The following is a 72,089-nucleotide window of genomic DNA, read 5'->3' as shown; positions in this document are numbered from 1 at the left end:
CCTCCTTCTGCTAACAAAACTAGACAAGTGTCCCTGAGATATTAATCTCTCAATATCTGCTTTCAGATGACGACAGTCATTAGTATAATGACCATAGTCCTTGTGGAATCGGCAATACTTTTCTCGATCCTGCTGCTCTCCGGGTTTCAAAAGAATTTTAGGCGGCCACTTCAAGATATTTTTTCTTTTGATGATATTTAAAATATCAGCCCGAGGAACATTCAATGGAGTGTACTCACTTTTACCGAGAGATCTTTGGCGCCAAGCCTGAGATTTTCCAACCCGATCACGGACATTTTTCTTTGGCTTCTTCTTCTGGCTCAGAGCCTTCTGTTCCTTATTGGAGACTTTATTATCTCCTTGGCGCGCGTCTAGAATCTCCATGACTTCAGCCTGCTTCGGCATCTATGTACCAACTCAGCATAAGTCGCAGGCATATCCTGTAGTAATAACTCCAGGAGTTTCCGATTAGTGAGTCCCGTGAATAGAGCAGTTTTGGCTACTTGCTCATCCAAATTTTCTATCTCCATCGTTACTTTGTTGAATCTTTTCAGAAACTCTCTGATTGATTCGTTCTTTCCTTGTCTGACAGTAAACAAGGTTTCTTCCGTTTTCTTAATCTGTATTCCACTCTGGAATCGTCCTATGAATTTGCGCGCCAATTCATCAAAGTTTACTATCCTTCTAGAGGGGAGGTTCGAAAACCACTTTTGTGCTGCTCCAGTTAGATATGAACCAAAAACCCTGCATAAAATTTCATCAAAATTACCTGAAACTGCCATGGTCTGTTGGTAATAGCCGATGTGAGCTGTTGGATCTCCGGAGCCATCGAATGTTGAAAAGGTAGGCAAACGGAAGTTATGGGGAAACTGATATCCCGCAATTGGATCGGCAAAGGGAGTCTTCCGAATGACTGAGTAAATATCCTCAGTTATTCTTCCCTTAGCCAACTGCCCTAATTTCTCATTGATGTTGGCCAATTCCTGACCAATCTGGGTCGGGTGATCTTCAGCAATATGATCACGACCTTGATTAACACGATCATCCCGTGCTACTTGATCATCACGAACAACCAGTCCTTCCTGAGCATTCTGCTCGTCGCGAACTGCTCGATCATCACGAACGGTTCTTCTGACAGTGGGTGAGTGAGTTCTTACCTCTGTATCCAACCTTGTATTTGAATCAGTTGTACTCTCTTGCGGTCTGTCGAACCGATCGTCTCGCCTAGGTTGATCATTAATCCTCCTAGGTCCTCGGTCTCCTTCACGAAAATTCTGACCGATATTCCGGTCTTCAGCCAATCTCTGATCACGTGGCAATGCACGTCTCCCTGAATCGCGTTGATCAGGTTCTTGTGGTAAAACCACTCGTCTGGTGAGCATTTAGAGTGCTTGGCTCACCTCCAAGAGTTGAATCTTTACCTGATCCAATTGATCTTGGAGTGTATCAGGAGGAGGATTACGTCCTCCCTGGCCACCATCTACCTCGATAGGATTTTGGCTTCCCTGGGGAATATCTGGATTATTCGCTCCAGGGATCTGAACACTTGAATTGCGCTGTGCAGCGGCTGCTGATCTAGTCACCATGGCTTTTCAAGTCGTTTCCCACAGACGGCGCCAAATGATGCGTCCAAAATCTGCTCAGCCCTTAGATCTCCTCGTGATGACCTGCAAAACGAAAGCGTCAGATGTGGCCCGACCGCTGGGGTCGGGAGTCCACCTCCGAAGGCTAAGTCAGTTGATGAACTTAATCACAAACGGCTCGCTAGAAGCACGAGCTAAGGAATGAAGAAGTGGGAAAGGTGATCTAGATAGCAGGGCGCTGATAGTTTAAGTCTATTAGTATGTATCTGAACCTGAGTCTCAGATTGTGTGTTTTTTCGACCCCCTCACCTCGTATGGTAGTGAGGTTTATATAGAGTGTACCTTCGAATCTCCTTCGTTGGATGCACTTGAGCCTTCTTCGGGTAGTCGTTGGATCTTAACAGTTAGATCCGTTGAGCAATAGACTTCTACTAGTTTGGACTAGTAGAGGACTCCTGAGATAACCTTTAGGTTATGTGATGATTATCCCTTCGATAATGATTATCCGCAGCCATCAATTCGAGTCTGCCATCATTAGGGTAATTACCCTAATCCATAAGTAAGATTAGGGCACGCTTGTAGCTGAATCAGCTTTCTTCTTCACAAGCCATCTTCTTGGATCCTGTTTGCTCGGGAGCGAGTCGGTTCCCTCTGCCTCGACCGGGGTCGAGGGTTGAACCAGGTATGAACCCGGTTTGATCATAATTTCTCCGTATCAGGTGGTCAGAGGAGGGTTTCGTTATCTCAAGTATCTAACACACTTCACTACCTCTTAAAACAGAATTTAGGGATTTGATAATCAAGGGACCCATTTGAAACCTATCAAGAAAATTGGGCAGCAACTAGATTTATCATTTGTCTATTATCCGGAAAAAAAAAAAAAGGAAAAAAAAAGAAGAAGAAGATAAAAACTCACATGCTTTCGTTGAGAGTTGAACTCAAGACCTCCCGCTTACTAAACGGGTGCTCTAACCAACTGAGCTACGAAAGCTAGGTGTCACAACTTTTCTGTGTTATAAGATTTATTCAGTAGAGGTTCCTGTTGATCCGCATAATGTTCAGAGACTAAAAGAGAGGCTACTCTATATGGTTGGTAGAAGCACCAAATCGCAGAGCTTGAGGCCTTGGCTTTCGAGGGTGCTTCATGCACACGTAATACTCAGGAGCTGACTATCTTAAATGCTGATATTCCTTTCCCTTTAGGGTTCTTTTTGTCTATCTATTGCCCTTTTGTCCCTTCTTTTCGCTTCCTTATTTGACGTTATGATTGTTTTGATGGCTAATTTATTTGTGATTCGGATTACCAAAAAAAAAAATTATTTGTGATTCTCTCTTACATTTTATTTTCCCTGGACTCTCTCTCCTTCATGGGTTTGGCAACTAGTTTCTACATGCATTGAACAAAAATCCCATTACAACAATTGTTAGTGTGAACAGAAGTATTTGCATCGTCTTCATCCTTATTTGGTTTTTTCCAGTGTTCATTGTAGCATTTCCTATCTCCCACAACCGTCTGCCTTTGGTGCTTGCCCCTTCCTCTGAAGTGGGTGTTCCTTTCCAGTCCCCCAAGCTTGCTTTGGCAAGAGGGATGCTGGGCTTTCTCTTAATTTGTTTCTTTCTCTTTGAGAATGGCATGCACCCATCTTAGTTATCATCAATAGACCTTCAACCGAGGGTAGGAAATGCAAACCTCGGACTGGTTCTAAAGTGCAATGGGAAGAAGGTTGCTCCTTGTATACCTTAATTGGTGCACTTTGTCCAATTTGGAAGCCACACTCACTTCCTGGTCACCTAGGTAGCTTCAGTTAGATACCATTCGATTGGAATAACCGTTGCAGCTAAGGGTGTCAAAACCTAATCCGAACCATTAAAACCAGACCGAACAGGCCCAAACCGAAGCTTAATAGACTGTGTTTGAGCTGAACAACCTTAGCCCACACTGGTTCGGGTTGGTCCGGGCCAACTCGTGTGTGGCCCGCTAACCAGAACCCGAACCAGCCCGTTAAACCTATTATAAATAAATAAATTTAATTTAATTTAAATGTAAAAAACAAGAAAACCCCCAATAATCCATTTGTTTTTCTTAAGTGTTTTGCTTTGGGATATGTAAACAATAAGCCTGTCAAAGCCTTCGACATTTGGAAGATGAGTTTAGTAAATATTTAGCAGGTGTATTATCTTTTGAAAATTTTTTAATGCTTTATTTTGATCCATTTTTACAAGTGTTAGGAAGGGGTAGGAGAATAAGTAGAGACTACCCACTAAAATTCATCAAGATGCCAGCATTCTTTTGTATATTAGTTTTATAATTTTTACTTCATTGTAGGAAAAAAAAATTGGTTTTGAACACCCAAACCAAGAGACTTGGAGAGAACTTAATGCTTATGTGTTCACATGTTCTTGATAAATTCTACACATCAACAAGGTACTGAAAACATACCTCTAGTAAACTCGAACCCAAACCGTTAGCAAACCCAATTCTAAACCGTTAGCCCAAATCGTTAGTCAGCCCGAACCCAAACCGCACCAGCTTGAAACCAGCCCAAAACCGGCCCGAAACCATTATTTTCTTAATGGGCCGTGTTTGGGCTGAGTGTTTTTCAGCCCAAAACCATTAGGCCCAACCCCAACCATTGACACCCCTAGTTGCAGCCTTTGTTTGCTTCCCTTTATTTTGGTGTTGGCTTTCCTAAGCCGTCAAAAGATTCTTTGCTCAATGCTTTCGGCTGTTGGGAACAACGTGGTAGAAAGAAATATTGTCTACTTTTTTTTTTTTTTTTTGGATGAATAAAATATCATCTGTTTTAATAGGGGCTCTTTCTTTACTTAGTTTTACTCAGCGGAGGATTGGGACAGAAATGATTAGTCTTGGATTGTGGTGGTGCAGAGAGATTAATTCTCCTTCAACCTCTTAGGTTTGCTGAGCGAGTGAAGAGTCTCCTCTAACGACTCCTTCGTCTCGACGGAATAAGGCTCCCCTAAACTTAGTTTTAATCATCATGATTGTGCCTATTAATCGTAGTGGGTGGGTTCCACTACAATTTGCGCCATAGGTGGCGGCAAGACGGTTACGTTGTCCAAGATGACTACCCCTCATTTAGTTGAGTTCAAACAGGACTGTAGTGTTGATTTCCCTCACTTGGACGAGTCTAAGTAAAAACCCTAAGTAAGGAATTAGGGTTGAGGGAAAATACTATAAATAGAGGGATGTAATACCAAATGGAGGATCGATAATAGAATACTCTCCTATGCTCTGCGAATTCTCCAAGCTAATCATGAACCTCCATCACTGTGGTTCGTTGATTTAGAAGCGTGGAAATAACCTATAGAGTACACAAGGCAAATCAAGGGAAAGGGATACAAAGGGGCACCTCCAGTGTCTAGATCCATTGTAATCAAGATCAATAAGGTAAAGGATCAAGAACTCTTCCGTTTTATGATTTTAATTTACATTGGTATCCGAGCTAGGTTGGGGTTAGGGTCGCCGGCAATGGCTGGTTTTATGGGTGTTGGTTGATTTAGGATAAAAATCATGGGTTTTATTTTTCCCATTGATATGAATGAGTATCCTAACCAATTGCCTAACCTCTACCCAATCTTTGGTATGAAATTTAATGAGAAAAAAATTTCCCCCTCTTTTCTCTTTCTTTATTACTTTTCCTTTATGAAGGAGGAAGTTTTCTTTCTTTCTTTCTTTCTTTTTACTGGATGTTCATCATTTTTTTTAAATAAAATAAAAAATCATGTATCTTGACATGAAGGATTTTTTTTTTTGTTTCTGAATTTTTTTAATTAAAAAAAAAAAAGAGGAAAAGAGGGAGAAGATAAATGGCTTCTTTTGTATGGGGAGAGAGAGAGAGAGAGAGTAGAGATCTCGTGGAGATCCTCTTGTCGTCTCCTCTTTGTATGGAGAGAGAGAGAGAGTATTGCCCTAACTGTTTTTTTTTTTTTTTTCATTCAAATTTCGGTTTCAGCAAGTCTGATCATGGAGATCCTCTCCTTGAGTTTAATTTTTTTTTTTTTTTAATTCAGATTAAGAAAAGAATAAACTTTTGTTGATAAGAGGTTTGAAAATCAATTAGGCAGGAATATAAAAATTATGTGAACTGACCGTAAACACAAATATTTATCTTAAAAACTTAAAGAATTGTGTGAAGAAAAAGAATTGTGAGACAATTGACTATTCCTAACATTCCACAACAAAATGGTGTAGCAGAAAGAAGGAATATAACTCTATTAGACATGGTTAGGTCCATGATGGCGCAAACAAACCTCCCAATTAGTTTTTGGGGAGATGCACTTCAGACTGCACCCTATATCCTGGATAGAGTACCATCTCAATCAATACCATCTACACCCTATGAGCTATGGAAATGTACAAAGCCTGCTCTAGGACATTTACGACCATGGGGTTGTGTTAGGTATGTTCACACCCCTTCCCATAAGTACGGAAAGTTAGGACCTAGAGCTAAGAAATGCATCTTTGTGGGAGATGTTACTTTGGACATGTCTTCCTTACTCCCACACTTTCCACGTTTCTGTTTGGCCAGTCCTCCCCGAGGTGCCAAGTTCCTACTAGCCTTTTGATTCTAGGCACTGATGAAACAAGTACTTGCTCACCTTGAGAGCATCAAGATGTATACTGATTTAGCTCAACACCTTGAGATGGAAGCAGAGTGCCTAGAAGCGACTCACACAATTACTCTTGTTGCTCAAGCAAGTATAAGTAAAGGCAAATGGCCCAAACATAAAGGACTTAAGAGAGGGAATCAGGAGGCTACCAGGAACTTGGCACCTAGGGGAGGAATGGTCAAAATAGAAATGTGGAAAGCATGAGAGTAAGAAAGACATGTCCAAATGTGGTTCATCGATTTGGAAGCGTGGAAATAACCTATAGAGTACAAAGGTAAATCAAGGGAAAGAGAACACAAAGAGGCACCTCCAGTGTCTAGATCCATTGCAGTCAAGATCACTAAGTTAAAGGATCAATAACTCTTCCTTTTATGATTTTAATTTACAGAGCCCTTCGTGTTCTTCTTTTGAGTCTGTGAACAAAGTGGTGAACCAATATAACGGTTTGAGTTTGGTAGCGGTGGTTGAAGTTCGATGGATGGAAACCCGGCCGTTTTGTCTCACCCGGCCCTATGTGCTGCAAAGAATTTCCTTACTAGCACTTTGGAGGGGACTCCTGCTTAATTTACCCCCCAAAATTCTCTCTCTCTCTCTCTCTCTCTCTCTCTCTCTCTCTCTCACATCCACCCAGCCGGTACCCTATCTGGCATACCCGGGAATGTGATCCACAGTCCAAGGATCAAGAATCGAGGGACCATGCCTCCCACATACACAATAACACAATCATGAACAATAATAATCAAGGTAAAAGCAACAGATAATAGATATCATGAATAAGATAAGATTCAATTAATCAGAGTGCGGAAATAGATAATATCAATGTATAAGTATAATCATAAAGATGAGAGGGTAAGTGAAAATCACTCTCTCAAGCAAAGAAAATGTAGTAATAATCAAGTTAGTTACAATCCATGATTCAAAAGTAATGTAGAGAAAGTTAATTACATAACCAATTGTTCCATAAATAATCAGGGAAATGGGGCACTAGACTTGGGTTTCTTCTATCCTAATGATCGTCTCTTCATAGGTGTGGATGAAGAAAGCCCAGCTCTGCCGCTCCCACACTATCGTGGGGCTAACCCTGGTACGAAGAGTAATCCTCTTCGGCACCAAAACTCTGATCTTCACTAAAGCTACCACCCGGAGGGTAGTATGCAAGATCAAAGTCTGTCTCGAAGAATGTGCCATCAGAATCTTCGGTACCTGCAGGATAATCTAAAAACATTTGCACGAAAGGAATGAGTTCAAGGAACTCAGCAAGGCAGTCATTCCATAATTTAACATCATACAAATTCGAAACATAATATAATGCAATATGATATGAGACATGTCATGCAAATATGATTCTAACTCTATGAATGCTAGTTTCTATGGTAGACATGCTTTAAGTCATAGCACCATACTTCCTTGGGTAGTCAGTCACTCTCCCTCAACCCATTCCGTATCTTGGGAATGCCGTGGTAATTGGGTAAAGTCCTCTCAACCATGGTAGGGGAATCGGTCACCGCTTTCTCACATCACCGTTTGGTATAAGTACTGGCGCATGTCACAGTAAAGCCTAGCCCAATGCAAGTCATCTACTCAATCGTATCAAGTCAGATCCAGATACGTCCATTCCTCGCCCCTGGCGATCCTTTCCGGTATCCTTCACACTAGAGTCAACAAAATCCCAGATTTCAGACTCATCAACCCTATTGGTCATCCACAAATAGTAAACGGGAAGCTCTCATGTCCTCTCACGGGTTGGTTACCAGTCTTGAATGCCCGTGAGCCCAAGTCTAGCTATTCGCAACCCTACCAATAAATGGCCCCTTTAGGGTATTCGTAGCATGGTTTATGTCCTCTCCCGGGTTGGTTACCGGTCTTGAGCGCCCATCAAACCATACACTACCATGGGTCGTTCGGTCTCAATGCCCTTCCTATTCGGGTCTGACACGACAAGGACAATCCTAGCCACACAACTAGACAATCCTATGTATGTCATCCAATAACCCGGGAAAGTGTCGATAGACACCTTCGGAGAACATCCCATACTATTCCCTCCGATGCCCAAGGACAGAAGTGTCAATAGGACACTCCTCAATCCCTAGTTATACTTAGGCAATCACATATTCAAGTCCATCATTTCTCATACATTCAATATATCTTCATGATAAGAGTTAAATCATAATATCGAATTGATCCATCATGAATATAAATAACAAGAATAATAAACCATTCTAACAAGAGTATAAGAAATCACAATACTACTGTTCTAAAACATGTGTAGCAGTCCTATATAATCAAGGCAATTAAGAGACTATGTTCTTTTAAGTATAAGCACCAAACATATGTCTATGGCCTATATGTTTAAGGAGATAACCATCCTTACCTTAGGTTGAGTTGATGATGAATCGAGAATTACCAAGAAATGGTCCAAAAGTAATGTTAAGACCCTAAACAAACATCAATAATAAGTTAGAGAAGAAATCGGGAAGATCGGATGTCAAATGGGTCAAAACTGGCTAAGGTTGCTGTCAGCAACAACTTTGGTCGATGGTCTTTGGTCGATGGCATCGACCATAGAGGATCGACCAAAATGTCTTCGGGACAAAATAGTGGGTTTTGGGGATTTTGGTCCGAAATTGGTCTTCCGGGGTTCAGATTGATCCGGAACTTGGAGGAATGCTTAAGATTAGTATGAGGACACTATAAATCAAGGAATTAACATAATCCAATAGTCTAAATAGAAAGCCCCAAATTGAGCTACTAAGTTCAAGAGACAAGCATCATAGCATGAATTGAAATTGATTGCATTGACATTGAAAAGGCATGCATTAGCTAGGGAAACTTATAGAAATTCGATTAGGATCGTATGCTAGTGATAAACATGTACATAGCATACTATATATCTCAGTTTTGTACAAGATGGCATGATGTTAAGGAGAAAATCAAAGAATGCATATGCTAGGCTTGAAATGGGGGCATAGCATCAATAGATAGGTAAGAGGATCATAGGTTAAGCAAGAGTGGACACTTGGAGTAATGGTTGCAAGGTTACAGCACCATCTCCAAGGTCTCAACAGCAAGAGAGGAATAGAAAAGAATAGAAAAAGATAGAATAGAGAGTGGAATGATGAATCATACCTTATAGTTGTAGATGGAGACAAGAAACAATGATTAACAATGAGTTTTGGTGGAGTATCCTTCACAAATGCCTAGGAGTTGCTTTGCGAAGCTCCCCCCACGTTCTCAGGAGTGAAAATGATTGCAATAGGGTTCAAAACACGAGGCTAGTATAAATAGATTAGGGAATATTCCAAAGAATCATTAACTTGTGACTGGTAAACTTTGGTCGATGGTCCTTGGTCGATGGCATCGACCAAAGAGGATCGACCAAAATGTTTCTCAGCAGAAAAACAGGTTTAGTTTAGCAACTTCAGACAGGGACTTGGAGGTCTATACAAGGTCAAATTGAATGGGGTTTTCTTCTACAATTCAATCAAGAAGTCTAGTTTCGGGGAATACTTTTAGATTGTGCACGGGAGTTCATTTGGTACTTCAACTAAATCATTCTTCTCCGATGCGCAGACTTTCATTAAACTCTGACAATGTACTCAAGTAAGGGGTACCATCGTCAATGTTCATGGGCTCGGTCTCCGACTCATAATTATCAATCAAAAGGGTCCATAAGTCTCTTCTACCACTGCTTCGGGTCTTCGGACCTAAAAGCAACAGTGGATCCGGGTTAGGGTCAGGGTTAGAATAGGGCTGGATATTACACACACACACACCTCTCTCTCTCTCTCTCTCTCTCTCTCTCTCTCTCTCTCTCTCTCTCTCAACTTGTGTTGCTAAGCTCATTTTGATCAAAGTTTCCAAAACCATATATCCTCCTCCCCTTTCTTTTGCGTTGGCATGGCTTTTAATCAATCTGTGGAGTCTGTTCTTAGTCTCGTTGCTCAGGCTAGCAATTTGCCATCTCAGATAGGATCTCAAGCTCAAGGCTTGCATAAATTGGTCTGTCCAACCCAGCTGTAGATGCTTCTGGAATTTCTCTATTTGGTCTTTCCGTTCTTCTTATTTGACTTTCTCAATCGACAATTCATGTCTCTCATCGATATCTCTTTAGAATCGATTCATTTTGTTTCATAACTTATCTTTTTCTGCTTTTATTTATTTTATTTCTGCACTACGTCTTCAATCTATTTGTTGTGAATCATGAATGTTCTTGCATGGAATGTGAGGGGAATCCATTCTCTCGTCACTCTTAAATGCATTTGTAAACATGTTAAACGATTCCATGTTGTTGTTCTCTTTTTGGGTGAAATTAAGTGCGAGGATATTGTATCGATCAAGCTTGTTGGTCCTCTAAAACATTTTCTAACTCTTGGTTGGACCCCCAGTGCATGTGGTGGTTCTAAAGGCCTACTTGTGGGTATTATATAGGTAGTCCAAACCTGATTGTGTTGGATTTGGTGGTTATGAAGCACTTTACTGGCATTAAGCTTAAGGACCCTATATTTGGCATTCTGTGGACTATTGGTGTCTACACTCCCCCAAGGTCTGGTGCTAGATTATCCACCTAGAAAGAGCTTAACTCTTTCTTTCTTTTTGGATTTGAAGGAACCCTTCTTGTTATAGAGGATTGGATTTCATAGTTTCTACTCCCATTTCTAATGAGAAAGACAGTTGATTTCCTGGATTTTATTGGTCATGTTTGTTACTTTTTATTACATTTGGAAGTCAAGAAATGAGTCCTCCTTCGGAATTAGAAAAGCTGATCCTGGTAAGACTCTAAACACAATTAGGTTTTGGCTCAAAGAACTATATTGTTCCCCTCCTGATGTGGGGCAGTATAATGGTTTGAAAAGTGCTTCAATGACAAAGGTAAAAAATGGTAGGTTTTCTAGATTTGAATACTTCAATTGGAATCTTATTTCGAGTAATACCTTAACTGTAGTAGGACGCAGAGAGCAACACCAAGGAGACTGGACATGGGGCACAGCGTTAGCAAGAAATGGAGAATGTCTTCACCAGTCTGATAGCGCCAGGAGATTTTTATCTTGCCTGGAAGCAGTGCTTGATGGAATAATTAGTGGATAGAAAGTAGTTGTTGATTTGGTTGATTTTGTATCAGGAAGTGAGGTTAAATTGTGATAAACTGCTTAGCCTTCACCCTGTTGATGCCATATCAGGTTTTATTCACCTCTTGGATCCTTGGATCTCTATACTCAAGTTCCAGTGTTTGTTGCTTGTGAGGAATGAAATACTTTCCACATTTTTTTTTTTTCCCTTCTCTTTTTCTTATTGGTAACCAGAGAATTTTTATTGAATTTATATATCCTTACTTGGTGAAGGTTGACAGTTTTAATGGATCTAATAGAAGTCTTGCAAAGATTATTAACAGAAACAAGGCAGGCTGCAAGCAAAGAATCCAGACCTAATGAAGTAAGAGATTTGTATGAGTAGCTTAAAACTTAGGTTGGTGAGCAAAGACGAGAGTGAAAGAGGTTTGTGTGATCACTATTTTTAGATTATGCTTAATTCTGAAGGATTTTATCAAATCCCCTACCATTTCAAAATTTCCGAAGTACTTTCTTTTAGCATTAGATCAGTTTCTACTTCCAAGAGGAAAAAAGAAAGAAGAGGGGAGGGTGAGAGTAAGGGTGCCAATTTGGTACGGCACAGTACCGTACCGAATTTCAAAACCTCATATTGAAACAGTACCGTACTGAATTATGAAAACGGTATTTTTGAAAACAGTTCAGTACAGTTTCGATATACAATTGGTACGGAAAAAATGGCATGGTTCGGTATATGATACAACATAATTTCAGTATGAAAAAATTGATTCTTCTAATCTTCAAACTGTAGCCACAACTCCATCGATCTATGCCTTCTCGCCTTTGGGTTTTGAGGAGGCAACAATAAAGCCAGATCTACTGAGGTTCAAGGAAGAAATAAAAGAAGCCGGCAACTGTTTGGAAGCTGGTTACTAGGATTTCGTCCGGCGGTTCTGAACCCGGAGAGACGTTCGCAGTCCTTCGATGTGTGTCTCTCCACCTCCTTCTCCCATTCTCCTCTCTCTCTCTCCTCCTCTCTCTCTCTCTTCTCTCACTCTTCTCCTCGACCGGTGTCTTTGGTGGTGGAGAAGTGCTAGTGGTCCTCCACCCTCTCCTCCTTCTCTCACTCTTCTCCTTCTTCTCCTTCTTCTCCTCTCCTTGTCTCCTCTCTGTTTCGGCAGTTCTCTAGTTGTGCTCTCTTATCTAAGCACCTTTCTCCTCCCTCTGGTTTGTTTTTGCAGAGGTTAGGTCGATCATGATCTCAAATTTGAGATTTGCTCTCTTCCCTTTGATTCTTCTTTTCCCTTTGCTTCTCCTCCTCTCTTGTTCTCTCCTGAGGTTGGGTCGAACTTGCTCTCTTCCCTTTGATTCTCTTCTTCTCTTTTTTCCTTCTCCTTCAGTTTCTTTGGTGGAGTGGTTGAGCTACATCTCTGTTCTGTGATCCAAACTCCCTCTCCGCTTCTCCTCTTCTCTCTTCTCCTCATCTCCTCATCTTCTCCTGTTATCCTGGCCTCTATAAAAAAAAATCATAAAAAAAAGAGGTGTGTTGGAGGCCGTTTCAGGGTTCATCTTTGTTTGTTGAGGGTTCCAGTCTCGTTGGCTCCTTAGTGTTAGGGGAAGCCTTAAGGGGTATCGTTGCCATTCTCTTTGACTTGGGTTCAAACTTTGATATGGATTCATCTCGTCTCTACGTCTCTCATTCTCTCTCCCTCTCTCCTTTCTGTTGTTGGGATTAGTTCTTATCGTTGAGGGTTCTTTTCCTCTTTGGCTTCTCTAGTGTTGGAGGGTAATTTCACACCCCACCTGCCGGTCTCAGTTACCCGGCTGACAACACGTGGGAGTTATCCGTCACAGGATCTACGGTCTTACCCATCAATAATAATAAATGCAAGTATAGATAATCATGAGCAATAATAAATTCAATAATTATATAAAAGAATCATGGGAGACCAAATACTCCAATAAAGTATTCAAGGAAAGAATAAATAATGAAAAGAATAGTGAGTTCAGCAGAAGCAATTAAAATGAATTAAATAATCTTCTTTCCAGTTTCTTTCTCTAAAGCTAGATAGTATTTATCATGTATGTCAAGAAGAGGAGTCCTCCAATTCTTCTCCATATGGTCGGCAAGTTGTCTGGCCACTTGTCTCCTACGTCCATCAATGGGTGTTGTAAGTGCACTCCATGCACCCACAAGAGCTCCCGCACAGGCTATCTCCATTTCCCATTGCCGGTGCCACATCTTCTTCATACGCGAAGGTTCCTTCATGGGAAACCAATCCATCTTCCGGCATACATCTTCCATCTGTACAGACTATTATAACATAGCAAAGTAAAGGAATGAGTTCTGACGAACTCAGTAAGAGCAACAATAATTCTCATCTGTGTGTCAAAGCATTAGAAATGCAAACATGATATGTATGAAATGCAAAAGTATGAATACCGCTAAGATCTAACTATGCAAGTCTTTAACGGTTGACATGCTATAAGATATACACCAGCCCTCCTCTAGGTAGGTCTAGTTACTCTGATCCGGCAAGGACTGTTTACCTCTGTAGAGATCCTGGGTAAAGGGGTAAGTCCACACCTGGCTCTCAAACCATGGCTGGGTTAAGTCAACACTCTCTCACCACGACCATTGGTAATGGGTACTGGCGCATGTCGGGGTTTCTAATCCAATGCAAGTCATAATGGTAACATACTGCATGAAGTCCAGATACATCCCCTATGGCACCAACCAATTCAGTTCAGTATCCTTCGCAACCTAGGAGTGAGAACCCTCACGGATTGGCTACCGCTATGGGACTCCACTCTCTAACCCTATGGTCATCCACATATTGTTGGGGCGGAAAGCTCTCATGACTCCTCACGACACCCAGTCCGCTCCTTCGATGTCCATGAATTCAACCCTAACATATGCAACCCTACCATTTATATGAGCAACAGTGGACCACTAATCTCTGCACAGAGTGGTTACCATTGTAGGATGAATCAGAGTCACATCACTATCATCACGGGTCATCCAGTTTCAATTCCCCCACTGAAAGGGTAGTAGTATGTGGGGTACCTAACCATGAGATTCTAGACTCTACCTAAGTATGCCATCCAGTAGTCATGAAGGAGCTAGAGGCATCAGTGAGCATATGTCCCATACCATAGCCGCCTGATATCTCCAGCTAAGATATCCCAAAGGAATACCCTTTCCATCACAACCACACCACACAATCTCAATCATACCATAATCAATAGAACAATATCATAAATGACAAAGTAATAAAAGAATAATTAAAACAACAAGTATATAACAATATTAACATGCTAAACATAGTTACAGAAGTGTATATAATTAATGAACATTAATGACAGACACTGGACTAACATGTTCAAGTCATTTCATAAAGATAAGATTGTATGTCATTACCTGTAAATAAGTAGAAATCTTCTAGATTGCAAACCAGAAACAATTATAAAACTTTTACTTGAAACAGAGGACACCTATAAACATGGTTATAATAATATGTAAGTCGAATGAATCAAATCGGATAAAATCCAAAAGTTGCATGCTCACTGGAAACCAGCCGGTCGCTTAGGTTGGGCGACCGCCACTAGTGACCGCCTAAAAAGCAGTGTGAGTTTCAATCCGAAACTCAAGCTTCGATCATCCGATTCCAATCCGATTTTTGAAATTAGGAGCCTAACTAATAAATTGTATTGCACTGTAATGAGGTTTGGTGGAGTCTCTCAATCCCAATTCTAAGGAAGCACTTCATGTTTGATTTCTTAATGACCTCTTAGCCATGTTTGGTGTAGTTAGGAAGTATTTGCTTTGGATCGGAATCATCGTGGGGTACATTTGGAGATGGTTAACCATAGAAATCACATACCCATACAGAAAAGAGAGTCCAAGAAAGAAGGAACTTATAGATACCCATACAGAAAAGAGAGTCCAAAAAATAAACTTTCCCTTATACAGCTTGTGTCCCACAACAAACCTTAAGAATACCCAATAGCTATATTTGATCTGTAACTTGAATTGTAGCCCACGAGGGTTTCATCTAGTTGTTGTTATGATATTCAAGAATTTTATGTTTAAAATTAGTTATGTGAAATGGTATATGGCACAATCCATTTTTAATTGTGTCATTCATTATTTGATGTTTATGCTTGCCATGAATGTATGAAGTTATCCTTTTCTTCTTTTGTTGATGTATACATTTAATAGCATGCACTTCTATGCTAAGCAGCAGCTCACATGGTAGCAGATCAAGGAGGTTGAGTGTTTGCTCTTAGGAAGTGCTATGCGGGATTGTGATGCTTCTTCCCCCTTTGTGCCATGTGAAGTGTTTCCCTGTGTGTGTGTATCAGGTGAAAGGACCATACACCTACAATTACCATAAAGAGAGAGGGGGGTATATAAATCTGTGTTGCCCTTACTTTAGTTTCTAGGCTTAGTGGTGATGCACAACGTTGTCCAACCTAGTTACTGAATAGACCTTTTGGACTGATTAAAGTGGACATCGGGTCAAGGAAAAAAAGTCATGAGACGAGAGAGACATTGTTTTCTACTGTTGGTACTGGATCTTATTTTGGTTGCCTATTCTGGAAGAGGGGACATAAAGATTCAAGATTTGCACTCTTCATGGAAATTTCCTTCTTTGTTGATGTTGGTAATACTCCAAAAGTAATTCAATTCAATTAATTGATGGGGAAAAAATTCCTTACCTGAATTTGCTTTCCCTTACTTGAAGTATTCGCAGCGGAAGTCTAGATCCACGTCCTCGTTCCACCACCAAAGGTTTACCGGCGAGATTCCTCAATCACAGGGAAAGGGAATAATATCCACAACCTAAATGCCGTGGATTAATGGAATGAAGATCGAATACTAGCAAAGAAGAAAATCTAAGCCTGCGATTCTTAGAGAGAGGGAGAGAGAGATGGAGCCGCCGTTTCTCAGAGATTCGCTCGTGCGAATGAATTACTCCGTTACTTACTCACTAATGCGGTGGTTACTAAAATATATAACCTATTTTGTAACCGCCCTAATAGTGAGTTTCCAATATTGCCCTTGGGCATTTAATTTATTAATCAAATTAATAAATTCCAACAGCTCCCACTTGCACAAGGGCAAGTGTTAATCTTTCAATGTGTCCCAGACACACTTGTATATCCCAGATATACACATTCAATCTCTCTGCTATGTATCCCAGATACATAGACCTCTTGTGTCCCAGACACACATGCATATCCCAGATATACATATATATTGATCTCTTCACTATGTATCCCGAGATACATAGACCACCTGTGTCCCGGACACTAATATCCACAATCATACCGGCAAAATGGGTTGTGCGACCGGTGATATGCACACGCGTGAGCCCCAAACTAGAAACCTTCCCGAGAAGGCCGGAATGGCACATCACTCATAGAAACAAATCAAATAAGCATTAGTATAACACAGTGTCCTAGGTTTATTCAAACTCACCGGACTAAAGGTATCTCGATCCCTCCGAGAGATCACCTTCTTGTCCTTAAAATGTTCACTCTTGTAACACATACGGTTGGCGCCAGCAAACACTTTTAGGGTGCGATTGAATCAAACCTTTCCTTTTCGCCCAGACCATCACTACACTTAGGATTGACTCCTTTCCCGGTAGTGCCCCTTTAGGTCGAATCAATCATGACCATAGGTAACACCCCAAAGTAGCCACATCAACCCTTCGTTTCATGATGTCGTCGAAAGTCACTAAGAACACTAATGGACCATAAGGTCCAGGACTCACACAATGAGAGGAGCAGGATCCATCCTCTTATTTCCAATGATCGCTAAGCACACATAGTATGATATATGTGCTATGGTGGAGCATTCTATATACAATAGAACGTATGTCCATCTCAACACCATACAGGTCTTAGTCTAGTCGCAACCTCTTGCGCCTAACTCGAGTTTCTTTATTGTCGCCACCCTAGCGCCACATAAAGTACTCGCACTTGGCTCTTATAGGCAACATGAATAGTGGGAACATTCATGTCGATTCTCTTCACAATAGAGAAACTCATCTTGGTTCCAAATCAAGGCGACATCATGATTATGAATTGACCTACACAAAGTCATTCACAATCCGTCTCATCTCTGCTCGCCTCCAAGGCGCCAGAGGCGAATGCTCGTGTGAGTGAGCCATTCTCTTGCCTATTGACATATCTTGTTTTATGCTAGAAGAAACACAATCACACAGAAAGTGAATAAGAATAAATGCTGGAATGAACTCATATTACTCATTAATAAGAAAGTCTCAGTACAAAAATAAGTCACAATCTACGCAAGCCCAAGGATTTTATATGAGAAATAAAAAACATCCTTGGCTATAGGTTTGGTAAGAGGGTCAGCTACCATCAAACTAGTAGATATGTGCTTAAGTACAACTTTCTTTCTTGATGTAATGTCTCTAACAAAGTGATATCTCAACTGTATATGTTTGGTCTTCCCATGATACTTGGGGTCCTTGACATAGCTAAGAGCTGCCGTACTATCACAGTAGACAAGGGCAACCTCTTTGGATGTCATCATAATCCCAGTATGTCGAAGGAATCTCCTCAACCAAACAGCCTCTTGAACCGCAGCTGAGTATGCCACATACTCTGCTTCCATGGTCGAGAGGGATATACAAGCCTGCTTCTTGCTACACCACGAAATGGCCCCGCCATTCAGCAAGAAAGCATATCCAGAGGTTGATTTGCGCTCATCGATGTCTCCAGCCCAGTCGGCATCGCTATAGCCAACTAACCGCAAATTCGATCCTTGGTAACACAACATGTAGTTACTCGTTCCTCCGAGATATCTCAATATCCTCTTGATCGCTTTCCAGGTTGCTCTATGCCCGGGTTTGATTGGTATCGACTAACCAAACCCACTGCATAACAAATATCCGGCCTAGTACACATCATAGCGTACATTAGGCTACCCACTGCATTGGAATATGGAACTCTTTCCATCTTGGTTTTCTCCTCTGGAGTCTTAGGACCCATATCAAGGCTCAAATGCAAACCCTTCTCCTTTGGAGTATCAATTGGTTTGCGGTTGTGCATCGGTATCTTGTCAAGACATTGTCAATATAGGTCTCTTGAGATAAACCCAAGTAATCTCTTTTGCCTATTTTCGACAATCTTGACACCAAGCACATAGCTTGCTTCACCCATGTCCTTCATATCAAATACGGAGGACAACCATTTCTTAATGGTTTCCAATAGCTCCTTGCTATTGCTAGCCATAAGTATGTCATCTACGTATAGTGTCAGAATGACATAATTATTATCAGATCTCTTGGTGTAAACACAGTGGTCTTCCTCAAGCATGGAAAAACCATTTTCCATCATAGCTTGGTGGAAGCGCACATTCCACTGTCTAGATGCTTGCTTTAAGCCATATATGGACTTCTTAAGCTTGCACACTTTGCGCTCAAGTCCATGTGCTTCAAAGCCTTGAGGTTGATCCATATAGATCTCTTCCTCAAGTTCTCCATTGAGAAAAGCAGTTTTTACATCCATCTGATAAAGCTCCAAGTCCAACTGAGCAACAATGGCTAGTATGAGGCGAATTGAGGCAAACCTAACCACAGGGGAAAAAGTTTCCTCATAATCAACGCCCTCTCGTTGGGTGTAGCCCTTAGCCACTAAACGAGCCTTGAATCTCTCAATAGATCCATCCGCCTTTCTTTTGATCTTGAGAACCCACTTGTTCCCAATCGCCTTTCGGCCCGGCGGCAAGTCAACCAAGTCCCGGACATGATTAACTTTCATCGACTCCAACTCTTCCTTTATTGCTTTTAACCATTCCTTTGAGCTTGACCCCGCAAGAGCTTCCTGCACGCTCTTTGGTTCATGCTCATCGACTGAAATCATCTCACAGTCGATCTCTTCAGGAGTTACCATGTAGGCTTCATCCTCTATGTCGAAACGTCGACGAGGAACTAGCCCGCGCCTACTACGGCGCAAGTGCATGTCAGATTGCTCACCGTCTAAGGTAGCTATCACATCTGCACTCCCACTCCCACTAGGATCTCTCCGGATGAACCCCAGGTTCATTATCCGTAATCCGATTCCCTGGAGTGACAAGACCACTATCTTGTATCTCAAAGAATTCCGATGATTCTTTGTTAACTCCCTGAAAGAGATGGAAAATCATTCTCCAAGAATGTTGCATCCCTAGACTCAAGTTCCGTTCTCCTCTCACTCTCATCTAGTCCAATGAAGACATGGCCCTTTGAGGGTTCAGAATATCTCACAAAGATACACTTTCTTCCTCTGGGTCCAAGCTTTCCATATTGGTGAGAAGTAGAGTGAACATATGCTGCACATCCCCATGCGCGCAAGTAACTCAAATCTGGCTTCCTTCCGGTCCACAACTCATATGGTGTGGAAGGAACCGATTTGGTTGGAACTCTGTTGAGGATATAGGCCGCGATCGGCAAAGCATCTCCCCAATAAGAGATGGGTAGATTTGCCTGCGCCATCATGGATCTCACCATGTCTAGCAAGGTTCTATTCCTCCTCTCAAGCAACCCCATTTTTTTGTGGAGTCCCTGGAATAGTGAGTTGTCTAGATATCCCCTTTTCATCACATAACCCTTTGAACATATCGGAGAGATACTCTCTACCTCTATCCGTTCTAAGAGTTTTAATCCTTTTATCTAACTGATTCTCAACCAAGCTCATGAATTTCTTAAAACATTCCAGAGCTTCTGACTTATGAGAAATTAGATAAATGTGACCATACCTTGTATAGTCATCTATGAATGTGATGAAATATGACTGTCCTTTTCTAGTATGCACATTCATGGGTCCACACACATCTGAATGGATAAGTTCTAAAGGAAGAGAGGCTCTCAAAGCCTTTTTAAATGGTTTTCTAGTTGCTTTTCTGCTAGACATGACTCACGGGTTGGCAAATCGGATAGTGAACCTTGGCCTAAGAGACCTTCTCTTGCCAACCTGTTCATCCTATCTAAGCCAATATGTCCTAGTCTAGCATGCCACAAATTAGAATCAATACACACAAGTATTTTGGCAAACAAAAGCATTACTAGAATTAAATGAATAATCAATTGTATCCAATACAATGAAACCATTATCAAGAAAACCATAACCATAAACTGTATCACCCGAGATACAAAACCAAAGAATTGTTTTCAAATACAATTCTAAAACCATGTCTTAAAAGATAAATAACGAAACAAGATTTCGCCGAATGTCCGGAGCATACAGCACATCATGGAGTAACAGACATCGGCCACCTCGCAAAACTAATTTGCATGTGCCTATGCCATGAACCTCCACGCTTGAGCTGTTCCCCATCGTTATCCTTTTGCTTCCTCTTGGAATACGACGGTATTCCACGAAGCTCGAGCGTTCCCTTGTTATGTGTTCTGTCGCACCTGAATCAACAATCCACAAAGGATTTAGTTCAGCAAGCATAGTAGAACTTGTTACATAACAAGATGAGGTATAACACACAGTACATACCTCTTGCTCAGTGCAATCACGAGCAAAATGACCAGGCTTTCGGCACTTGAAGCAAATCAAAGCTGATTTCTTCTTGCCAGCACTAGTCCCCCTTGAACGCTTGGGCCCACTCTTGTTTTTGTTCCCACCCTGGTTACTTTGCTTGGACCGCTGAGGTTGAGCTCTCTCCTTCTTGCGCTTGAAGCCTGCACCCTTACTAGTGCTTGCTTCAGCAGCAACTACTTCAGTGTGAGGGACATCGGCCAACATCCGATCCTCCTCAAGCTCAAGGTGCTTGGCAGCTTGATCGAAAGTCTTGACCTCATCAGCATGAGTCAAGAAGATCTTCATATGCTCCCAAGTCTTTGGCAATGACTCGATGACTGCGGAGACTTGCTCCTCATCGGTCTTCGGCGCCCACATGCGCTCAACTCACTAATCATGTTTGACATGATGGTTATATGCTGCCTCATGGTGTGACCCTGGCGCATCTTATAACCGTCAAAAGTGAGTCCGAGCTGGCAGCCTCTTGTGGTGGAAGTCCCTCCATACTGGAACTTCACAGCCTCCCACAAAGACTTTGCAGTCCTATGCTTCTCATAACGAAGCATCGGGTCATCCCTCATGGAGCTCGGGATTGTAATCCCGGCTACCCGGTCTTTCCTCTTCCAAGCATTGTATATATCAAGGTCCACTGCGATCTTTGTGCGGTGGTACCTTCCTCGGGTGGGTTCATGGTCTGGTTTATGGTCTCTAGCATATCCTGCTCTTCCAGGAGATATTGCACCTTTCGGTGCAGGAGGTCATAATTCCTCTCATTCAGCTTATCTCCTTTAGTGAGGTCAAGCAACAATGCTCTTGGTAGCAGCCATTTTTCTAGAGATATTACATACAAGAATGAGTTCAATAAATCTAGCATAAAACACAACTCATGCAACAAAAATCACACTAGCATAGTCAACCTATGGGATAAGCATTTAAACCAAAAGAGATGCTAAAAAACATTCAATCAAATTCTCATGCAAACCCACATAGACTTATACACTAACTTCATTCTGTGCAAGAAACATGATTGATAGACCCATAAATAAAAAAATAGTTTTATCAAAATAAAACATGCAATCATGTTAAAGCTATGAGGTGGTTCACACAGAACACTTCTACCTCATTAGCTCCCACTAGGCCCCATTAGGCCCTTAATGCTCAAACATCACATAGATTGTGAGCCATAGATGTCCAATAAATAGAAACACATTCAAAATTGGACAAAAAATTCAGACGGATTCTGAGACGGATCACCGTCTGACAATCCGTCTGATACAGATTCTAAGACGGCTCTCCATCTGGAATCCATCAGCCTGCACGGACAGATCCTTCGGCGATGCAGTGACCAGAGACGGATTACGAGACGGCGCACCGTCCGAGAGTCCGTCTCAGCTTACGTGACCAAACGGATTCTGAGATGGCGCACCATCTCAGCATCCGTCTAGCTTCTGTGACCAAACGGATTCTGAGATGGCTCACCTTCTCAGCATCCGTCTGGTACACAGACGTCAATTCCCCATTTAACGATTTTTTTTTTCTCTGAACGAAATTTTTTTCAAAAAAACGGAAAATCACGTTTTTTTTTCTTACAAAAATTCATCCAAAAACACATGAAAAAATCCAACAATAATTATTAACAAAAATTATCATTATGAATTATCAATTCATGCAAATCTTCATTAGGAAAATTCACAGGGATCCTCCCACTCGGATCCGAATCAAAATTAAAGGTTTCCAAAAACCCTATCAATTCTCCTATGGGTTTCGTATTAAACCCTTGATCCTCCCATTGGATCCATACAATAAAATTAAACAATGGGGAGGAACAATAAACGTGGGAACCAATGGCTCTGATACCAATGTTGGTAATACTCCAAAAGTAATTCAATTCAATTAATTGATGGGGAAAAAATTCCTTACCTGAATTTGCTTTCCCTTACTTGAAGTATTCGCAGCGGAAGTCTAGATCCACGTCCTCGTTCCACCACCAAAGGTTTAGCGGCGAGATTCCTCAATCACAGGGAAAGGGAATAATATCCACAACCCAAATGCCGTGGATTAATGGAATGAAGATCGAATACTAGCAAAGAAGAAAATCTAAGCCTGCGATTCTTAGAGAGAGGGAGAGAGAGATGGAGCCGCCGTTTCTCAGAGATTCGCTCGTGCGAATGAATTACTCCGTTACTTACTCACTAATGCGGTGGTTACTAAAATATATAACCTATTTTGTAACCGCCCTAATAGTGAGTTTCCAATATTGCCCTTGGGCATTTAATTTATTAATCAAATTAATAAATTCCAACAGTTGAGTTTGAGAACTGAAATTGTTCTGAGTTACTGTAGAGTTTTCAGTTCTTGATTTTTAATTACTTCCCAATCTGACTGTCTTCAGGTTGAGAACAGACAACAACTCTACCATTTTTATGTTTTTGGCTTTCATGCACACTTTGTTTCTAAATTCTGATAATAAACAGGGACCTGAAAACCTAAATTGGCCATGGTTAATGCAGGTGAGAGGTGGAGTATTTGATCACTACTATCATTTAATATTTTACTGAATTAGCTTTTACATGATAACCTAAGAAGATACGGATGGGTTATTGTAGGTAGGACCTACTATTTGCACGTGAAGCTTGTTACATTTATTAAATCAATGAACTGCAGTTGAGGATAGGAGAAACAAGGTTGTTTGATTTTATAAATAACAGGAACTACAGTCAGTTTCATCAGCTTCTTCTTCAAGTGGACCTGTGATTCATATAAACAGTATAATCTATGATACAAAAGTCTAACAATGTAAAATAGCTTTACTTTTATCATTTTAAAGAAGAGAAGAATCCCAATTTATTGTCTTTGACTTGGGGTATATGGCCTCAGGTATGGTCCCTGGTTCTCTCTCTCTCTCTCTCACTCTCTCAAGTTCAGTCTTTATACCTACCTACTGGAGAGTCTTTGTATGTGAGAGGATCAGAAGCAAATGATAATAGAAGGCACTTTACTTCATGGTAATTTCTTGCTAATGTCTTTGTTGTTTAACAGTTTTTCAGATGAAAAAGATCTTGTGCTCTGAGTAGCTGGAATAGGTGTGGTCCATGGCTGTTGCTTGTTTATGAACACGATCCAGTAAGATTGGCAATCATGGTTCAGTAGAACCCGATGAACTGGATGTAGCTTACTACAGTTATTCCTCTTGATAAATGCTACTAATTTTCCTTTATGTTGCTTACTACAGTTCATCTTTTCAGTTTCGCTATCATTTATTTCTGAAGTAAACCAAAGACTTATATTCATCCTTCTGCTTTCTGGCTCCGTTCCTTAATCGATGAAGATTAATGATTCTACAGATTTATTAACTTAAAGCCTAATTTTCAGATATAGGTGAGCAAATCTTGGTTTAGTCTATTAATATGTTCTTGTTGGTGGGTCATCTGTTTCAGGTTTACTTTCATAAGGCTGTGATTGGAATGGAACAACAGCCTCCATTGTGCTATTGCATGCAAGGAAGGTGGTGGTGGAGATGAAGAAGAAGGCGGTGAAGATGAAGACTAGCCTTAGTTTTTTTTTTATGAACTTTTCTGTTGGACAAGTTAATGTTTCATTTTATGATATTTTCAGTTGGACAAGTCAATGTTTCATGTATTTCTTTCCATTGTTATGATGACTATTTTTGAGCTTTGTCTTTACACATAACTTTTGATATTATTGATGTAAATGACTTGGTTGATATGAAATGCAAACTTATGTTTCCCTACTCTACTGTCATCTGGCTCTTATTGAAAGAGAAGCTCATGCTTAGGGGGAGCATGATATTCAAGGGGAGCTTCACATGTTGGGGGAGCATGCCATGCTTTCTTTTCCTTTTTGTTCATGATAAAGGGGGAGAAAATATTACAGTCAGTTAAAATACAATATTTTTTTCCTTTTAGCAACGCTCACACACACAATCAAAAAAATTGTTAGTGCAACTTGGAAGGAATAACTTGCTTAAGTTGATGGATTAGGTTATTTACTTAATAACTTGCTTAAGTTGATGGATTAGGTTATTATAAGTAAATAAGATTGATGCATTGGATTGAATTAGTTGCTTAAGTTTGTGAATTAAAACCCAAGAAAAAAACCGTTTTAATGCCAGAGGATCAAATACCTTACTAGTGACATCACTTTCACCAAAACTTATTAAAAACCATGGGTTCAAAAAGCTTATAGGATGAATTCGTTAACAACTGCATTGAGTTGGAAGTTGGAACATATAACTGGGTTCTAACAATTTAATGTTTAATTATTGATATTTAATCTTGACCAAAAATGTATCTCAATAATTTCATGGTTGATGTATTGAATTTTGTAAATTATTGTTATGCTCTTTGGTTAATCAAATAAAATAACAAAGCAAATTCACTTTCAGAATCAGGGTAACCAAACAGGATTTCAGACAGATTCACTTTCAGAATCCGCGTAACCAAACGCTAATTCTGACAGATTCGCTTTCATAATCAGGGTAACCAAATGCTGATTCTGACAGATTCACTTGCCAGAATCAGGGTAACCAAACACCATTTTTTTTAGGAATATGACTCTACAGAACCTAATTCCACAGACTCGTGATTCCCTAGAAACATTATTCTGAACCTGATTCAACAGAATTGCGGAACCAAACGCCCCCTTACTAATTCCACATCAGACCATCAGGTCTGGACCTAATTATGAGAAGTTGTTTTCCTCAAAAAATATACCCTTTAATGGAGTGTTGATCCATCCCAATGATCTGGTTCTTCACTTCTTTGGTCTTGGATATGATTTCTATAACCCTTCAATGTGACTCAGTTTTCCAAAAAGCTACTTAATTTCTAAGGCTTAAGTATTTAGAAACCCACCAGATCCAGTGGCAGGATATTAAATCACTTGTGCATCTGTATGCCATAATCTTGCCAATAATCCAGTTGTTGGCCATATGGCCTAAGTGGCTGCCAAGTGCACCAAGACTATTAACACTAACCAATAATCCCAATCTTCTAGTGATGCAAGGCACCTTTCACCTCAAGCATAACTATGACCTTTTCCATGATCAACGATATGGGAGAGGGGGTTTCTCAGTTCTGTGTAGCCGATTCAGTAATCAGTTACATGATAGAAAATACTAGAAAGCTCACAGATAATCCAGTTCATTCTAAACCACTCATATACTAGAGCAAGATTCATATCTTTGATTACAGCGTCTGTTTTCAATGAAGTAGAACACTAATCAGCATTTTCAGCATTAAGGTCCCGAACTACCGAAAATACTTCAAAGACACCATGTCCACCTACAGATTACTAGATTTTATCTACATGACAACCATTTCCAAGCTCTTAACAATAACATGCCATAATTTTAATTAAAGAAAGATATAAGAAGTCCAGTCATCCATAGCTTCCAAAAATTTTAAATGCTGAATCAATCACAAGAAGCATAAACCAAATCCAAGTAATCAAATTTCACGCAAATACAAATGTTCGTCAAGAAAACAGCAAAACAAGTGAGCCGGAGAACTCATATCACTTACTCGGGGCAGGTGTCAAGCAAAAGCTCAACAGAATCGTCCAGTGGGTGACCAAGCTTCTTCTCCTCTTCCTCGTCAAGCTCCTTCAACCAAAGAATCGCGTGAACCCTCTGCCGCATTATACGGTAATCCTTGGCCAATTTCTCAATGGTATAGACTTCGGGATTCTCCTTGTGCAATCGATACATCTCAGCCTTCTCAGAATCCTTCAAATACGTACCCCTAGAACCGGGCTCTCTCACCTGCTTCAAGAAAACATACATTTCATCCATCCTCTCATCCCATCCATCAACAAACTCTCTGTTCCTCCGGTTCTCTTTCTCCAACTCTGCCACCTCGTCAACGTCTTCCGAAGACATCGAAGGCGACGGCACGACATCCCCTTTCCCAGGAGAAACTTGCTGGCCGATTGCCGCACCGTCAAAGTGCTCTTTGGTGAGACCAGTAGACCATGACGACACATATTAACCATGACCGCTGAAGATCTTTGGAAAATATGACCGTTGGAGATAATATGACCATTGGAGATCTTTGGAGAATATGACCGTTGGAGATCTTGGATAATACGATGGTTGCAAATAATTTCCTTCCCTTATGTATAGCATGCTACATTTATTTTATTTTTTACTTGATTGTATTATATATACACATGAAGAGGTAATACAAAATCACTTCTACACAAAATCATCTTAACATGGTATCATTTTAGGACAATCCAAACCTTTTCAAGTGAAGCTATTTTTTTTTCAAGAGCAGTAAACGATCCACGTTGTTGTTTTCTTTCCGCTGCCTTTACAATGACAGATCCATCTCTCAATGCTCTTGCTACAGCTGCTGTTACTTCCAATAATGTTGTTTCCATCAACTTTGATGGTTCTTCTCCATATTTTCTACATCATTCGGATAATCCTGGTGCTATACTCGTCACGCAGCTTTTACGAGGCGATAATTATCCCACTTGGAATCGTGCGATGCGGATGGCTCTTGAAGCCAAACATAAACTTGCATTTATCGATGGCTCCTTGCCTAAACATGCCACTGATTCTTTGGAGCTTCACGCATGGACACGATGCAACAGCATGGTCATTTCTTGGTTGCTAAATGCTCTTTCTCATGATATTGCTAATAGCATTCTCTACATCTCTATTGCCCACTAGGTTTGGGATGATCTTCGTGATCGTTTTTCTCAAAAAAATGCTACTCGAATTTTTGAGATCCGACGTAGCATTTCTAATCATCGTCAAGGAACCTCTTCTTTGGCATCTTATTATACTATTCTCAAGGGTTTCTGGGATGAAGTCGACTCATACAACTCGTTCCTGCCTTGCACTTGTGGTCTTTTGTCAAAACACACTAATCTTCAACGACAAGATCACTTACTTGAATTTTTAATGGGCCTTAATGATTCTTATTCTTCTGTTCGGAGTCAACTCCTTTTGATGGAACCCTTGCTTAATATCAATCGTGCTTATTCTCTTCTATTGCAAGAGGAACATCATCACTCTCTCCATGAGTTACCGAATCCATCATTGCATCAATCTGCCCTTGCAGCCATTGCTCCTCGTACATATTCTAAAATTGGTAAGAAACCTATGTATCACTGTGATTTTTGTGGCATGGATGGCCATTCAAATTCCCATTGTTTTAAGAAACACGGTTATCCTCCCAAGAGCAACAATACACACATTAAATCAACATCACCTGGACTCTCTGCTCAATCATTTACCGCCATCAACCCAGGAACAAATTCTGCCCCCTCCTTTACTTCAGCGCAGTATCATCAATTATTGGCATTGATCGAATCGGGTAATCCCACTCCTTTAGCAAATACTGCAGGTAATTCCCCTTCCCCATGGGTTATTGATTCTGGAGCAAATTTTCATATGGCTTCTAAGTTACAATTCTTTAACAATGATACGGTGGTTCCTTATACATCTCCGATTACATTACCCAATGGTGAAACAACCCTTGTGTCCCATTTAGGGACTTGCACCCCCACCCCTTCCATCTCTCTTAATAATGTCTTATATGTTCCTTCATTCCGTTTTAATTTATTATCCGTAAGTCAAATCACTAAAGCTCTCAATTGTTCAGAAACATTTTTTCCTCATCATTGTGTCTTTCAAGATTTACCAACGAAGAAGATGATTGGATTGGGTAAAGAGCATAATGGCTTATATTATTTAGAGTTGCTTCCCTCCATTATTGCAGCCTCATCCACTCATTCCCACTCCTTTGATGTGTGGCATTGGCGCATAGGCCACCCATCTTGCAACATTATTAATTCTTTATCCCGTTTTAATTCTTGCATTTCAGTTTCTAATAAATGTGTTTGCACTATTTTCCCTTTGGCAAAACAAACCCGGCTACATTTCCCACTGAGCTCCATATCCACTTCATCCTCTTTTGATTTAATACATTGCGATGTTTGGGGTCCTTATTATATTCCTTCTATATGTGGTGCTAAATATTTTTTGACTATTGTGGATGACTATTCTCGCTATACTTGGGTTTTTCTAATGAACTTCAAATCTGACGCTTGGTCTTATTTGCATGATTTTTTTGCAATGGTTAAAACTCAATTCAATTTTCAAATAAAAAAAATTCGCACTGATAATGCTCGTGAATTTTTTAATCACTCCACCACCTCATTTTTTTCCAACCATGGAGTTATCCATGAACATAGTTGTGTTGACACCCCACAACAAAATGGTGTTGTTGAACGCAACACCGGCACCTACTCAATGTTGGTCAAGCCCTTTTATTTTAGGCCAATCTTCCACAAGATTTTTGGGGTGATTGCATTCTTACGGCCACACACATTATTAATAGGTTGCCTACCAAACTTTTAAAAGAGAAAACTCATTTTGAACTTCTTTTTAATAAAAACCCCACATATGTTCATCTTCGTACTTTTGGTTGTTTGTGCTATGGACACAACCATTCCTCCATCAAACACAAATTTGACCCCCGTGCTTCTCCAGGAATTTTCATTGGGTACCCTTTTGCTTAAAAAGGTTATAAAATTTTTTATCTCACTTCTCACAAGGTTTACACAAGTAGAGACGTTGTTTTTATTGAACATATTTTTCCTTACCACCTAAAGACTTCCCTTTCATCTATTAACCCTACCCTCCCTATTCTAGTTCTTGATTTTGAATTCTCCTCCATCCCAACCAACCCAGTTTTCCCATCTCCACCATTGGACCCGCCAACCCCACCACACAACCCTTCCCCACCTCTAGTTGTGTTGTTTCCACGTCGCTCCGCCCGGTCGCATAATCCCCCCTCCCATTTGAAGGACTACATATGCTCGGCTACTCACGCCACATCATCTTCTTTGGATGCCGGTAACTCTTTCCTCTTGATTCTTCTATATCTTATAAAAAGGTCTCACCTTCTCATCTTAAGTTTATCAGGTCTCTTTCCTCTTCTGAAGAACCCACTAGCTTTGCCAAAGCAATGTTGTCACCTGACTGGAAAGATGCCATGCAGTCAGAGATTGAGGCTCTTGAAACCAATAACACTTGGTCACTTGTTCCCTTGCCGCCTCAAAAGAAATCTATTGGTTGTAAATGGGTCTACAAAATTAAACGCCACTCTGATGGTTCTATTGAACGGTACAAAGCACGTTTGGTGGCCAAGGGATACACCCAAACTGAAGGTGTTGATTTTCATGAGACTTTTGCTCCTGTGGCCAAACTCTTTACTGTACGAGTCTTGCTTGCTCTTGCCTCAATTAAAAATTGGTCAGTTCATCAACTTGACGTTAATAACGCCTTCTTACATGGCAATCTTGACGAAGAAATATATATAACTCTACCTCCTGGTTATCATCGTAAGGGGGAGAATGTTGTTTGCCGCCTCCACAAATCTCTCTATGGTTTAAAGCAGGCTTCTCGTAATTGGTTCGCCAAATTTTCTACTGCCTTAATGAGTGTGGGCTTCATTCAATCAACTGCAGATTATTCTCTTTTTTCCAAGGGCCAATTCAACCATCTTTGTATTAGTATATGTGGATGACGTCCTTATTGCTGGTTCTGACGCTTTGGCGATTTCCACCTTAAAGAGTTTCCTTCACCAACAATTTCGAATCAAAGATCTTGGGCCCATGAAATATTTTCTTGGTCTTGAACTAGCTCGCTCACAAAAAGGTATTTTCCTCAATCAAAGAAAATACACTTTGGATATATTATCGGATGTCGGCCTCACCGGTGCTCACCCAACTTCATTTCCAATGGAACAAAATCTCAAGCTTACGGACTCCGATGGTGATATCCTTCCTAAAACTGCATCTTATTGTCGTTTGATTGGACGGTTGATTTATCTCACCATCACTCGTCCAGATTTTGTGCACACTGTCAACATTCTTAGCCAGTTTATGCACCAACCTTGCAAACCACATATGGACGCTGCAACTCGCCTTCTGCGATACCTTCACAACCCACCTGGCCAGGGTATTTTACTTCCAGCTAATAGCACCTTATCACTTCGTGCTTTTTGCGACTCTGATTGCGCTAGTTGTCCCATGACTCACTGCTCCACCACCGATTACTGTGTTTTTCTTGGTTTTAGCCCTATCTCTTGGAAGACTAAGAAACAACATACCGTTTCTCGATCCTCTGCCGAGGCGGAATATCGAGCCATGGCAATGGCCACTTGCGAGCTAATTTGGTTAACTTCGCTCCTTCAAGATTTTGGTGTTCATTTGAAGCAGCCAATCCCTCTTTTTTGTGACAATCAAGCGGCCATCCACATTGCCGCCAATCCTGTGTTTCACGAGCGCACCAAACATATTGAAGTTGATTGTCATGTCATCCGTGATAAGATACGCTCTGGCCTCATCTGCACCGTCCACACTTCAAGTTTTACCCAAATTGCTGACATTTTCACCAAATCCGTTGGCAAAGATTCTTTTCTATTCCTCAAGGACAAGTTGGGAGTTCTTGATATTCACTCTCCAACTTGAGGGGGAGTATTAGCCATAATATGACCATTGGAGATCTTTGGAAAATATGACCGTTGGAGATCTTTGGAGAATATGACCGTTGGAGATAATATGACCGTTGGAGATCTTGGATAATATGACCGTTGCAAATAATTTCCTTCCTTATGTATAGCATGCTACATTTATTTTATTCTTTACTTGATTGTATTATATATTCACATGAAGAGGTAATACAAAATCACTTCGACACAAAATCAACTTAACAACATAGAGTCCCAACCGAGACTGGAGCTGTCATTTGATTCTGTTGACGAACCACCAGGCTTCCGTCCTTTAGACCACTCATCCTCTTCATCCTTTCCACCGTCGCCTGATTTCGATGAGAATGATTTCGACCACGTAATTCTCAAGGATTCAAGACCATTTGAAGCAATTCTTATATCACCGGTTGTGGCTTCTCAGAAGGCTCTTGAAGTTGCAAGAGAAACAGAGAGTCTTGAGAAGATACAATGCAAGCTATGCATTTTTGTATACGTGTTAGAGAAAGAAGATGAATCAAAGCACATCTGCAACTTTCCCCTCCCTCCCTTTCTTTTAGTGGCTTAAACCCCTCGAATCGAAGCAGAACTTTAGCACAAAGTTCATAACAGTTGATTGCGAACTCGCTCAAGGGCTTTCGAAATAAGCGATTAGCGTTTTATAGAATTAGGGGTCCTGTTGTAAATTTACAAAATCAAAAAGCCCTTTAATGTAAAAAAATAAAATTATATTTACAACTAAAATCCCACACTTTTAATTGTAACCGTTTGATCGTATATTGTATACGTGGGGAAATCCGGACCGCTGGCTACTGCCAGCAACTGCAGCCGCAAATAAAAATCCAAAAACTTGGGTTCCAATCGGGTTGAACAAATTTTTTTCTTTTTTTGTTGATAAAAACAACATAGGTACATAATTCATTTATGTGGGCCTGTTTGGTTACATGAATCTAGTGATTTCAAATTTATGGATTTATAAATGGGAGATTTATATCCATTTGGTTGTGTGAATCCCTATATTCATGAAATCTAGGGATTCACCTTTTTACACTAAAATCGTGAATCTATAGATTTATGGGTATAAGGTGAAATCCAGAGATTTCACCCCTATCATAAAAGCCCTAAACATTTGAACCATGACTCCATAGATGTTTTTTCAAGATGAATCTATAGATTTCATCATAAAGATTTAGACCAACCAAACAGTTAATCTTATGAACCATGATTCCATAAATTTAAAATCTATAGATTTGAAATCTCTAGATTTTTGAAATCTCCGGACTCAAGTAACCAAACAAGCCCTAAGAAATTTGTGAGCCAGCTGAGGAGTATCGGGCTCTGAAAGTTGGTGATCTGCTTATCTTGGATTTTAGGCCAAAACCTCCATAATCTCATATATAAACTCAAGTGCTCCTCTCTAGCTCTCGGTATGTGATTTAATTCCAGCACAATTTCTACATTCCTCCATATACCCAATTTGGCTTCCGCCAATCCCCATATCCACCATGTCTTGTTCCTTGTTGGTTGTGCAACTCCTGCACACATTAGAACACTATTATTGGTTATTTGTGTTTCCCTAATAGCTTTACATAGCATTCTTTTTAAAGATATGTAAGCATAAGTGTTATGTGTAGCCCACCCTCCAAAAAAAAAAAAAGTTCCAAAAGCGTGAATGCAAATAAAGAACATCTTTTTTTTCTTGTGTCCTTAGGTTGAGGTCCCTAATCCATCTAAGTACATAGTCTAGGGTAGTCTTGGGGTTAGGGGTGGTGTTCCAAGTTCTAGATTGATTCCTTGCATTCCAAATTGCATATCACATAATCAGCATTATTGATAACACCGAATGTAGCATAGGCCTATCGAAGTCATAAACCGATAACAAATTAGAATACAAATCTAGTAGATTGTTTTGCTAAAACCGGTATTTTCTTAAACTCGGGGGGTCCCCCCGGTCGGTTTTTTTTTGTTCTTAAAAAAAAAAAAAAAAAAAAAAAAAAAAGAAATTTATAACTAATATGATGTGGGGTGTTTTTGTGGGGGGGGGGGGGGGGCCCCCTGGTCCAACCCTCGACCCCGGTCGAGACGGAGAAAACCGAATCGCTCTCGAGCGAACCGGATCCAGAAGATGGCTTGCTGGAGAAGAAAGATTATTCTGCTGCAAGCATGCCCTAATCTTACTTATGGATTAGGGTAATCACCACCGATGACAACGAGACTCAAAGCGACGGCTGCGGATAATCATCATCAAAGGGATAACTATCGCATAACCTAACGGTTATCTCAGGAGTCCTCTACTAGCCCAAACTAGTAGAAGTCTATCGCTCAACGGATCTTATTGATGAGATCCAACGACTACCCGAAGAAGGCTCGAGTGCATCCAACGAAGGAGATTCGAAGGTACACTCTATATAAACCTCACTACCATACAAGGTGAGGGACGGATCAATTGATCAAGGAGAATACTATCTGAAACTCAGGTTCAGATACATACTGATAGACCTCAATTATCAGCGTCCTGCTATCTAGATCACCTTTCCCGTTTCTTCATTCATTAGCTCTGTACTTCTAGCAGAGCCGTTTGTGATTAAGTTCATCAACTGACTTAGCCTTCGGAGGTGGACTCCCGACCCCAGCCGGTCGGGCCACATCGACGCTTTTGTTTTGCGAGGACATTACGTGGAGATCCAAGGGCTGAGCAGATTTTGGACGCATCATTTGGCGCCGTCTGTGGGAAAGACTTGAAAAAGCCATGGTGACTAGATCAGCAGCCGCTGCACAACGCAATTCCGGTGTTCGGATACGGGGTGAATAATCCAGATATTCCCCAGGAAAGCCAAAATCCTATCGAAGTGGATAAAGGCCAGGGAGGACGTAATCCTCCTGATACAATCCAAGATCAATTGGATCAGTTAAAGATTCAACTCTTGGAGGTGAGCCAAGCACTTCGCTTGCTCACCAGACGAGTGGTTTTGCCACAAGAACCTGATCAACACGATTCGGGAAGACGCGCATTACCACGTGACCAAAGAATGGCTGAAGACCGGAATGTTGATCAGAATTTTCGTGAAGGAGATCGAGGACTTCGGAGGACTGATGATCAACCAAGGCGAGGCGATCGGTTTGATAGACCGCAAGAGAGTACAACTGATTCAAATACAAGGTTGGATTCTGGGGTAAGAACTCACTCACCCATTGTCAGAAGAACCGTTCGTGATGATCGAGCAATTCGTGACGAGAGAAACGTTCGTGAAGGACGGGCTGTTCGTGATGATCGAGTAGCACGTGATGATCGTGTTAATCGAGGTCGTGATCGTATTCTTTGAAGATCACCCGACCCAGTTGGTCAAGAATTGGCCAACATCAATGAGAAGTTAGGGCAATTGGCTAAGGGAAGGATAAGCGAGGATATATACTCGGTCATTCGGAAGACTCCTTTTCTTTGAGCCAATCGCGGGATATCGGTTTCCCCATAACTTCCGTTTGCCTACCTTCTCAACATTCGATGGCTCCGGAGATCCAATAGCTCACATTGGCTATTACCAACGAGACCATGGCGGTTTCGGGTAATTCGATGAAATTTTGTGCGGGGTTTCGGATCATCTCTAGCTGGAGCGGCACAAAAGTGGTTTTCTAACCTCCCCTCCGGAAGGATCGTAAACTTTGTGAATTGGCACGCCAATTCATAGGGCGATTCCGGGAGTGGGATACGAGTCAAGAAAACGGAAGAAACCTTGTTCTTGTCAAACGGGGAAAGGACGAATCGATCGGAGAGTTTACGAAAAGATTCAACAAGGTGACGATGGAGATAGAAAACTTGGATGAACAGGTGGCAGAACCGCTCTATTCACGGGGCTCACAAATCGGAAACTCCTGGAGTTATTACTACATGATATACCCACGACTTATGCTGAGTTGGTACGGAGATGCCGGAAGCGAGGCTGAAGTCATGGAGATTCTAGATGCGCGCCAAGGAGATAATAAAGTCTCCAATAAGGAACAAAAGGCTCTGACGAAGCGAAGCCAAAGAAGAATGTTCGTGATCGGGTTGGAAGATCCCAACCTTGGCGCCAAAGATCCCCCGGCAGAAGTGAGTACACTCCATTGAATGCTCCTCGGGCCGATATTCTGAATATCCTCAAAAGAAAAAATATTTTGAAGTGGCCGCCTAAAATTCTTTTGAAACCCGGAGAGCAGCGCGGGATCGGGAAAAGTATTGCCGATTCCACAAGGACTATGGTCATTACACTAATGATGTCGTCACCTGAAGGCGGATATTGAGAGACCGATATCTCGGGGACATCTGTCCGATTTTGTTAGCGGGGAGAAGGGAGGAGCCACGTGGGCCACGTACGGCTGCCCCTAAGAGGAATCGTTCGGTCAGTTCAGAACGATCAAGGGAGGCCCCGAAGTCCAAAAAAGGTAAGGAGGTGATTGAAGCTGCTACTCGGTCACCGATCCTTACCATCTTCGGGGGTCTAGAGCCTGAATCATTCCGGAGTTTAAAATCCAAATCCAAATTTGTTGGAGCCGGAGAGGCGCGAAGCGGAAGAAGCTGAATGGTGAAGATTCTATCACCTTTAGCGAAGAAGACGAGAGAGATGTTTGTTTACCTCACGATGATGCTATAGTCATCAAGGTAGAAATTGCACGGCGGGAAGTGCATAGAGTATTGATTGATACGAGTGTGGCTGACCTAATTTCTTACGAAGTGTATCAAAAATTGAAGGTGGATCAAGATTTGATGAAACCTTCATCAACACACCTATATGGCTTTGCGGGGGTCATCTGCGGTGGCGGAAGGATCGGTTCGGTTGGATCTTTCCATTGGAAGTTTTCCCAAAGAAACAAACTGTCCGAATCAACTTTTCGGTGGTTCGAGAACTACCGGCTTATAATATGATTCTTGGGCGGCCATCTTTATCCAAGATAGGTGCTATTGTTTCGACAAAGCACTGAAGATAAAATTCCCGACTGATATGGGAATCGGTCAAGTCTCCTCGACCGGAAGATCTCTCGGCGGTGTTATGTTGCCTATTTAAAAGACAAGGAGGGTCCGAAGAAGGTTCTTGCCCTCCCCATAGAAATTCGAGATGATCGGGAAGAGTCGGAGATGCAAAGGCCCGAACCGGTGGAGAAAGCTGGAGCAAATTCATTTGTGTACCGAAGATGCGAAAAAGATTACTTATGTCGGGTGCGAACAGTTGGAAGAGTTTAAAGATGAATTGAAGTTATTTCTTCAACAGAATAAAGATGTATTCGCGTGGTCTGCTGAGGACATGCCAGGATCGATCGTGCCATTGCGAGAGCACAAACTCTGGATAGACCCTAAGGCGAAACCGGTGATACGAAAAGAAGAGATTTCTCTATTGAAAAGTATGAAGCCGTTCGGAATGAAGTTGAAAAACTTAAGAATTCTGGTTTCATAGAACCAATCGAGTGCCCAACTGGTGGTGATGGTGAAAAAGGCGAATGGGAAGTGGAGGATGTGTACGAGACTACACGGATCTAAACAAAGCTTGCCCAAAAGATTGCTACCCGTTGCCTTGGATTGACCTCTTGATAGATGCTACTGCGGGGTATGAAACTTTAAGTTTCATGGATGCCTACTCGGGGTATAATCAGATCCTTATGAATAAGGAAGATGAGAAGTATACGGCTTTTATGACTGATCGTGAAAGCTATTATTACAAGGTCATGCCTTTTGGCACTGAAGAATGCGGGAGCAACATATCGGAGGGCCGTCAACAAGATTTTCAAAGAGCTGATAGGAAAGAACGTTGAAGCATATGTTGACGACATGCTTGGTGAAAAGCTTTACAAAAGCAAATCACATTGCAGATTTAAGCGAGGTTTTCTCGGCTGCGAGGAAACATCAAATGAAGTTGAACCCCGAAAAATGTGCCTTTGGAGTCTCCTCGGGCAAATTCTTGGGTTTCATGGTATCACGAGAGGGAATTGAGGCAAATCCCGCCAAAATACAAGCTCGATTGATATGGAGGCTCCCAAAACCGTTCGGGATGTACAATGTTTGTCAGGGAGAGTTCTTGCCTTAAATCGATTTATCTCCAAGTCTGGAGAGAAATGTTTGCCTTTCTTCAAGGCACTTAAAGACTGGAAGGGCGTAAGGAAGCAAAGTGGGTGAAGAGTGCCGAGAAAGCTTTTGAGGAATTAAAAGCTGCACTTGGACAACCACCGATCTTGTCCGAGGCCGAGGAGAAGGGGAAATATTACAGCTATATCTAGCGACATCCCTTTCCGCGGTCGGTGCGGTACTTGTTCGGGAGAAAAATAAGAAACGAGTGGCCGATTTACTATGTAAGCCACGTGTTCTTTGGATGCGGAGACGAGATATTCGCAGATTGAGAAGCGAGCTACGGCTCTCGATGATGGCCGCCGGGAAGCTAAGGCCATATTTTTGAGGCTCATCCAATTGAGGTATTTACAACTTTTCCTCTTAGTAAAGTTCTTAACAAACCTGATTTGTGCGGAAGGATGGTATCTGGTCGGTTGAGCTAAGTGAGTTCCAAGTGAGCTTTAAGCCCAGGACTGCAATCAAGGCTCAAGCATTAGCCGACTTTGTAGTAGAAACCTCTTGCACCAATGGAACCCACTATTGAAGATCCCATTATACCAACCACTTGGGAGGTATATGTCGATGGTTCGAGTAATAAAGATGGAGCGGGCGCTGGAATTCTATTAAAAAGTCCGGCGGGATTCATTATTCGATATGCTTTGAGATTCGCATTTGATGCGAGTAATAACGAGCGGAGTACGAGGCCCTAATAGCGGGACTTCGGTTGTCAAAGGCATTAGCTATTGCAGATGTTACTATTTATAGTGACTCTCGGCTTATAGTCAACCAAGTCCAAGGGGAGTATGGCATTAAAGAACCACGCTTGCAAAAATATCGGGAGATAGTGCGGGCATTTCAGAACCAATTTCGGAATTTGAAGATATCTCGGATTTCGAGGAATGAAAATTCAGTGGCGAGATGAGCTATCCCGACTAGCCAATGCCAAGGAAAAGAATCTAGACCCTTCGGTCTATATTGAAGAGGTAACTTTTCCAAGTTATCATGAGAAAGAAATTTCTTATATTGAAGCGAACGTTCTTTGGATGGATCCAATAATTGAATATCTAAGAGATGACAAGTTACCGGAGGATCCGGTAGAAGCAAGGTTGATCAAGATTCGATCAGCTAGATTTGTCATTCGGAATGGGAGACTATATAAAAGATCTTATGCTTTGGACCCCTTATGAGATGTATAGGCCCCGAAGGAGCAAACTCAGCTTTGGCTGAGGTTCATGAAGGAATTTGTGGCGCTCACATGGGTGGCGAGCCCTGGCCCACAAAATTCTAAGATTGGGGTTATATTGGCCTAAGATCCAAGAAGGCTGCTATGGACTACGTTCGTCGATGTAGTAGCTTGTCAAATTCATGCTACTGATGTCGAAGCGCCGGCGGAGATTATGACTTCAATTCTAAATCCCATTCCCTTTGCAATGTGGGGAATTGATATCATGGGCAAATTCACCAAGGCATCGGGCGGACGAGAATATCGATAGTAGCAATTGACTACTTCACGAAATGGGTAGAAGCCGATTGCCTTGGCGACAATTGCTTGAGAAAAAAGTGGAGAAATTTGTGCTTGAATCAATCATATATCGCTTTGGGATTCCAAAGATAATTGTCACTTGACCATGGTACTCGGTTCGATTTGTCCACAATTGAGCAATTCCGTGGAACATATATGATCGAGCATCGTATGTCCTCGGTGGCATACCCCCAAAGCAATGGCCAGGTAGAGGTTACTAACCGAACGCTCTTTGGAAGGAATAAAGAGAAGACTCGAAGCTGACAAAGCTTCTTGGGTCGAAAGAACTATATAATGTCTTGTGGGCTTATAGAACTACGGTTCGAACACCTACGGGAGAAACTCCATTCAGGTTGGCATATGGATCCGAAGCATTGGCACCGGTGGAGATAATGGCGAGGACGTTAAGGGATCGTGAGTTCGAGGAAAAAGCAAATGAACAAGGACTGCTTGATAGTCTTGATTTGTTGGATGAAGTTCGAGCAAAGGCAATAGCACGAACTCAACATTATCAAAGAAGGATAGCGTCTCATTATAATACTCGAGTGAAGAATCGTCGGTACTTAGCCGGAGATTTGGTGTTGAGAAACACCCTAGCTTCCGACCCGCGTCACCAAAGAAAGTTGGACCCTTCTGGGAAGGACCTTATATGGTTGTGAAACCGGTCGGTTCGAGGAGCTTACAAGCTGAAGAACATTGATTCCCAGAAAGAATTGGATCGTTCGTGGAATGCTAGGCATCTCAAAACGTTTTATCCTTGAAGATGATTTCAATTTTGTTCGCGATGTAATCATTTTCAACTCAATCATTGCAATTTTTGGTTTTCAACAAACTATCTTTTGATTGGGGGGCATCATACACCACATTCAAGAACAAGATCCAACTATAAGGCATCGGATGAAAATTCGTGTGGGTCCTTCAACACTTCAACACTTATGGAAAATCTTTCGAACTTTCTTAAGTCGGGGTGTCGGATGAAAATCCGAGTGAGTTCCTTTTGCAAGGCGTCGGTTTAATACCCGAGTAAGTTCCTTCGAGACTTATTGAATTTTTGAATTATCCTTAAGTATAAGGCATCAGTTTAAAACCCGAGTGAGTTCCTTCTCAGACTTATTGTATTTCTCCGGAAATCCTTAAGTATAAGGCATCGGTTTAAAACCCGAGTGAGTTCCTTCCCGGACTTATTGTATTTCTCCGGGAAATCCTTAAGTATAAGGCATCGGTTTAAAACCCGAGTGAGTTCCTTCTCGGACTTATTGTATTTCTCCGGAAATCCTTAAGTATAAGGCATCGGTTTAAACACCGGAGTGAGTTCCTTCTCGGACTTATTGTATTTCTCCGGGAAATCCTTAAGTGTAGGCATTGTTTTGGACAACTAAGACCTAATACAACGACGATTCAAGTGGCTAGCAAAGTTCAAGATAAAGTAATTTATTATTTCTTGGGAAGATCCAAAGAGGCCAGGTATCAAAACAATTACAAGACCTGGAGACAATCTCGATCAAAGAAGAAGGTCATTCAGTGTTGTTAACAAGTTATACAAGATCGATGCGACTTTGCTAGAACAAACATATGAGTAAACCATTGAGAAGAGTTAAGGAAAAGAAGAGAAGCAATGAGGATTACAAAAATATTCCAATATTCGGAAAATCCTCTGCAATTTCATACTCTTTGCCCGACTTGTCCCGGGAGAAGAATGGTCCTCGACCAAACTCGCATTCGGCACAAGCTCGTCATAATTGACTTCTTCCAGCGGAGAATAAACAGGAGAATCTTCCAGATATTGCATAATATCTGGATCGGAAGGTGGAGGATCAATCTTATCCTTGGTCCGGTCGGGAGGAGGAATACCCGGGTTGGTAAATACTTCGGGATGGCAAACAGACCTTTGTAGGGAGTCGTATCAAAATGAGGATCTTTCCTTAGTATTGATTCCCATACTTCATTCTCACCATCCCGATGCGCCTGCAAGTTGTAAGCATTCAACATATCAACAAAAGGCTTCTTGTGTAAATACTTGAAGACACGGGCTCTGCGAACATCGGTTGGAAGGGATTCGGGCAAAGGAACGACGGCTTGCCTTTCGGGTAATGTTTCAGATCCTTTAGCTCTGACTTTCCAACTGTCCGTTCCAGTCGCCGGATCTTCTCCCTGGCATCATCCAAATCGACCGAAGACGACCAATCATCGAATTCTTTTCTCCTGCCACCTCCCAAGCTAGATTCCGAAGGCGAGCAATCTCAACATCTTTAGCTTCAGAGATTCCCCGAAGCCTAGAAACTTCATTGCTCAACCTACGAGTCTAGTGCTTGCTTCCACTTGGTTGTGGAAGTTACCGACAAGACTCCTGCAAACAACTTTCGAGTTAGCAAGGAGCGAGAAAAGTAATTTTTCCAAATCGGAGAAAAATGAAGAAAGACTTACATCACCAATGACTTCGTAAAGACTTCATCTGGAAGTTTGGAAAGAAGCTGCGCTCTCGAAGTCATTCGAGCAACGGTACACCATTCCAACGCTCTGTCAAACTCGTTTGACACTAATTCGAGCAAAGGATGAGAAGGATGAGCTACATCAAGAGAAGGACGAACTACACCAAGAGAAGGATGAGCTGCATCACTTGTCATCCGACGGCGCTTCTGGTGGCAAAATCCTCCAACTCGAAGGAGAGGAGGAGGATGCCAAACAAGCACTAGAGTTGGAAATAGGAGGAGCACCTGCTGGGGCCACACCTTCATCGGACGCCAACATAGTTGCCTCGGATGCCCGAAGAGTCTCCTTCGGGGGTGCACCGACAGGCTCACCAACGAGCTCACCGGCGGGATTGCCGCCAGCACCATCGGCAGCGGAGTGATCAAGATCTTCCTGGGAAAGACAAGCGGTCACTTCGGGCAAAGGAGGCGCGAGGACGGCATCAACGAGAAGCTGCGGGAATCGACTTGAAGATTCACCGCCAGCGATCGCCTTACGCTTGGAGGATTCACTAGCTGAAACCACCGTCTTGGCCCCAATCACCACCGACGGAACGATATTCTTGCGAGATTTTGCTCTGATAAAGTCTGGGTTGATTTTGGGAGCCACTATACAAAAAACAAACAGCCGTATCAGTAAAGAAATAAAACGACAGCAACAATGGGGAAACCCTAGTTTTCTAAAGCTTCTGACAGACCAACAAACTAAACCCCAAGTATAACTACTTGTGCGGTTTACTTCGGGGGGAAGAGGGGAAAGAGATGAGAAATCAAAAAACTCACTTGTTCGGAAATGGATAGATTTGTCGTTGAAGTACGAGGAATATGGAGGCAGGCCGAAGGACGAAAGGTTGCTTTGGCACTTTAGCAAATCTATCTTGTAGAAGTCAGGATAGATGGAGGGTACCCACAAAGGCTTTAAATAGCCTAAGGTATAAGACGACGGTTGAAGGCTAAGGACAACCGACGACCCAGATCGAAACGACGCTTCGAAATCCGTAAAAAGCAAGATCAACGGTCGAAGGGATGCCACATGGAAACATGTGGAAGCGAGCACCGATGCGGAGAAACCTCCAATCGTCATGACTTGCCATTAAAATAATGGAGGTATTTCCGATTCATTGGAAACGATGAATGGTACACAAAAGCAGGAAGACATTTGCAATAAATGAAGTAGTGGGGAAGATTAACGCATCTTCCCGAAACGCATCTTCACAATATTTCTACAAGATCATTATTCGGCGAGGAATGAAGAGTTAAATGATAAGTTTTATCATTAATACTTTGATATTCAAGGCAATACTTCGGCAAGAGATGGGGAAATTTTTAGGTCAACATGAATAAAGAAATGTCTATTCATTAAAATGAGGGTACATCTTTACAAAGGAACAACACCCTAAGCCTTTTCTTCATTGTTGCCCGAGGGACCCTGGTCGGGATGACTTTTCTCAGGATCCTGAGAAGAGCCTTCCTCAAGAATGTCATCGGCTGAATCTTCTACAGCAACAACTTGAGACTCGGCTTGTGATTTCTCCTCTGGAAGTGCCGGCTCGTCATCTAGATATGCCTCATATTGAGGGTCAGCTGGAAAAGGATCTTCTACTCCCTGGGCCCAGTCTGGGAGATCCATACCAACTTTCCCGAAGACCTCTGGGTGGCATACCTCACGAAAAGGAGCAGTGTCGAAGTCAGGGATCGTTCCAAGGATCTGCTCCCAAACGTCGTTCTGCCCCATGCGGTAAGCCTAAATGTTGTAGAAACCTAGCAATTCGGAGAAAGGTACGCTGTTCAGGTATTTCCGGATGCACTCCTTCCGAAGGTTTGGCTTGATATGCTCAGGCTTGCTAGGGATTGCCAACTTCAGATGATCTTCGAGATCCCTACTCTTAACTTCAAGGCGGTCACCAAACAACGTGGCAGCTGCCTTTTGCTTCCTGGCCTCGCGCTCGGCAGCAGAGACGCGAATTCTTGAAGCTTCAAGGGCTTCCTTGAGGGAAGTCACTTCTTCCTCATGCTTTTTCTGCAACTCTAGTAGCTAGCTCAAGTCAGCTGGTCTATTTCGGAATTGGCCTTGGCCAATTTCTCTTCACAAGTTTGCAGCAAGGAGCTGGTGCGACCAACACGGCTCAATGCTTCCATATGTTGATAAAAACTCAACACAGCATTCCTGGGAAGATGGAAGACATCAGAAGAAGTCATAAGAAATTATGAAAACATAAATAAGCAAGAAGACCGTTACCTTGTAGATTGACTCACAAGGGAGGTGTCATCCAGGGCTTCAAACTCCTGGTGATCAGAAGGAGCAAGACTGAGAGAGCTCCACTCTGCAGCTTTCTCAGGATCCCGAGTGACCCTGTCGGTCATCTTCAGGGTCCACTGGGGGAGGAAGACTTCCTAACCATCCGTCAAAGCTTTGGATTTTTTGTTGGAGGGAGCATCAATTGTGTCATGCCTCCTCTTGGTTCGAACGGAGGAGGAGACGGTGGCCCTCTCCACCATTGGTTTCTTCCCTTTACCCGAAGCATCAGCTGCAGGCACGATATTCCCGATACCCCTGTAAGAGGGGTCGGGAGAGGGAAGAGAAGCCTCTTGATCTCTGATCAAGACCCCTGGGCGATCGTTGCTCGACTGTCACAACGGCTCTAGCGGCCTTCACCCGCGAGGCTTTCGGGGTTCGTTACGGGAGGCCTTGCAAAGAAGAAGGACAAGAATCGGAATTCAAGACATATCACTTGAGTCAAATCAAAGGATGATGGTTAGAAGCTCACAATGAGCCAAGCCCCCGATCTTGAAGGATGGAGTTATACTCCATTTCATATCCATGTATCTCTTGATACCACGGAATGGATTTGATCTTCAAGATGGCCGCCTCGTCTTCTTTGGATAAGGGAAGGCCCCGGTTACTTTCGAAGAAGTAAACCTCCTCCAGGTGGTCGGGAAGTTAAGATCTGATGGAGGCGCTCGACAGAAAAAATATCGTTCGCGCCATCTTTTGTGGTTAGAAGGGCAAGTTCCTTTGGTGAGGATGCTGCCCCTCCAATCAAGTTCAGCCCTATTGCGTTTGGAAAGAAAGACCCATCCGGGAGGATGGGAGATAGAAAGAACATGAAAATGTACAAAAAGAGAAAGAGATGGTGTGATGCCAAGCTCAAAACACAAACCCAAGAAGCCGACGATGAGACGCCAGCTATTGGGGAGGAGCATTCCGGGACAAATGTTCCGGTGATTCAAAGCTGCGGAAAATAAAGGATTAAAAAAGGGAAAGCGAACCCCGCTTTCCGGTGTATCTATGTCCGAGAAAAAATTCACCCGAAAGGGATGAATCAACCCTCTCATCAGGGTGGGGAGCCCTAACCTGATATGAGGAAGGAAGGTCAAAATCTTGAACAGCGGAAAGAAGAGTTTCTCCATTTGTAAATGGAGGGGAAAGCCAGGGCCCACCATTGGACCCGGAGGTTTGAGGTTGCCTAGAGGAATCAACGATCTTGGAAGATCCGGACTCAACAAAGACAGGAGAAGTTTCGGTTTTTCTTTCAAAACCTTTTTGATAAACTTCAGCGAACTCTCGCCGGAGGACGGTTAGGGTTTTGTTATCACTATCCGATTGTTCGGGGCAGGAGAAGCAAAAGCATCCTTTGCTATCACCAGCATGGGGTACTAAAGAAGCCCTATCGTCCGCCATTACTCGTTTTAGTAAACTACAAAAGAAAAGATCAGTAAACTTACTGATTCAAGGAGACGGAAGCTTGAGAGCGGGGAAGGCGCGAAAGCGACGACAAAGGTTCAAATTCCAGACGGAAGAATGAAACCTACGAAGACAACGAACCGCTTTTAAAACTCCCGCACGAGTGTTCGGGAATCGAACGATCGAGATTGATTCAAAATTGACGATCAAGATTGCAAGACGTTTTGAAAGTTTGAACTCACGAATCCGAAATAGGCGTTCGGAAACCGTCGCTTGGATGATGTGAGCCACGACAGATCAACTGCAACGGAGACATGTGGCCTTACACTTACAACGCTCGAGGAAAAGTGACCACCGCATTAAATGTGATATGACATTTAATGAAGCACGCAGAAATCATCACTCGACGACGAACCCAGTTAAAAACCAAACCCTCGGGATCAACCGAACGCTTGGTCTCGGGGGCTCGTGATATGGAGAGTTTATGATCAGACCGGGTTCACACCTGGTCCAACCCTCGACCCCGGTCGAGACGGAGAAAACAGAATCGCTCTAGAGCGAACCGGATCCAGAAGATGGCTTGCTGGAGAAGAAAGATTATTCTGCTGCAAGCATGCCCTAATCTTACTTATGGATTAGGGTAATCACCCTGATGACAGCAGACTCAAACTGACGGCTGTGGATAATCATCATCAAAGGGATAACTATCGCATAACCTAACGGTTATCTCAGGAGTCCTCTACTAGCCCAAACTAGTAGAAGTCTATCGCTCAACGGATCTTATTGATGAGATCCAACGACTACCCGAAGAAGGCTCGAGTGCATCCAACGAAGGAGATTCGAAGGTACACTCTATATAAACCTCACTACCATACAAGGTGAGGGACGGATCAATTGATCAAGGAGAATACTATCTGAAACTCAGGTTCAGATACATACTGATAGACCTCAATTATCAGCGTCCTGCTATCTAGATCACCTTTCCCGTTTCTTCATTCATTAGCTCTGTACTTCTAGCAGAGCCGTTTGTGATTAAGTTCATCAACTGACTTAGCCTTCGGAGGTGGACTCCTGACCTCAGCGATCGGGCCACATCTGACGCTTTTGTTTTGCAGGACATTACGTGGAGATCCAAGGGCTGAGCAGATTTTGGACGCATCACACACATAAAATAGTTAATTGTATTGGCTGGCCATTGAGCAAAAGTGTCTTTTGTGGGGATATCTGCATGTAAAATTTGCCAAAACAACATCTTAAATCTAGGATGCACCTTAAGTTTCCAAAAAAATTCCTCCATTCTTTATAAGAATTTTGGAAATTAGAAAATTCAACCATATACAAAGATTTCAAAGCAAGTTTTGTAGAAAATTTTCTTGAGTTGGAAATTGAAGATTTCCAAGCATCTACTCTTGGTTTAAGGATAATCAATTCACCTCTCCATCACATGAGTAAGACTGGCAATTCCTTATCTGAAACTGGGGATTGAAATCTCCAACCTTATAATTACGGGTCGAAACAACCCACGGATCAAACCAAAAGGAACATTTCTACCCTTTCCCACTTTTCATTGGACCATAACTGCAAGTTGAGGAACAACCTTTCGTAAGCCATTCCAGGTTAGAGAGCTAGACTTTCGAAATACCTTCGAGTCAAAGATTGAGGAGTTTGGGAATATCTAGCTTTTAAATATCGTGCCTGATGTGGAGAAAATATGATCAAACCTGGTTCATACTTGGTTTGACCCTCGACTCCGGTCGGGAAGAAAGGAATCGACTCGCTTCCGAGCGAATCAGGTCCAGGAGATAGCTTGCTAAGGAAGAAAACTAAATCAGCCACAAGCACGCCCTAATCCGACTTATGGATCAGGTTAATTACCCTAATGATGGCAGACACAACTTGGCGGCTGTCACTTATCACTAGTAAAAGGATAATCATCAAATAACCGTGAGGTTATCCTAGGAGTCCTCTACTAGTTCAAACTAGTAGAAGTCTATCGCTCAACGGATCTAACTGTTAGGATCCACCGACTATCCGAAGAAGGCTCAAATACATCCAACGAAGAAGATTCGAAGGTACACTCTATATAAACATCACCTACCTGCAAGGTAGGGAGGACGCCAGATCCATACACACACATTTGTACGTAAATACTCAGACGCTTATTATCTGAACCGTATTCCAGTTATTTGTTCCTTATCTCTGTGCTTCTAGCAAGGCCGTTTGTGATTAAGTTCATCAACTGACTTAGCCTTCGGAGGTGGACTCCCGACCCCAGCAGTCGGACCACATCTGACGCTTTTGTTTTGCAGGTCATTCTAAGGAGATCTAAGGGCTGAGCAGATTTTGGACGCATCAGTGCCCAAATAGATGTTGGCTTATTTAATAGCCTCCAACCTTTTTTCAACCATAAAGCTCCATTGACATTTTCCAGTTTCTTAAAACCAAGGCCACCATTTCCTTAGGAATGCAACATTTATCCCATGATATTAGAGTCAGATGCTTCTTTGGTCAATGTGTCTTAACTAGAATCTTTTACATTGAGAATCCGATCTCCTACATATTTCTTTAGGGACAAGAGAATATTGCATTTGAAAAATAGGCAAGATAGCACCTTATTGTAATGCCAAGATAGTAGGATTGATTTCTTTCTTTCTTGTCTATATTTATTTATTTATTTATTTATTTTGAGAAATGGGATGAAATAAAATAAGGAAGAATGACAATCTATGAAACCATTGATCACTTGTTCAATTTCTATGCTAATTTGTTTACAAGGAAGAAGAAGGACCTTAATCTCCCGCCCCCCCCCCCCAATCTTACAAAGAGTAAAAATGGATTTAGGTATACACTATATCATTTTCCATTTGTTAGGTTCACTCAATTAGAATGTTTAGTATTTTTGTTGTCTTCAATGAAAATTGAATAATTCTAATTTAACCTCATCATGACATTTATGCAATTGCGAGGTAAGTAGGGATTGGTAGGAATAGTAAAGCCAAAGGCCCGAAATTTGTGTTAAAGAGAGGAATCATTTGTGTAGAATCCACATAGTTAAAGTTTGGTAAAAATATCAACGTAGATCTTACGTTGTCATGCAAGGGTTACATAAAGAAATCAAAACAACGAAATATAACAAATCTCTTTACTTTATTCTATTACATTATAATCTAATTTCATAATTATGTATTTTGAAATACCATTGAAAATGTAGCAGTTACAACTAAAACTTTGAAGTTTTCTTCTTGGATCTTCCTTTTCTTGGTTGATACTCTCTTTTTCCCTTTTCTTTTCTTTTCTTTTTTTTTGTTTGGGGGGGGGGTAAATGTTGATACTCTTTTTGTTAGCTTGCACGGTTTCCTTGTATCACATTATATTACTAATCTACTGTTGACCCAAAAAAGGGAGAAAGAGCCTATCATTGTATTATATTGCAGTGTATCCACTTGTAGATGACATCATGATCTTCTCCAAAGCCTCCTCCATTTTCACTGTTATGTTCTCCCTTTCCTTCTTCTAATATCTCTCAAAAATTTGTGTTAACCTGGAGAAATCCAGCTTTTCCTTAGCTGACATTTCGGAGTCCATTAAAGCCTCTCTTCTCTAACTCACTAGTTTCACTCTTGGCTCTCTTATGGTGGTCTACCTGAGCCTTCTTCTCATCTCATTGGAGGCTCACCAACCACCGCATCCCCATGCTAGACAACATCTCCATGAAACTTAAGCTTTAGAAGGGTAAGCTTCTATTGTTTGCTGGTAAGAAAGTCATTATCAAATTGGTTCTTCAATTCTCCTACCTCTACTAGAGAGGTATCTTCTCCATTTCTAAAAGCCACCAGTAGAGCCATGGAGACCCTCATGTGTTGAATTTGTCGTATTTGTGACTTTAATACCACTAGTTTATTGAAGCTCATCTGGAAAATAACCTCCAAGCACAATTCCATCTTGGTTAACTGGGTCTACTCCCGCCTCATGAAATCGATTTCCATCTAGATGCCCCCCTCCAACCCTTCCTAGGTTTGGAGGAAACTTCTCTAGCTCTGATCCCATAACCTTCCAACAATCTCCACTCTCATTTCAAATGGCTCCACCATCTCGTTCTACCTTGACCCTTGGCATCCTTTGGGAATTCTTTAGAACTACTTTGGCCCCTGCTTTATCAATGATTATTGCAACCCAAATCCACCTCTCTCTCTCTCTCTCTCTCTCTCTCTCAACCTTTATCACCGATGACACTTGGATTCCCCCAGGCTCCCCCTCTCTGGTTCTCACACAATTCTAGTCTCCCCCCCCCTCATGATAGGACCATTCGGCTCCCTTCCTCGGGCTCTTTCTCCTTTTCAACTTGGAACCCCACTTGCAACCCAGTCCACCTTGTCTCCTGGTTTCCTTTGGTTTCATTGAAAGCCACATCCCCTGCCACTCATTCACCTTTTGGAGATCCATTAACCTTTGTCTTTCCACCCAACTTTTCCTTATTCACCATGACATTTTCATTAGCCCAAACGACACCCTTTGTCGTAGTGGTACTGAAGACATTGATCACCTTTTCTTCTCCGACCTCTTCTCCAATTCCTTTTAGAGAAAGATTTTTTTTCTTCCATCTGACCACACCCTAGGTGGTCTTATGGGTTGGTGGATCTCAAGATTTCTTAGCTCTTTTACTGGTAAGATGGTCATTGGTGCTTTTGTTCATCAACTTTGGTGGGAGTAGAACCTTAGGAAATGGACTTCCAACTCTAGATCTTTGGACGCGATTTAGAATGCCATCTACTTTGATGTTTCTTCTAGGTTACAATTGCCCACTCACCCCAACCTGCCATATTAGACACTGTAAAGAATGGGCTTATTGTTGTTTCTTAGGGTCTTTCTTCTTTAAATCAATAAAGGATGTTTAGTTTGACTCTTTGTTTAGTTAGTTTATTGTGACAATTGTTAGCAGATTGGGTTAGTTTCACCCCATTTTGGGATCAATTTTAATATAAACATTCATGAAAAACTACAAAAAAAAAAAAAAAAATCATGATTTTTCAATAGGTTTATGTATTATTGGCTTCTTATTAAGGTAGACCGGTTTGGTTCCTGCTCATTATGATAATTTATTCTGCAAATTGAAACTAGCTTAATAAGGGCCCATTTGACAACCCATCTAGTGTTTCTACTTCGAAAAGACACCAAAAACTCAAAAGTAGAAAGGTTAGAACTGAAGTGATCCAGGTAGGCATTTTCTCATACTATTAAACTTATAACATCAAAATTCATGATTACTCATAAGAAGGCCAGGATTTAAAAAAACCTTCTTTTAGGGTGGCGTACCTCCGTTTGAGACTTTACCTAGCCCTAGGGATGGATGGTGCCTCTTCAATTCATCTCTCAGGTTATTATCTCACCCCACTTCCCTACTAAGTTCCTCCTGTGCCACTTTCCTAATCAAAAGATAGGAGAGGAGAGCACCCCTTCTCCCGAAGTTACGGGTTCATTTTGTCGAGTTCCTTCGACATGGTTCTCTCAAGTGCCCTAGTATACTCGACTTGTTCACTTGTGTTGGTCTGGGGTATGGTTAGTTCACCGGGAGGATCACCCTCCCAATTCAAAGTTTTTCCCTGGAAGTTTCAACCTTGTTTACTATGACAACAGTTGTGACTATAAACATACTCATGACTATGGCAGGACTTTGCTATGCTCTCTCGTGATCGCTACTCTAATCAAAATAGTAAAGGCCCCTACTAAAGATTCAAAAGGTGAGCACTGAAATGAGAAAAGCTTCTAGACTCATGACGCAACAATGAAAACAGATGCGCTAACATATTGTAAGTGTTTTTGGAAGCAAAAAACACTTACATAGGCGCTTGAAAAAACTTGCTTATAGAAGCATTTTTAGCATCAACAAACGTTCCATAAAATTTGTTTCTTGAAACAAACTTTTTTTATTTTACTTTATTTTTTTTTAATTGGCGCAAGGGAGCTTTTTATTTATAGGGGATGGAGATATTAGATATGCTACTAGCAAGGGTCGAACCGACGACTTCTTCATTAAAAGGTGTTCATCCATTACACAAATGATACTCGATACTGATTTGGTTCTTACTTTGTATGATTTTATTCCACAAATCAAAACTGGCTTAATAAGGACCCATTTGATAACCCATCTAGTGTTTCTAATTTAAAAAAAATACCGAAAAGGTTTTCAAGTGTTATTGGAAACAAAAAGCACTTATATAGATGCTTGAAAAAATTTGTTTATGGAAGCATTTTCAAGAAGAGGACAACACGGAGGGAATAAACCTTGCTTATAGGGGAGAGAGAGTAGGATAGGAAGCCCACATGAAGGTCGACCAACATGTTGACTTATTTACCATTTAGTTGATGAAGGTGAATGGTACAACTTCTCTTCGTTTTACTTTTTGAGTTCTTTATACATTTTCATACAAAAAAAAAAAAAAAGGTTCTTAATCATTTTTACAGCCCGTATTTTGTTGTATTAGTTAACATAAGATCTAGAAAAATCTCACATTATATATATATATTCTTTTCTTTTTCCAAAAAATCATTTTATTAAATTAAGAATGGATTAAAAAAAAAAAGGAAAAAAATCAATAACAAATTACATTTGCGAAGCATGATCCTTGCCTTCTACCTCACACCCTTGACATTCCAAAAGAAATCAAACTAAAAAACTTAAAGATAGGAAAACCCCCTCCCTATTAGAAGAGACAATGATCTAAATTTGATTGTTCCTCCCATTGTTTTTTCTCTCCAACAAGAGTCTATCAATTTTTGTCATTGCTTCAAATGCAATCTCCCTTTGTCTACTCTTTGAGCTCTCCCTTTCTTCCTCTAAACCCATAGGCATTGAGCGAGGTTGCTTCTTTTCCCTTCGCCCACTAAGTTTCACTATTTTTTTCTCCACTAATCATTCCTATAATTCATACCAGAGCATCTTGGCCTCGCCGGAACATTCGATTGAACTGTTGGATCAAACCTTGAATCATGAGACACTTTAGCAATGGCCAACTCACTGTCCATGTGGGCCCCCTCAATTGAATGCATGGTAGGCTTCAAGTTCTCCCTATCAATCGAGTTTTGAGAATCCTCCTCTTGTGCAAATTGCTTTGTGGGGTCCCCCTTTTTTTTGGCAACGTGTTTACCACTCTATCATTTTCAAAATTTTAAACTCTAGAGTCCACTTCATCATCCATCTCTTCTCGTGAATTAGAGTCTGTTGGTACAACCTAAAGGGGGGGGTGAATAAGTTGCAAGTGGTGAAATTGCCCAATTTTTCAGTTTGATTGCAAATTCAAGATAAATTGAAAATTCAAATGAATTTAAACAATATCTGTCACATCCACCCAACTGGTACCCTATCTGGCATACCCGGGAATGTGATCCACAGTCCAAGGATCAAGAATCGAGGGACCATGCCTCCCACATACACGATAACACAATCATGAACAATAATAATCAAGGTAAAAGCAACACATAATAGATATCATGAATAAGATAAGATTCAACTAATCAGAGTGCGGAAATAGATAATATCAAATGTATAAGTGTAATCATAAGGATGAGAGAATAAGTGAAAATCACTCTCTCAAAGCAGTGGAAAATGTAGTAATAATCTAGTTAATTACAATCCCATGTTTTAAAAAGTAATCCAGAGAAGGTTAATTACATATCCAAATGTTCCATAATAAACCAGGGAAATGGGGCACTAGACTAGGGTTTCTTCTATCCTAATGATCGTCTCCTCATAGGTGTGGACGAAGAAAGCCCAGCTTTGCCGCTCCCACACAATAGTGGGGCTAACCCTGGTACGAAGAGTAATCCTCTTCGGCACCAAAACTCTGATCTTCACTGAAGTTACCACCCAGAGGGTAGTATGAGGAATCAAGGTCTGTCTCATAGAATGTGCCATCAGTGTCTTCGGTACCTGCAGGATAATCTAACAACATTTGCACAAAAGAAATGAGTTCAAAGAACTCAGCAAGGCAGTTATTCCATAATCTAACATCATACAAATACAGATCATAACATAATGCAATGTGATATGAGACATATGATGCAAATATGATTCTAACTCTATGAATGCTAGTCTCTGTGGTAGACATGCTTTAAATCATAGCACCATATTTCTTTGGGTTGTCAGTCACTCTCCCTCAACCCATTCCGTATCTTGGGATTGCCGTGGTAATTGGGTAAAGTCCTCTCAAACCATGGTAGGGGATTCGGTCACCCCTCTCTCACATCACCGTTTGGTATAAGTATTGGCGCATGTCACGGTAAAGCCTAGTCCAATGCAAGTCATCTACTCAGTCGTATCAACTCAGATCCAGATACCTCCATTCCTCGCCCCTGACGATCCTTTCCGGTATCCTTCACACTAGAGTCAGCGTAATTCTAGATTACGGACTCATCAACCCTATTGGTCATCCACAAATAGTAAACGAGAAGCTCTCACGTCCTCTCACGGGTTGGTTAGCGGTCTCGAGCGCCCGTGAGCCCAAGTCTAGCTATTTGCAACCCACCAATAAATGGCCCCTTTCGGGTATCCGTAGCATGGTTTATGTCCCCTCCCGGGTTGGTTACCGGTCTTGAGCGCCCATCAAACCATACACTACCACGGGTCGTTCGGTCTCAATGCCCTTCCAATTTGGGTCTGACACGACAAGGACAATCCTAGCCACACACTAGACAATCCTATGTATGTCATCCAATAACCCGTGAAAGTGTCGATAGGCACCTTCGGAGAACATCCCATACTATTCCCTCCGATGCCCAAGGATAGAAGCATCAATAGGACACTCCTCAATCCCAAGTTATACTTAGGCAATCACATATTCAAGTCCATCATTTCTCATACATTCAATATATCTTCATGATAAGAGTTAAATCATAATATCGAATTGATCCATCATGAATATAAATAACAAGAATAATAAACCATTCTAACAAGAGTATAAGAAATCACAATACTACTGTTCTAAAACATGTGTAGCATTCCTATATAATCAAGGCAATTAAGAGACTATGTTCTTTTAAGTATAAGCACCAAACATATGTCTATGGCCTATATGTTTATGGAGATAACCATCCTTACCTTAGGTTGAGTTGATGATGAATCGAGAATTACCAAGAAATGGTCCAAAAGTACTGTTAAGACCCTAAACAAGCATCAATAATAAGTTAGAGAAGAAATCGGGAAGATCGGACGTTAAACGGATCAAAACTGGCTAAGGTTGCCGTCAGCAACAACTTTGGTTGATGGCATCGACCAAAGAGGATCGACCAAAATATAATTCAACAGAAAAGTCAGGTTTATTTCAGCAACTTCACACAGGGTTTTGAAGGGCTATACAAGGTCAAATTGAGTGGGGTTTTCTTCTACAATTCAATCAAGAAGTCTAGTTTCGGGGAATACCTTCGGATTGTGCACGGGAGTCCATTAGGTACTTCAACTAAATCATTCTTCTCTGATGCGCAAACTTTCATTAAACACCGACAATGTACTCAAAAGTAGGGTATCATCGTCAATGTCCATGGGCTCGGTCTCCAACTCATACTTATCAATCAAAAGGGTCCATAAGTCTCTTCTACCACCGCTTCGGGTCTTCGGACCTAAAAACAACAGTGGATCCGGGTTAGGGTCAGGGTTAGAATAGGACTGGATTTTACAATATCAAATAACCACAACACAAGAATTTATAGTGGTTCGACTTTACAAATCTACGTCCACTCCTCTTTTGGCCTCAAGAGAAATTTCCACTGGTGATTCTCTTTCAATATTGTGGGTAGAGAATCAAACCCTTACAATATTTTTTCATGGGCAAGAGCACCCTCTACAATCTTTGTTCATGGGCAAGAGTACCCAAAATCAATTCTAATCTACCTAGATTGAAATTGAACAAATAAAAGAGAAGGATGTTACCTAACAAGAGGTGTGACACTTTACCTCTTGTGTGAGTGTGATGCAATGTGAGTGTATGCTCAAATAGAAATTAATGCACCACTAACGCCTTCAATCACCTCAAGCTTGGCTTCCACAAGCTTGCTTAACACATTAGTATGTTTTTCAAGGTTGAGTGAGGATAAGAGGGAAAATATAATTGATTTTTTGTAATTTGGCTTGAGAGTACTTGGGGAGTAGTTGATCAATTGGTGAGATCCAAAGCTCTCAAATAGGGTTGGTTGGGCTTATATATATATAGCATTCAATTACTTGGCACAACCTCCAAACGGATAGAAATTACAGAAATTTTAATCCAGACGAATGTCCGTTTGAATTAGATGGCGCTCCGTCTAAAAGATAGCCGTTTAAAACATAGCTGTTGGGCTTAAGTCAGAACTAGATGGATGTCCGTTTGGCTTGTTGTAGCTAGACGAATGTCCATCTGGCACACTATGACCAGACGGACGACCGTCTGGCTAAGACGGACGTCCAGCTTCAGCCCAAAGTGCACAGTAATGTGCATTCAAGGATTTGATTGGTTTTTAGGGATTTCTAGCCAACCCTAAGCCTCATACACTCTCCTAACATGTCCTAAGTCAATCTAACGACATGATATGCATAAAATTGAGTGCAATTACATATGAGTGAACACGAAGTGACTTAAGTCCTAATTTGCTAAGTCTTTTTGCTTGAGCTTGAGTTGATGACCACTGATGTTCTTGAGTCTTATTATACTCCATTCTTCATGCTTATCTTGATTTAGACTTCATATCCATCTTGGCTTGGTCTTGCCTTGACTTGAGCTTAGGCATTCGGCATTGAGTTGGATTTGGTCCACTGGCTCTCATATTGAACTAGACAAGCACAACTCAGTATAGCCATTAGTAATTCATATTTGTTATCATCAAAACTAATGGAGGCTGATGTGGCAATGCTGACATGACATTTTCAACAATCTCCCCCTTTTGATGATGACAAACACATAAATAATGAAAAATATGAATAGTCATTAATAACAATAAGTTGTCATTCATATGCATGTTATCACATGTTTTCTATGAATAACCCAATGGATTACCTAAGTCTAATTCATACATTCTCTCCCCCTTTTGTCATCAACAAATGATATAAAGGGTATGCTCCCCCTTAAATGACTCTCCCCTGTAACATATGCTCCCCCTAACTTAATGCATAAAACAACATTCTCTCTCTCACATATGCACTCTCCCCTTACATGAATGCATAAACAACATGCTCTCCCTCACATATGCACTCCCCCCAAAATCAATGCATAAAAGAAATGACAACAAACTCTTCCTTAATAGCCTTTTTCAGGGTCCTTAATTATTTTAAATAAGACTCCAGATACTCCAATTAAGTCGTCCATTTCCATGCCATTTGTTTCATTTAAACCCCTATCACCATTAGTAATGAAATTAAGACTACAAGAAGAATTTACCTCAGGGTCTTCTTGTTCTTCCTTGGACTTTGCCATTAGAGCCAAGTTGATTCTTTCTTCACTGGTCTCCTCCTTTGCTTCTCATCATCACAAGTGATGTAGGATGTTTTGGCCATATAGGCTTTCTTATTTTCTTCATTTGGGCATTAGGATTTAATGTGACCCGATTTCCTACACTTCCAACAAGTGCCATTTTTGTTAGAGACACAAGTTCTTTCCTAATAAAGATGTTTACCTTTGTGCACCTTTGAGAATTCTCCTTTGTGAGGATGATTTTCTCCTTCTTTTTGAGAAGTCTCTTGAACACTTTGGTGATTGAGTTTATTTCATTCTCAATGTTCGAGTCCTCCCGCTCACTCTCACTTTCTTCTTTCACTTTGATGGCACTTTTTAAGGATATGGACGTCTTCTTTCGATCCTATTGCACGCTTGGTTTGACCTTGTTGTCCTCTTCAAGCTCAGCTCATGAGCAAGCAAAGTGTACCCCATAAGCTCATTAAGGGTGGTTTTTGATAAAATTTTCATTTCTTGAATTGCGGTCCTTTTGGGTCTCCATAAGGGTGGAAGGGCTCTTAAAATTCTTCTTGTCACATTTTCATTTGCAAAGTTCTTACCAATACTATGCAACTTGTTAACAATTTTAGTGAATCTAGTAAATAAGGAAGTAATATTCTCAGCATCTAACATTTTAAATTCTTCATATTGAAGCATATAAACATATATGTTCATATTTTTTATGTGGTCGGTCCTTTCAGATGTGACAAATTGACAACCAATTTATCAAAGATTTTCTTAGCATTTTTGCAAATTCTACATCTATTGTAGATTCTTTCACTTAAGGCACATTGTAAAAACATTTTTGCTTTATGGTTTAATTGAATTTTGACCTTGTTGGTTGAAGTCCACTTCGCTTTGGGTTTGGGTATTTTATTGCCATAGTCATCTACTTTAAGAATTTTGTTTGGTCCACATGTGATGATGCTTCAAAAATCAAAGTTATGTGCGGAAATGAAATCTTCAAACCTATTTTTCCAATAAACAAAACCTTCTCCATCAAAGTACGGAGGTTTAGATGGGTTAAGTCCTTCGGTTCTTGAGGGGACTTGGCCAAAAGAAAATGCCATGATCTTTTATTCTTTTAGAAATTGATTTCAACCTCAAATTGAGCTCCTGCTTTGATACTAATTGTTGGTGCAACCTATAGGGGGGTGAATAGGTTGCAACTAGTGAAATTGCCTAATTTTTTTGTTTTAATTGAAAATTCAAATGAATTTAAACAATAACAAACAACCACAACATACTAATTTATAGTGGTTCGACTTTACAAGTCTATGTCCACTCCTCTCTTTGCCTCGAGAGATTTTCACTAGTGATTCTCTTTCAATACGGTGGGTAGAGAATCAATTCCTTATGATCTTTGTTACGGGGCAAGAGTACCCTTTTACAATCTTTATTCACGGGTAAGAGCACCATCTACAATATTTGTTTACGAACAAGTGCACCCTCTACAATCTTTGTTCTGGCAAGAGTACCCAAAATCAACTATAATATACCTAGACTAGAATTGAACAAATACAAGAGAATGATGTTACCTAACAAGAGGTGTGACACTTTACCTTTTGTGTGAGTGTGATGCAATGAGAATATATATGTGCTCAAGTGGAAATAAATGCACCACCAACACCTTCAGTCACCTCAAGCTTGGCTTCCACAACCTTGCTTAACATCTTGCTATGTTCTTCAAGGTTGAGTGAGGATGAGAAGCAATAATAAATCAATCTTAACAAATATGAGAGCTTGAGAGTTGTTGGGGAGTAAATGATCAATTGACAAGGTTCTTGCTCTCAAATGGAGTGAATTGGACTTATATAGATGGCTTTTGAGTGCCTTAGTCCAACTCCCAACGTTTAGAAAATGGTCAGATTTTAGCCCAGATGGACTGTCGTTTGACTCAAACGAAGGTCCATATGAGGGTTGCTTAGTTGGTAAGACCAATTTCATAACTATAAGGTCAAGAGTTTGAATTCCTTGGGACTAGAGGCAAAGTTCTGTCCTACCTTAAATTATATGTAAAAGCTACCCTTAGGATGTAATTAAAGTATACATAAACCGGCAACATTGATAACTGTAAACTATGGATTATAGCATAAAATCTAATGAATTTTCACATTTAGGAAGTGTAGAGGTGCAACCATGGTCTGGTTTGGTAAAAGTAGGAAGGATAAGGTAAGCGACATTGATATTCGAAGTAACTCCCATAAATAAGAAACTACGTTGTTCAACCCTCAAATGCCCCTCTTAAATTAGTCGAGATTGAAGACACTTTGAAAGACCCAAAATAACCTTAGAAAAAGAGGTGAAACATAATATGCATGACTTAGGCCTTGTAATTAGTATGAAGTTGATGAAGATGGGGCAAAGATCTATGTTATCGAGCCTATCCATTTGAGATAAGTAGCTGTTGATATTGTTTTCGGATGATGCATAGATTCCATTTGAATGCCTTAAATACATTCACGTGGGTGAAACTTCATACTCTCGATATTTTGTACTCCAATAAGTCTTTCTTCTTACCATTCCTTCGTTTGGCTTAGTAATGAATGCTTAAATGCACAGGACTGTCCTACAATTAGATGCTCGCCATGTGATCCGATTTTAAATCCCAACCACTCGTTATTTTAAATACTTACGTGCAAAAGAGATGCAACAGATGATCGAGATTTAAACCTTGAACTCTTGACTTGCACCCCTTTTTTTTTTTTTTTTTTTTTTTTTTTTTTTTGTGTTTGAGGTTCATCTGGGCCAGCTTGCGCGTTACATCCTCAAAGGGAGCTTTGTAGTCCGCAAAGGTCGAACCCATGACCTTTCCACTGAAAAGTATGAATCTTATACCACTCTACCAACTCTGCATTGACTGCACCCCTAATTTTAAATAAGCAAGAAAAAGAACTTCAACCCATGCTACAATACCTATTATCATGTACCACTAAACCAACGGCATTAACTTGAAACTTTGAAAAAAAAGTTACAGATTCTTTTTACCCTTTTGTATCTCAATTCAACCCATGTAATTGATGATTGTATAGGATTGACTTGCACAGATCCAATAAGTTGGTGAGCCAGCCAGGCATCAGACAGCTTAACTGTGCCATACACAACCCGGTATGTGCATCTGAATGTTAGCAGCGCAGCCTAACCATCATATGTTCATAGGCCAGTGGCTGGTCACATTGGAGAGGATCCAGATCCAAGAAGTGAGAAACATTATCAAACAAGGCATTGCATTATTAATAAATCACTGAGCCACCAGCAAAGGGGTTCAATTAATTATAATCAGAAGGTGTTACAAAGAACTATACAAGCAAACATTATTAGCAATACAGGTACAGTGGGTACATCCAAGGGAGATCCATGCCATAAACCAATCTTAGAAAACTGAGTTTAGAGAAAAAGAAGTTCCCTTGTAAACAAGGCATCTAAAAAGGTGACCTATACCTGTAATATGGATAAAATACATATATTACGGCAACAACTAGCTTTGAGATTTAAGAGATATACATGTGACTCAAACTGACTGAAGACTTCGCTTTACCATCATCCACACAAGGCCTGTCTACTAGGTTAAAGAAGAGAAAAAATGGACTTACAATAGTTTTATGCTACAACCGTCAGTAGTCTACTTCTTTGCTTCGGTCTTCATCTTGGAGAAAATTTCATGACATTTACCCCTTGCAGAGAGAGATTGTTTCAGAGAAACATTGAACAACAACAAAGATTAGGATCACATTTAAGGCACATTTATGTGTTACATCTAGAAGAACTTCAGAAATCTCACATGCATGAATGGGAGTAGAAAACCAACCTGGACATTTCTTGTCTTAAGTGTCAGAAGTTCATCTTGAATACGTATGAGCCTGTGAGGCAAGAAACAAATGTCTCAGTCTTATTTGTATTACTTGAAAACAAAATGTCACTATGACTACCTTTGTTGTACTTCTGTCATTTCTTTTAGTAACTCCTTTTCCCTATCACAAGCTGCCTCTGGCTGCAACAACCAAAAGCAAAAGTGTAGAAATCTTCACCCTCCAGAAGGGAACATAAATGAGAATGACATCATAATATTGTGGTGCTACCTTTCATCAAAACTTAGGCTAGATGTTTAGAGACATTAAGCAAAGAAATTTTTGCCAATAGACTCAGCTACAAGTTTAAGGATTTCTTAAAGAACATCAAAGGAACCATTTCTATGTTTCATTATCCTCAAGAAGCATGACCAATGAATTCGAATAAGTTAAAAAATTTATCCATGGCATAGTTGAGATCACACCAATGAGAGTGAAGGAGTTTCTTTATGAATTACAACAATGAGAGTGAAAATGAAATTCTACTGATGTGAACCGGATCCAGGACCACCCAAAGAAGGCCCAAGGAGGTTACCAATACCCTGCGGCCCTAGCAGCAGCCCAAAAAATTTCAGCCAGTATAAGGTATTTTGGTCATTTTGGGTCCCCTAGCAAGACCCAATCTGAACTAGTTTGTTTCAGAGTCTTGTTAGGAGTCTCAGGTGTATCTTTACTTGTTATTTGAGTTAGTCATAGTTAAGTTAAGAAAGAGTCCTAGTCTAATTAGGGGTCGTTACTAGAGAAGGATTCCTCTTGTTGGATCTAATTTTATTTTTTGAATTTGTGCCATTGTTTGTCAAGTTATTGAAGCTCCTAGTCAGGTTGGGATACGTAAGTACAAAGGGAATCCCCTAGTTGCAGCCTACTATTGCAATGATTCCATATCTAGTTTTATTTTTCAATTTGGATCATTCTAGAGTAAGATATGGAAGAGTCCTTAGTCCAAGTAGGAGTCCTAAATTGATTTTAAGTTCTAAAGTTGAGTTCCAGTGTGAATTCCTTTTAAAGGTTATAAATAAGCCTCTTGAGTCTTGATTAATGAAATAACACAAAGATTTGAAGGGGCAATTGCTGGAGTCATGGGTTACCTAAAGGGAAACTTGCAGCAGCTTAGAGTGAAAGAATTTCTACAGAATTTTATGAAGTTTGAGAGCCTCAAGCCATCTTCAAGTAAGCACCAAACCCAACCCCAACCCCAGCCCCTTCTCTCTGCTTCCTCCAATCTGGAACCTTCTTCTACCCCACCCTACCCCTAATTCAGTAGTTGGACCCCCCCCTGACGTGGCAAGTAACCTTCCCCCTCTCCCCAACCCTGAGGCAGGCCCTAATCCCCTCCCTTAGCCCTGAAACCCTAGCCCCCTCCCTTCCCCAGCCCTAGGATAACATCCCCATTCCCCATCTCTTTCCCTTTTCTTTTTCTTCTTTTTCATCTTCCTCTAACTTGCGGCAGATTCTGGAATTTCCAGAATTCCTAAAAAAAGGAAGGAAAAAAAAATAAAAAATCAGAATTGAAGTGACACCCTAACCCTTAGATTCCCCTAACCCCTTGACCAATACCCACCCCCTGTAGGATCTAGACTCCCCTCCTCAAAACCTACCTTCAACTCCTAAGTTACAGCCCTTCCATTATCTCAAAGTCCCTAGCGTAACCAAATCTTCATCTACTATAGAAGCCCTTAAACCCTAATTCTTCAACTTCCTAATTCTCTTCAACCATCCATCCAAACCCTAAGCCTTCCAGAATTAACTTCCCTCAACCCTATGGCTATGAGACACTCGACCCTTACCCTAACCTAATTCAACCCTAGAAATCCTAGAATCGTAAGAAACACTAGTTTTCAAACCCTAAAACTTGAAATTCAATTCTGAAATTAAAATTCCAGCAAGGTTTCAGACTTGACTCTCTTAGGCTTCTAAACCCTACCGAGCCTATCCCTACCTGTTCCCTACCCTAGAACCCCCCCCCCCGTCCAGCCTAATTTCCCTTACCATAGGGTAATACAAACCCTAGAGTGCTTCTGATTCACTTGAGAGAGGATCCTAAGGGTGGACCTAGACCTAGGGCTTGCATCAACCAACTAAACCCTAGATCTTGATTCACATCATCTACCTTCCATGAGAATTTTGTGAACTTCTTAAGAAGTCTGCAAAGTTGTACGGTATTAATAAATATCATGTATTTGAAAAACCAAGAGTCATCCGTTAGCATTATGCAGAAGCTGGGCTATAAAGGTTAACTCCACCTATTATTTCCTTTCACCACATGTAAAGAAGTTTGCTGCAGAGACAGTCTCTTTATTGGTGAATACATAACCACTATTACAAATGGATTTATTACTGTTTTGTCTTGGTGGTACAATTATGTGTATGGTTGTCTCTACCCTACAATCACCTATAAAATAGTAGGTTAAAAAATTCCTAAAGTCAAGGCACCACTATTCTAGTTTAAACCCAGTCATATGCATTTGGTAATTGCAATAATTACAACAACAGACTTTCACTAACATACACAAGCACCACTGACTGGGATGATAAGAAAGGTCCCAATCTTATGTGTTTGGTCATAAGAATGACAAAATGTCATGGAAGAGATGTCTTAGGTTAGACATTTGGTACATAGTTTATAGCATGGTTCAAGATCTCGATCTTAATCTCAAGGTCCATCTTGCCAACTCAAAAGGGTGAGTTGGCTCGAGATCTTAAGGAGATCTCACCAAATTGGAAGAATTTTTTCCACCAACTCGAGGCTCAAAGAGTATTAAGGGTCAATTACGGCAGAAACTTGCTGTCCAGCCTATTTCAGTGCCCTTTTGGACACACTGGTAATCTCAGATTTATGAAAAAGATATTGTAAATGTGAGTTCCACTTCGGACCCCAATTTGGTTACCCCTAAGCTGAAGTGAAACATCAAAATAGCCTATTGTACACATCATATACTCATATGTTGTTCAAAGTCAAAAATTCAAGCAAGTTTATTACATTAAACATGTTACATTGTTCAAAATAAAATGTTCAAATGATAATCCAATCACTAAAGTCACAACTTGAGAGCCAAGACTAGAGAACCCCTGTGCTAAGCACACCGTCTCAACTTGCACATCACCTGTCTTGCTAAGTGGAAAAAGCAACTCGCAAGATCTATGTGAGATCTCATAAATCCTCCTACCATGGTTTATAGACCCAAATGCATAATTTTTGTAAGCCAGTTACTAAAGTTACAACTTGAGAGCCAATACTCGAGAACCCATGTGCTGAGCACACCATCTCAATTTGCACATCACCTCGTCTTGCTAAGTGTAAAAAGCAACTCGCAAGATCTATGTGAGATCTCATGAGTCCTCCTACCATGATTTATCGACCAAATGCATCATTTTTGTAACACTGCACAGTGTCCCTGTCCAATCCTTACTCCAAAGAAAATTGAACATATAGCAACTCATAAGCATTTCCTTCATTGCAAAGTAGATGAACAAGCGGAGTTCTCAAAATATGGCCTAGACCACAACATGGGGGACTATAGAGACTTATATACCCTAGGAAACCCAAACATCACATACCAAGGAGTTCTCTGTTAGGGTAGTAATTGTTAGCATATGACCTCCATCACAATTAACTGAAGAAATACAAATGAATCAAGTAAGATAACAGGAAAAAACATATTAAAAAGAATAAAAATTTGAGAGATATGTCTTTCTGGAACCTGTGGAACCACCAAAAGGTACTTGCTTCTTTACACTTAGAAGAGCCTCCTGTAAAGGGTAAAAGAACAAATAAAAAGCCTCCTATATAAATTTAGATTGCAAAAAGATCTAATAAAATGAGGCGATCTCATACCCTTTGAAGAATGTTTGACTGCAAAGCAGATTCCAACTGCTGGTGAAGTGAACATCCAGGAGGATTCAATGATCTAGCAGCAGATGATGGTTTTGGAGAAGGTACAGGAAGTTGGGAAATCACCTACATAATCACTAAGTTTACATAAGTTGGGTATTAAACATTACTAATGTTGTAACTTCTAAACTAATTTAATTAAATTGATTCATTAAGTTAAATATATTAGGGTGTATTCTTACAACGACATACTTTCCATTTTGAGAACTATTGGCGCTTTAGAAGTATTGGGGGAAAAAAGGGGATAACTCCTTCACTAAAAATGTAGGAAGCCATGTTTCTGCTGACCTACTCAAGAACAACTTCGTATAGAAAAATATGGAGTAGAAATTTCCAGTGGAAACATCAAACTATCTACTCCTACAACATCATTTACGGGGTGGATGGTCAAACACATCTTTTGAAGTCGTAAATTACGTAACTAGTTAACTACAATATATATGTGTTTTTCTACCTTTTTCTGAATTACGAATCATCTATGATGCATTGACAAAGAAGATTTATACTTAGCCAAGGAATGAAACCATAGAAAGACTCAAAGATAGATTCAAGTTGATACAGGAATGGACTGGACTTCCCAATTCTTTTTAAGAGGGGGGGGGGGGGGGGGGTGGGGGGAAGATGAGCATGTCCCATATAAATGGGCACCATTGGGGGAGTAATGGGTCCCACCAATGCCATAGTAAGGCCCATATCCCTCTACAGGGAAACCAAAAAAAGAAAGAAAGGGCAAACCCAAGCAGCCTATTGATTGGGTGGAACTTTAGATTACATATCCACTATTTTACTACCATTGTTAAGAATTGACATTTTTACTGCAAGGTAATAATAGGGTAGAATGTCCCTATCATGGCTTGGTCATGTGCACTAGATATCTTCCAAATCTTCTTGTTTACTTTCAAAATTAGGACAAGCTGTTGTTGCCTGGTTAGAGTAGTCTACAAGTTATAGTTTCTCTGTTTACCTTGTAATTATTTTGACATAATATGTTGATTACATGAAGACTGCTTACCTCTATCAGTTTTAATCTTTCTCTTTCCCTTCTCCTTCCTTCTCTTTTCCTTTTCATTTCATTGGTTATTGATCCTGATACGGTCACATGGTATCAGAGCTTTTCTAATCAATAATCTTATTCCATCAATCTCTATTTTGATAGTTAACTAAAATACCTCATACTTTGGTTGCAACAACCTATGTTGCTAATCTACAAGTTTTTACCCTGCTTAGTGATTATATTAACACCAATTAAGTGACTCTTCCACCATCTTTGGGCCTTGCTAAGTATTTTGAGATTTGGAGATCAGTTTTTCTTATATCCAATGGTTGCGGATCAGGACTTGGATTGTTTCCTATAAGTGATTGAGGCTGATAATAACTCCTATTCCTGCTGACTGATGGTCACAGATTCTTTAGGTCTAGTTTTAATTCCCATACCTATTATTATCTGCATATCTTCTGTTATATCCATCTACTCAAGCCTTACTTTTGGGATATCATTTTCTATCCTGTATACTTCTTCAACTTCACTTGCAGCTCCTTCTGACCTACCAGTCTTTGGTCTTCGAAAAGCACTCAAACAAAAGCTTGAATGCTCTGTTTTTTTTTGCTACCTGCTAGTGCTTCTCTTCCTAAAAGTTTCAATTGCTTCCTAATACATTGCTGATCTGTTAAGATGTTGAAACTCTGATTTCAGATGTTTGATCCTAAGTCCATGTCTAAGAATCTTGAGATACAAATTACAGCCATTAGACACAATGGAGTTTCAAACTATTTAGTATGAGCCCAAATTGGGCAGGCAAAAATACTCATGCAAAATATGAAGATGAAATATGTCACATGTGCTCCATTTCTTTATTCTATGGACCCCACTGGAACAACTTTGTATGTCAGTGAATACATAAGAATCCACTATCAAAAGCTAGTTTGGAACAGTGTTGAACCACCATTGGAGCCAATGTCATGTTCCACCCTACAATGAAGGGTTTCTAGGATGGACTTGGACAAAAGTTTCTCTCAAGGACAAAATTAAACAAAGGAACAAATCATTGAATGAATATTTCAATGTTTATAAAAGGCATCCTAGAAACTCTAGATACATCAACCTCCTATCTACTAACCTGGACTAGTCAAAACTACAGAGAACCGAGTTCCATCTAGCTAATTTTTGCCTCAGCTCAGTTCTAACTACCAGTTTGTTAAAAGTCAACTTCTTAGTGTGTCAAACGTTCTCATAGTCCAGTTACTCCTTCCAAAGTTGACTTCTGGTTCTCTAAAGGATAGTATGTCACTTATTGCTGGTTGAGGATGAGCAATGGAGGCCTCTAGGGAGAAGCCATGGCCAAAGGCAAGGATGTGTTGTGGTAGAGGTGGACAGAATAGTTTTCTTGCTGGTGTAACTACTGTCTCATGCCGAGTCACATGATTGAGCAGCACTCATCTAACACAGCCCAATACCATCTTGTAACAAAATAGGGGCATAGGGAGAAGAAAGCCTGTCACACATGAGGGTACATCATCCAATCTAGTCAATTAATTTGAGGATTTAAATGAAAAGACAATCAAATTAGGGCAAGTTGAAAGAAGTAGGTAAGAAGAGTGGAACATAAGTTGCCTACCAGTTTAGAGCAATGCCCATGACAACTTGGTCACACCCTATTGGGTTACTTTAATTGACTATTATCATTAGGAATTATTAAAAAAGTATAAATATTTATGAACAATAATATGACTAACTGTTCTTCCTAAACTAGACATAAACATAGGCAAATGCAACTCTACTTGTTCCTCACAATCTTTTCGGTCCAAAGTGGCCCATTAAAAAGAAAACAAAGAGAATCAAAGGCCCAAACCTACGTCACCTACAGTTAGCCCTAGCATTAATATTTATACCACCAACCCTATTTTCTATATACTACTACAGTATCTCCATTGTACCCCTAATATTTGACAAGAGATTAGATTTTTTACCATAGCCAATAAGGTTTACTCTGTACCTTGGTTTTCGAAGTCCAATCTAAGTCATGATAGAATTTCATTTAGACCTATGGTCTGCTTCGCAAAATTCTCATATCAACTTCCCCATTGAACTCTGATTGTTTTCAAAGTTTTGTATTTGGGGAAAAAGTAGGTACTAACCAGTCACAAGGCTCCCTTTTGTAGCAAACCTCTGGAGGGTTCACACATTTCTAGCCTTACCCGTGTCACCAGAAAGGCAGTTTCCAAGACTTGAACCTGCGCCTATGCATTCAGAAAGTGACACTTGGCAAGCACACTGCATGACTCCAGAGTTCCATGTTTAGAGATATAGAAAATTAAGTTCCCCTTGCTGACGATTTTTCAGTTGAGTTATGGAGCTACTGTCTTCGCAGAAAAAGAATAAGAAAAACAGGAAGAAGTAGTTCGCATCTGAGGTTGTAATGGTGTTGCTCTCGGCCCTAGGGGGTGGGTTCGTATTTGTTTTAACATTGTTCATGGCCTTTGAGGCCTAGTGCTGGTTTTGTTGGGGCTTGGTGGCCTTGTTGGGCTTGGCCCTTTGTTTCCTGGCTGTTCTCTCCCCCTCCCCTTCTTTCCTTTTGGTAATGAATTCTTTATTCATCCAAAAAGAAAAGTTCCCGAATTTCTCAAACTACAAGCTGATTTGCACCTGTTCACTTTAAAATCATACTAGTCTTTTATTAATAGGTAAACTTGTTATGTTAGAGGGGGGAAAAAAGAATATTGCAATCCCCTACAAGTGGTGAAGGATTTGAAACAATGCATTCTTTCCCTCCTAAAGTATCCTGCACAGGAATAAACAGCCGACTTCAATCTGCAATAAACTTGACCCCACATCCTTATCAAATAGGTCGTCCAGCTCTTTAGGATACTCCACAGGAGGAACGATTGGGAAAAGGGGAGGGGGGAGAGAGAGAGCTACATGAGGTCTATGTAATACACACACTAAAAGTGCAAGGGTAGTTGGACGTTTCACTGTTGAATATAGATTCCAAAGTGGCAACTAATTGAGGTTTTTGGTAAAAGAGGATGATAAACTCCTGGTGCTTGTGGATTTAATGGCACAAGAAGAGGGATACCTTTTGCTGTTCACCAGCTCTTATCTCTTTTTGAAGGAGGCCAAAAAATAAAGATAAAGATATGAAAAAGTCAAATATTTTTTTTTCTTTCGGTTTTTAATTATTCTAATTTTTTTCTTGATTCATGATCATACGTAAAATGATTAATTGATTAAATAGTTATCTTATTGAGATTTGATCATAAGCTAATATGTAGCTCAAGGGTTTGACTTTAATTTAATTTATAAATGAAGAATCACTAGATTTATTTAAAGCCTTTATTTAGTTTTAACTTAAAATTTGACTTAAAAGGGATGTAGACAATCACACGTTTATAAGAGAATGAATATAGGAGTCATATGAGATATCTTCAAAAAGTAGCAAGGAAGTCAATTGAGGTTCTTTCACTAGAGAGAATCTAGGATAAGAGTCATAAACAAAATAGAAGTTGAACAGGAGAGAAGTTAAGAGGGAAAAGACTTCGGGAAGAATTAAGAATATAAAGGGAAAATATTATAAAGAAAGGATAAGAAGAGCAAAGTGTGAGGGAAATCATTCCCTTGATCCAAATTTGTGAGAAGAAGAAGAAAAAGAGAAAGGAGAATAAGAAGAATAATATTTGAGATATGTCCTTTCCTTTTATGTTTAAGATCAAAGTATCACATTCCTTGAGTTTAGAATTAATTGACCAAACAAGGGGGTGATGCTTTTTTTTTTGGATGAATAATTAATCAATTAAAAGATGAAAAATAATACAAAGGAAGATCCAAAGGACAAGGATCAAGGAGGGGAATGGATTTGGGAATTGAGGCCCCAGGCAACAACAATGAGCCTATTCCTTGGGGGAGTCAACAACCGGGGGGGAGGATAGGCAGAAATTTTAGAGGACACATCAAAATAAATAGCATTCCAAATAGCATCTATGGATTGGGATTTAGAAGTCCAGCGCTGGAGATTTCGCTCCCACCACAAATGGTGGACTGAAGCACCAAAGACAAGCCTACCTATTCGGTCACAAATAGAGGTACTTGAAAAATTATTTAAAACCCAAGACCAGTCCCGAACAAACCCAAAGGAGTGACGAGAGCGGGGCCAAATGAAGTTAAGGGCTTTTCTCCAAAGAGCACTAGAGAAAGGGCAAGAAAAGAACAAATGCACGATGTCCTCGGTGCCATTCCAGCAAAGAATGCAATTTAGGTTCACAGGGATGTGGCGGGAAACAATGAATGACTGGGTTGGTAGGGATGTATTTAGGGCTCTCCAAAGGGTAAGAGAATGACGAGAGATATGACCCTTGAACCAAACCAAAGGGGGCCAGAGGGGGGGAGGGTAGGGGGTACGAAACAGGTTTCCAAGCAGAATGAGTGGTGAATATTTTGGAAGTGGAGGGGAGCCAGATAACTCGATCATGGGGAAGGGAAAGGATGGGGGGGGGGGAGAGAGTTGCAAACTTGCGTGAGACTATGGTGAGGAGGAGGGACCCAGGAACCACTAGAGATAAAATGCGAGAGGTCGGTAGATTTGGGAATGCCATTCTCATAGAAAGTGCGGGGAGTGAAAAGCTTGAGAAGAATACCCATCGGATGCCATGGATTTAGCCGAAGGAAGTAGAGGAACCCAGAGGAGATCTGGATGGTAATGGCAGGGAGAGCCTGGGGTCTCAGGAGAAGCAGTTTCCTCCAGGTCCAGAAAGGATTAAGAGGGATAGGGGCAGTCCAGAAAGAGTCAAATTTGAGAAGGTAAGATTGAACCCATTTAAACCAGATAAAGTCATGATTAATGACAATTTTCCAAATGAGTTTGAGTAAAGTAGCGGAATTAACTTCTTGGATTTTGCGGATTCCAAGACCCCCTTCGACAAGTGTTGGACCAATTGATGGGGGCGGAGGAATCGTGCAGATTCCTGGCCTTTCCAAAGAAAAGCACAGAAGAGAGATTCCATTGTAGACAAGATGGCCTTGGGGATCGGGAAAATGCAACACCAATAAAGATAGGAAGATTGGAGCACAGATCGAATGAGCTCTACCCTACCAGTGAAAGAGAGTAGTCGGCTTTTCCATTGTTGGAGGCACTTACAGATATGATCCAGCATGGGAAAACAATGGTGGCGGGAGAGTCTACCCGGGATAAAAGGGAGACCAAGGTAGACCACAAAGAAGGAGCCAGACTTGAAACCCGAAAGATTAAGGAGATATGAAGGCAAAGGCTCAAACACACCTGAAAGGAAGAGGGTAGATTTATCAAGGTTGACCTTAAGGCCAGAGATGAACTCAAAGAAGGAGAGGGTGGAGATGATGGAGGAGATGGAACTATGGTCAGCTTTAGTGAAGATCATGAGATCATCAGCAAAAGCAAGATGGGTGAGATTGAGAGCTTTACATTTTGGAATGGGAGAAATCAGGAGCTTATCAGTCTTGGCTTGGAGAATACGGGAGAGCACCTCTAAAGCCAGAGAGAAAAGGAAGGGAGAAGGGGGACAACCTTGGCGAATACAAACTCGAGAGGGAAAGAAGCCCGCCGGCGAGCCATTGGTTAGAACAGAGAAGAAGGAAGTAGAGATGTAGACCTCGATCCAATGGATGAAGGAAGGAGGAAAACCCATAATAGAAAGAACAACACTAATAAAGTCCTAGCAGATAAAGTCAAAAGCTTTGTGGAGATCAACTTTGAGGAGGGCTGCAGGGGAGTGAGAGGATCTTTCGAACCCCCTGACAACCTCGGCACAAAGGAGAATACTATCCGCAATACTACGACCCGAGATAAAAGCAGATTGGTTGGGACTAACTAGGTTTGGCATAACCTTCTTGAGCCTATTCGCTAGGATTTTGGAGATGAATTTGTAGAGGAGATTGCAAAGGGAGATGGGGCGAAAATTAGATACAGAAGAGGCCCCAGCCTTTTTGGGGATAAGACAGAGAAATGTTTGATTGATGGAAGAGAGTTGAAAAGGATTGAGAAAGAAGCTGCAGACTACTTGAATAAGGTCAACCTCAATGAGATCCCAGGCATAAGAGAAGAACCCCATACTAAATCCATCGGGACCCGGGGCATGGTTTGATTTGTGGGAACGGATGGCTAGAGTGATCTCATCATGGGAAGGAATTGAGAAAAGAGAGGGAAGAGAGAGGGGGTCAACGAATTTATTGATGAGACCAGTGGGGAGAGGAGGGCGATGCGGGAGAGAAGAAGGAGAGAGAAGATTTGAAAAAGAAGACAACCTCGGCTTTGATTCCCAAGGGGTCAAAGATCTAAGTACCATTGCTAGAAAGGAGGGCAGGAATGGAGTTGTGATTATTGCGGGCTTTAAGAGAGCGATGAAAGAAAGCAGTATTAGAGTCTCCAAGCTGGAGCCAATTAATTCTAGCTTTTTGCCGAAGGAAGCTGTCTTCAAGGGAAACGAGAGATGATAACTCAGAAGAGATATCTCTCTCATTCTCGGCGAGCAAAAGATTGAGGGGGTCATTTTGGAGGAGGGCTTGGGTTCTTAGGAGATTTGAACGACAATTACAAGCCCTAGAGGAAATGTTTCCGAAAGTAGAAGAGTTCCAACGACGGAGAGCTTCCTTAGTGTTCCTAAGACGGCGAGCTAAAGCAATTAGGGGAAGGGAATGACAATGGACAGGCTTCTCCCATGCTTCCTTAATAGTGGGGAGGAAGGACTGGTTGGAGGTCCACATATCAAAGAATTTGAAAGGCTTAGGACCGAACGAGGAGAAGGGAAGAAGGTGGACAAGACAGGGAGAGTGATCAGAAAGGCAAGCTGG

At 40.9% G+C, this 72,089-nt stretch overlaps 1 protein-coding gene, 1 long non-coding RNA gene and 1 other non-coding gene across 4 annotated transcripts; all 3 read right to left on the bottom strand.

Moving 5' to 3' along the window:
- Window positions 1-2,500: 2,500 nt before the first annotated feature.
- TRNAT-AGU (transfer RNA threonine (anticodon AGU)) lies at window positions 2,501-2,574 on the bottom strand. Its single transcript has one exon. It is a non-coding gene; the product is annotated as a tRNA-Thr (tRNA).
- A 10,610-nt stretch (window positions 2,575-13,184) lies between these two features.
- On the bottom strand, window positions 13,185-26,833 carry LOC149026234 (protein GAMETE CELL DEFECTIVE 1, mitochondrial-like). Its single transcript, XM_089143276.1, has 2 exons — window positions 26,347-26,833; window positions 13,185-13,574 (listed from the first exon to the last, which is right to left on the bottom strand). Exons 1-2 carry the CDS (start codon window positions 26,700-26,702, stop codon window positions 13,526-13,528), a joined length of 405 nt encoding a protein of 134 aa, XP_088999402.1. The 5' UTR covers window positions 26,703-26,833; the 3' UTR covers window positions 13,185-13,525.
- A 32,419-nt stretch (window positions 26,834-59,252) lies between these two features.
- LOC149026233 (uncharacterized) lies at window positions 59,253-64,844 on the bottom strand. 2 transcript variants are annotated; one of them, XR_016171822.1, is made up of 6 exons: window positions 64,217-64,844; window positions 64,083-64,131; window positions 63,940-63,995; window positions 60,463-60,524; window positions 60,342-60,393; window positions 59,253-60,207 (listed from the first exon to the last, which is right to left on the bottom strand). It is a non-coding gene; the product is annotated as an uncharacterized LOC149026233 (long non-coding RNA). The 2 variants fall into 2 exon arrangements; XR_016171821.1 differs by having other exon boundaries at window positions 59,253-60,393; window positions 64,217-64,843.
- Between the last annotated feature and the right edge of the window lie 7,245 nt (window positions 64,845-72,089).

The sequence above is a fragment of the Hakea prostrata genome, chromosome 2 (genome assembly GCF_041222555.1).
Source record: "Hakea prostrata isolate BN-2017 chromosome 2, UWA_Hpros_2, whole genome shotgun sequence".
Classification (NCBI taxonomy): domain Eukaryota; kingdom Viridiplantae; phylum Streptophyta; class Magnoliopsida; order Proteales; family Proteaceae; genus Hakea; species Hakea prostrata.
The sequence above is the reverse complement of the archived record's forward strand: the minus strand, read 5'-3'. Positions and strand labels throughout refer to the sequence as shown.

What these genes read in the sequence shown, in the direction of transcription:
- LOC149026234 (XM_089143276.1), bottom strand. Translation starts at nt 26,702, where the DNA reads ATGTCTTCGGAAGACGTTGACGAGGTGGCAGAGTTGGAGAAAGAGAAC. An exon ending in TTGCTTGACACCTGCCCCGA is followed by an intron (nt 13,575 to 26,346) that starts GTAAGTGATATG and finishes ATGTTATAATAG; the next exon opens with TCTGTACAGATGGAAGATGT.